Source organism: Dipodomys merriami, unplaced genomic scaffold, assembly GCF_024711535.1.
Source record: "Dipodomys merriami isolate MVZ:Mamm:240054 unplaced genomic scaffold, mDipMer1.0.p SCAF_35, whole genome shotgun sequence".
NCBI lineage: Eukaryota > Metazoa > Chordata > Mammalia > Rodentia > Heteromyidae > Dipodomys > Dipodomys merriami.
In genome coordinates, this window is record NW_027205048.1 from 13,407,258 (window position 1) to 13,473,013 (window position 65,756).

General features: G+C 48.8%; 1 protein-coding gene across 1 annotated transcript; it reads left to right on the forward strand.

Moving 5' to 3' along the window:
• Nucleotides 1–25,814: 25,814 nt before the first annotated feature.
• Gpr26 (G protein-coupled receptor 26) lies at nucleotides 25,815–41,163 on the forward strand. Its single transcript, XM_069988242.1, has 3 exons — nucleotides 25,815–26,736; nucleotides 32,829–32,942; nucleotides 40,213–41,163. Exons 1-3 carry the CDS (start codon nucleotides 26,069–26,071, stop codon nucleotides 40,442–40,444), a joined length of 1,014 nt encoding a protein of 337 aa, XP_069844343.1. The 5' UTR covers nucleotides 25,815–26,068; the 3' UTR covers nucleotides 40,445–41,163.
• The last annotated feature ends 24,593 nt before the right edge of the window (nucleotides 41,164–65,756 follow it).

Here is a 65,756-nt window from a genome sequence, read left to right on the forward strand (position 1 = left end):
GGTCGCTTTCTTCCCCAGTCAGGCACTGCTCTCCCTTCAGGGCCTCCTGGAAAAGTGATGGGAGGTTAGCGAAGGAGGAGGCCCAGAAGGAAGCAATGCGTCTTCGATGTGGGAGGCCCAAGTTGACCCCGTGATCAGGGAAGTGGCCTCTAGTCCTCCTGTACCCCCTGGCTCTCCCAACCCTGGCACAATGTTAAAACCAAGGAACTGACACTGGTATAATCCACAGAGGGAGCCCAGATGTGACCAGTTCTGTATGCATGGGTGTACACATATTGTAGTCAGTGTATCCTGTGCAATTTTGTCACATGTAAATGTGTGCCACAACCGTCACATCACCATATAGAGCTATTCAAATGGCTCCTTTGGGCCTCCCCTTTATAGCTACCCTGCCTTCCTTCCGGCCACCTCTTTATAGCTATCCTGTCTTACTTTCTGCCCTGCTCCTAAATCTTGCAATTCCTAATCTGGTTCCCACTTTCTCAACTTTATCTCAAGAATGTGATGTAAGATTGTGGAGTATATGACCATTTGGCTTTTTTTTCACTCAGGAGGAGAACGGTTCTAAAGAAGCCAATTCCCCGTGTCAGTTAACAATAACAGAACTCCTCAGGCTTCCTCTGTGGCTATCTGATTTATGGAAAACCTCCAACGAGGATGCAGTCAATCGGCAGGCCACCCACCATTGGTTGCGAGGGAAGTTTTGTCAATGGAAAGGCAAGAGGGGAGACGATGCCAATGATGATGATGGTGCAGACAATGAGGAAGATGTAGAGGCAATAATGATAATGATGAAAGCCACTGGGACAAATGGTGCTACATGGACAGGTGGTAATGACACAGAGAGAGCGGTCACACAGGGGATGGCCACTTTCATAATGAAGGTGACAATAATCCGGACAGTGCTTATGATGTAGAAGACAGTGTACCTGGATACAGTCACAGTGAGGATGGAGACAAAGGTGATGAAGGCAATAGTATTAACACAGGTGTTGATGATGATGATGGAGATGATTGTCACAATGCGGCTGAGTAGATAATGACGGTTGATGGTAAAAGGGACCTGGAGGATGGTAACATGATAGTTAATGGTGGTGATGGCAAAGATGGCATTTACAATGTACCATCAGTTACATGGTTTTGTCCTTGTAGCAACTTGTCAAAGAGGCTAAGATAACTCTATTTGCCGGTGGGGAAATTGAGGACAGAAGTGACTTAAAAAAGATGAAATAAAAATGTGGATGTTTTCTGATTCCAAATCTTTGGCTCTGTTCCGGCCTCTTTTGCATCTCATTCTGTCTATCGCTAACCAAGAACATGAGCACTGGTATGCTTCAGAACGTCTTACTTCTCCTGGGTTTACAGAACTTATAACCATTTTGGTTATAACAAGAATGTCTTCCCTGGTAAACCTGTTCAACATCAGAGTTGGTGGTTGGGAAACCAGTTCCTCAGGTAGTGTGTCTGTGTTGTTCCTTGCCTCTCACAACTCAATGTGTGCCTCATGCCTGCTAGGCAAGCACTCTACAATCAAGCACTCTACCATTAAGCCCATTCCCAGCCACCAACGTGTGTTTTGAGGAGAGTTGGGGCAAGGCAAGTAGTTTTCTCTATGGAAGAAAGAGATCACAGCTCAGCTCCAACATGCTCAAACCTCAAAGACCTTCCTTCTAAGCCAGTCCAGCATGCCTACTTGGAGAACAGGAAAACACAAATTAGACAAGGAAGTTCACCTGAAGCCAAAGGCTTCACTCCCATAATCACTACCCTACAAGGCCAATAAGGAGAATCAACCCAACAACCCAGGGTCTTGCTTTTGTAGACATGGAAGTCATGTTGGTAGGAAAGGAGAGGAAGGAAAAGGAAGAGATAAAGGAAGAGAAGTTAGAGTAAGTGCTGACCCAGCCATTGGTGCCGCACAGATGAGAATATAAAATTGGTGTTTCTCATGGAAGTCCAACACAGCAAATGGCCCAAGGAGAGTTCAGGGCATGGCAGGCAATACGATCAGCCTGAACCTTCTTCTCCATATTTGGTGATCAGACTGGAAGCCGTCTTTTATGACTTACTTATGTGGCTGAGTTTGGTTGTTTGAATTGTGTCTGTGTTCTTAAAATCCACTAGAGAGGACACAAGTGAAATGCAAAGGGAAAACATGACCCAAAGAAGATGGCCAAAAACCCCTCCAAAACATTACAGTGTTGACCACACTGCTGGTTCTCTGGGTGGCTCCCAGCCAGCTCTGCCCCACACTTGGGACATGGGGTCTCTCATCTCATTTGGTGGCCTCATGAACAAGACAGACAACCCCCTACAGAAGATCCTGTCCTGGGTTTCCAGTCACTCCTCCTGGCTAGACACAGCATGCTGTTTCATTTGTAAGTATTGATGCATGCTCCAGGATAAGACCTTCTTTGATCTTTCAAACAGCCATAATGCCACAATGTATGCATGTGCCCAAAAGACTCTCCCAGTCTTGGCAGAGTTCCGAGTTCATCCAGAATCAAATGGTGGCTTTGTTAGAGCATGTACAAGAACCTCTAATAATCCTATGTAGTGTCACACAAGTGACATTTAGATTTTCATGCATATCTTACATGTTTTTAATTTTTTTTTTTTACAATTTGACTTGGGATCCAAATAAAGTTCACACTTTATGATTGCTCCCCATTGTGATTACTTGTTGAACAACCCATCCATGCCCTTAGTCCTATAGTTTCCTTTTGTCTGAGTTTTACTAATTGAATCCCTGAGGATTCAGTAGCATATTTTTCTGTTAAATTGGTGGTTAGAAATACAGGGTAAGGGAAGGAGCCAGAAGATCACTATACACTCCTAGACTTGAGAAGATAAAGCTCTGAACAAGGACAGTGACCCTAGCCATTATTCTGGCTAGCAGTGGCCATAAAAAGCTCCCTGAAGGATCGGTTCCTTGCTGTCCACCCCTGCGACCTCTTCAGCCACAGACTCAGGCTGTTCAACAGCATTAGTGGAAATGACGTAAATTTCAATCCGTGATAGGGGTGGTTCAGTGGCTTTGGAAATGCACACACTTGCGTGGTGGGTGGACTCGATAGCAGCTTGGCCCCAGGATGAGTGATCCCTTTAGGAAGTTGATGGCAGAGAGGCACTTGAAAAGTCCTTGAGAGTTTGCTAGCCAGGTGACGCGAAACTAGACGAACTCCGAAACGTCTCCAAAGTCTAATATTCCGCAACTCTGACATCCAGAGAGATGGCCAAAGGAAAATTGCTCTCAGTGGACTCCTGCTTGAAAGATTGTTTTCCCTTGTAGCTGTATGGCAGAGTTGAGCTGCTGTGCGCAATTTGCATGAACGACTGCACAGAATGGGCTGCTGAGGGAATTCTATGAGTCATCTTAGGGAAGATCTCTGGGAGCCACAGGAACTCACAGGGGAGAGCCACCAACAGCCTCATCGACAGGACAGCGTCAGCTCCCTCTGCACCACTTCTGACACAGTTTTGCCTTCATCAACATCCCCCATGAGTCATCATTTCTAAAGGAAGGAAGGAAGTCGCAGCAGGACCCGAGGAGCCTGGAAGATCACCAGCTCCATGCAGGTCAGGGCCATTCCCCGGGATAAGTCAGGAGATGCCCCTAGCCAGAGGGAAGGGACCGGGGGGGGGGTTGTCACAATCCCCTCCCCACTGGAGGCTTTGCTGGCTGAGATTCCATGTTTGGGGGGCTCCATGATATTACTTCAGGATAGAGCAGGAATGTCATCATTTGCTTAAGCAATTCTCCAAAATTGGCTGTTGGCTTTTCAATCTACAGCTGAAGGGTCAATATGAGTACCAGTAGCCCCGGTCTCTGGGAGCTTGGCTTGTCTCCCCGCTTGGTTCATTCTATCATCAAGTTTCTCATGATAAAACCAAGTGAGAAAGGGGTGCTGAGCCCCAAGCCCACACTCTAACCCATCCCCCTTTTGCTCCTTTCTTAGGGCCTCAGCTTCCAACAAACTGGGACATTTGTTCTCCTTTACCCCAGCCCTTCCTAGCCTGTGACCCTCATCTCCCCTAGCATTTCACTGTTCCACTTACTGAGTAACTTCCCAGCTCAGGATTCCACTTGCTTGGAGCAAATCTCCTTCCCCTAATACACCCAGAGCTTCATGCTAGCTATGAAGCTTTCCTTACCCTGAGGCCTTGGTCTTGCCTCTGTTACATATTCTAGAATTCTTGCCTCTTCTTCGAAGCCTGTTGGATGTCATTCTTCCCTGAATTCTTTTCCCCATGCAGTTGAAATGAACTCTGTTTGAAGCTCTTGTGACGTGCTATATGATAGTGAAGGGGTGAGGCATCTATAAATGCTCCTCACCAATGCTACGTGCTCTTACAGATCCAGTGGAATCTTATTTTCCAAAGCGCCATCTCCAATTTCAGGAAGGATGCTGAGTGCATAGGGATGTGGTATATGTGGAAGTTCTTCTTATGGTCCCTAATCTCCTGACTTCACAGGCATGCAGCAATTCCTCCCAGAGGCAGAACATTCTATGAGGGACACGCATTACTGGAGGACAGCTCCCACCAATGCTACTGTGGGGTTCCCAATGGGGTCATAAGCACACTGCATGCCTTACGTGCAGGCATAGACCTTCAAATTAAGAGAAATATACTCTCAGGATGAGTATCTGTTCAATTTATGAAAAATTCATTTTTCCTTCCATGTTATGAAAAATCCACTTAAAGACCACAGACCCTCAAGGGAAATAAAGAGAGCAGAAAGGTCTCTGTGAGGATTGCTGGGAGGTACAAGCTCTACAGAAACTTCAACCCACATGTACTGGCCTTTTGCCTCTAATGATAAAAAGAAATGGTCCGACAGAAGTGAAGGAGTCTGTCGATTATCTGTGAGTTGAAAATTTGTGTGTGTTTGAAAACATAATTGACTACATTTTTATAGCTCTAACCAAATGTTTTCTGCCCCAGTGGCATTACTGGGAATAAAAGCTTGAAGAGGCCAACAATGCACAAAATAACATTCCCCCCTCTGTCATTAAAAATGGATAATAATCGAGATCAGGAGAATATGTGCTTGTACTGGGGAAGCAATAGAAATAAGCAGTTCAAATTGAATATGAAGGATGGTTTGAAGTAGCTTTCCTAGCCATCACAGCTGGCCAACCTGAACACTCTCCCCATGGTCTATTTTGCTTCTTATCAGACCCAAGGCTGGGGGTCTCTCTGGAAGCAGGAGGGGTGCATATGTCAATCTCCCCTGTGGGAAGATGTCTGACCCATGAGATCAGCCCCCTGGTGATGCTTATACTCAGTGAAGGCCAGGACCCCAGGCCCTAAGCCTTCTGTTGCTGTCCAACGAGACTAGAGCTTGGATGCCATCATCAGCCAGTATCCTTGCATGGAGAGTTGTCACCTATGTTTTGTGCCTTTCGCAAGGCTGTGCATATCAGTAGAGAAGGAGGAATTAACATTGCCAGGACGCACCGCAGTCCCGGCCTCATTGCTCCTGATAGGTAGAAGTGGATGCTGGTTCCACACCTCTTGGAAGAGCTGGGGGGAGGGAGGGTGGTCTTGTAGTCCCCAGGGATCAGGCGGTTGTATTTCTCCCTCCTCCAAGGAGATAAGTTTCAGCTGCTTCAATCACCAAGGTCACTCACAGATATTTCTCACCACAGAGACCATCCAGCAAACACGATGGGCCAGTGGGGACATTAAAAGGAGTTTTTAAATGTAAGGCTCTATCCCAAGACCCCAACTTCAGCAACCCCGCTCACCTCGGGGAAAATGGGATCCTATGGGACTCTCTTGGGAACGTAGACTGGCAAGGGCTGTGGAGGTGGCTCCCAGGGGGCATTCAGAGGCTGCTGAGGCCAACGAAGCAGTGAGTACCGGCAGCGGAAGCACAAAGCAGGAAGCAAGAGCCCTGTGGAGCCCTCTCTTCGTCTGTGGGTCTCAGCATGTGCTTTGTGCCCTGCTCATGCAACTGGACACGTGGATGGAAGGCCCAGGCCTTGGAGCTGTGAACACTGGAAAGATTCGATGCCCTTCAAATCCCGTTAGAAACCCTCCTCTTCCAAAACAGCAGGAAACAGATTTTCTGGCCAGCCTTTGTGGTCCAGCCTGCCCTTCCCGATTCACTCCCTACAAACCTGTGTGTGACCCAGATGAGTGGATAAAGCTTATCTCCTCGTGAGGCCGCAGGAAAGGGGGAAGGCAGAGTCTCAGATGCACCCCTCGCCAGCAGAGGCTTTACCTCCCAGCTTTTGTTTCTTCACTGGCAAACAAGACTCTAGAACCCACCTGGCAAGGTGGTGGGGAAAATGAGAAGTGCAAGGCTGGAGTCCAGGGAGACCTCTGGGGAGGTAAGTGTCTCCTCTTCCTTCCTGGAGTCCATGTCAGAGCTGGAGGCCAGCTCTGTGGGGCTGGAACTTGTATTCTTGCTTAAAGGACCAGGGACATAGCGGGAGGCCAAGCAAGCATTGTCCAGCCTGATGGTGCTGTTCCTCCCATGGGAGGGTCACATCAGTTCATCCACTCTTATTCCATAAACACCTTTTGTGAGTCCAGCGCTAGTCAAGGAGTGAAAGAAATGCAAAGAGGACAGATGCTGGCTAGCCTCTGAGTTGACAGGCTACAACACAGTCTGAAAAATAGATGGCGCCCAGGCTGGCTGCAGAGGCACGGATCAGGATGGTTATGATTGGAGGTGGTAGACATCAGTTATCCAGGAAATACACATCTAAGCCACAAGAGATGCTACTCTCCACCCCCCTGGGATGCCTAAGTCGACCTAAATAACAAGGGGTCAGAGGTTGTCTAAGAGATAAGGAATTTATCTGGAAATGAACATTGTGTGGGAACCTATGCAAATATACCCAGGGAGACAGGGAAACCCAGTGTCTTTAAAAGTAAGAGGAAAGGGGTTTGGTCCAGTAACTGTCCTTTACCACAAAGATCGGTGACTCAGTGACAAAGGGGCATCAGGCCAACGCTGGACAGGTGGTGATAGACAGATCTCATCAAGGAATTATTTGTGTGTGTGTGTGTGTGTGTGTGTGTGTGTGTGTGTGTGTGTGTGTGTGTGTGTGTGTGTGTGTGTTTGTGTGTGTGTGTGTGTGCATGATGAGATTGTGGTCATCTCTGGATTCTGGAAGAGTTATTTTGTGAAAGTTCTTATTAGACATGCTTACACAGATGCCCTGTGCATATCACTCTTCTTTCCTTCCTTCCTTCCTTTCCTCCTTCCTTCCTTCCTGATTCCTCCCTTCCTCCCCTTACCTCTCTCCTTCCTTTCTTCCCTTCTTTCCTTCCTTCCTCTTACTTTTTTTCTTTCTATCCCATGAATAACTCAGTTTTGATTCTGATGACTTTAACACACAATTTCTTTATAAAAATTCAGATAACAAAGGATGACATTGTCCATGAAGAAATGTACTCATTTACCTGACATATGAAGCTGTAACCCCTCTAAACATTACTTTTATAATAGTAATAAAAATATATAGAAATTCAGATAATACTAAGTGTTGACAACCATGGAGAAATTGGAGCCCTGCATTGCTGATAGGACTGTGAAATGGTGCAGCCCCTTGGCAGTTCCTAAAACATTGACCTCAGAATTCTATGGATCCAGTAAGTCCATGCTTAAAGAAGAAATTGGAAAGCATGCCCACAGCCACCCACATTCACACAGCCAAGATGGAAATGTCCATCAGCTAATGAATGAGTCTACCTTTACAGTGGGATATTATTTGGCAATCAAAAGGAAGGTAGGTAATGATACTTGCTACTAAGTAGTTCAACCATGAAAATATTGTATTAAGGGGGGCAAAGTCATAACAGACCATAAATTATCTGATTCTACTTGCTTAAAATGTCTAGAATAAGCAAATACGCAGGTGAGGGCTGGCCTAGTATGGGGAAGAGTTGAGGGTGGGGAAGAGATGAGAGTTAACTATGAATGAGAATGGGGTTTCTCAGCTGTGATGGGAAGGACCAAAAGCTTCTAAAATTAGATGTGTTAATGGCTGTGTGACTATAAATATGCTATAAAACATTGAGTTATATATTTTAAATGGGAAAACTGTATGATATGTTAATCTTATCTCAATAAAGCTGTTTAAAAAAAAGAAAAAGAAAATGCATGCCCAGAATGCTTGGAAAAGACACAGTCATGTACCCTCGTGGTATTAGTTATGCCAAGACATTGTTTACTAGAACTAGATAGTTAGATCCTGCATGAACAGGGACTTTCCAAGAACCATCTGTTGAAGCCAATTTTGATGAACTGTCCAATCTCTCTACAGCTCTAAAAGCCATCTTAAAACACTGAAGATTTTTAACCTTGGGTAAATAGGTGCACCTTCTGATTACTGCTATACTTGGGAATAAGGAACATTTCTTCATAGTTTATTATTGTAGTTGCAGGTCGGTGTATAGAGAGCTGTACCCAGAGCATGCATTTGGGTAACACCCTCTCACACCAGGACTGGAAAGAGTCCAGGTCTCAGTGCCCCCTCTGGGTAGCATGAATGCCCAACTCCTTTTCTACCCACAAAACCTTCCATACAGGATATGATACACTGACATCCTTTGATGCTTGCTTGGCCCAAATGTGATCATAAATACATATGCTGACAATGAAATTTCAGGTAGGGAAAAGGTTGTTCAGTGGACATCCTAAAAACTGTGTGTGCATGTGTGTGTGTGTGTAAAATCACAGTTATTGCTGAGAATCATGCAAACATTATACAGGACTTTGGAAGAGAGGCTGTGGAAACAAGCCAAGCTGCATAAGCTAGTGGGTCTATCTGCTGTGGGGGGCGGGAGGGCTGGAGTGACATAGAGCCCTGGACCTCAATGAGCAGGATGAAACACAAAGGCGAGAAGGATCCAGGTTTTAAGGTCCGAAGTACTTGAGGAGGGCAGTATAAATGTCCAAATGACATCAGTCCCTCCCACTCCTTAGAATTCTCCCTTTTTGACCTTGGAGGCCGCTCCCAGCCTTTCTGCTCTTCTGCACAGAGATGTCCAGGCATTAGAAAATCCTTTACAAAGTGCCTCTGAACTGTGCCCCTCAAGGCCCAAGAGCAGAATGATTCCTGGGCAGCCAGGGAGGCAGCTCTGCTGGTTGTCAACATCTTCCTTTGTTTTCCTGGTTGGAAGAGACAGAAATCAACTGGATTAACCAATCCCTGATAAACACCCTGGGTGAGTAAGGTCTAAGAAATCGCTGCCTCTCCTCCACTACCTAAATGAGGGAGCGGTGCTGGCATGTTTCCAACCTGAGCCTTCTGGGCCACCTGCCTTGCAACACATACACAAATCCTCCTTGCAGAGTGCAAATCTCCTCCAGGGAGACAGGATGGGGAACTATTGGGGGGCAGTGATAGTCAGAGGGGGCAGGGTGGGGGGACTATTGAGGGGGTCAGTGATAGAGGGGGCAGGATGGGGGAACTATTGGGGGGCAGTGATAATCAGAGGGGGCAGGATGGGGGGACTATTGAGGGGGTCAGTGATAGAGGGGGCAGGATGGGGGAACTATTGGGGGACAGTGATAGATAGTCAGAGGGGGCAGGATGGGGGAACTATTGAAGGTGCCGTGATGGTCAGAGGCAAGCACACCCCTGGCAGAGTTGAACCACTTCAGCTGATTTTGTTTCTGCTGCTGACATAGCCATGGAGGCTGAGTCACCCCTGATGAAAGGGGGGTGGGGAGAGAGGGAGAGAGAGAGGCCAAGAAGGAGGAGCTGAGGGGCTCAGGAGGGTCGCAGCTGAAATGTCCCCATGGCACTTCTGCGGTGGTGTCAGCCCCTTGTCTGTGAGAACTTGTGTCTGGAGGGTGCAGGGCTACATAGGCAGCATCTTCCTAGCCTGGGTACCTAAAGGCTCAGCTCCCTGGAGAATTCTCTCTCCCCCTCTCCCTTCCTTTCCTCCCTCTCTCCCTTTCTCTCTTTCCTTCTCTCTTTCTACCCCCCCCCCCCAATCTCAGAATCCTCAGAATCACTCCAGACACAGCCACCAGGGGGCCTGCTCTCCCGGGAGCCTCGATGCCACTGTTGCCCCTCCCCACATGCTTTCACCTTTTTCCTGGGGGATGTATCCCGCCCTGCCACGGAGTTATTAGTTTCCCCATTGTACAGCTGAGTACTGGACACTGGAGCTTGGTGAGCAGAGTGGTGTGGCCCACAGCCCCAGAGCCGGGGGCAGCTCTGCCTTCAGGACTCAGGCCCGCGGGACACACCAGAGCCACCATGGGCGTTGTCTGTCCTTGTCTACTTTGTGCTGGGCCAAGCGGTCCTGGGAACACAGCCCCCAGGGAGAGACCCCTCTGGCCTTGTGGAAGGGTCTCTGCAGCCGGAGCAGATTGAACACTCAGGGCCTGGGATATTTTCTGATTTTGAGGCAGGTGGCCAAGGCGGAGTAATCCTTAAAATAGACGAATGTGTAAAATGCACGCTTCAGATTCCCTTTAGAAGATTTCCCCACAGAGCTGGCCTGGCTCTCGGCCCCCAGTCTTCAGCCCCAGCTCACCCATCACAGGGAAACTGGCAATATGTTTCTGGGCATCCAGTGCTTTGTCCTTCAGGAGGGGTTTGAACGTAAGTCAAGTAAAAATCCCTCCAAATCGCAGGAGGGCCAAGAAAGCAGCATTAACTCATTTAAGGAAGGAAATCAGAAGACCCAGAGAGAGGCTGTCACAGCCCACAGAGGGCTGGGGAGAGACCCTTTAAGTGCAAAAGCAAGAGGCACACTTAGAGGAGAAATCCGTGTGTGTGTGCTGATTACAGAAAAGAATTTTGGTGATGGGAAAGGCAAGGGAGAAGAAGAGAAGCTAGTGACAGCAAGTGGAAGCAGGTAGACAGCTGGAGGTAGTGACTGGTCTGTAGAAAGGCTGTCCTGGTCTTTGTGATAGTTCAGTGGGATTTACTGAGCTCAGAGGGACCTAGGAACGTGATGCCATGGTCCAAGTGGTCCCTGAATGGAACACTGCTTGGACAAACCAGCTCTGGAGGATATTGTTGGGCTAATCAGGGAAACTGGAGTGTAGTCTGGATGTTGGATAGCATTAAAATGTTCCAACCTGACAGGAAAGTTGAGAGTATTTACTGAAAAAAAATCATCAGATTATAAAACATTATGTGCAGAATGATCTCATTTGGGTGAAGTAAAAAAAGGAATGAGATATACTAAGGTGTTAAAAGTAGAAACCTCTGGGTGGTAGGAATATGATGATTTCCTTTTATGTTGTTGCTTGACTGCATCTTCCCCTCCCCCACCCCCCACTCATGCAGAGCCTGTGGAACAATGAAAGACTATTTAAAAATTAAAAACCCATCAATTCGGGCGATGTCAGTAAATGAGGAGGGTGGAAAGGGGTTGCTAACCCCCAAGAAAAGCATACCCATGGGCTGAAAACAAAGCACTGTGCAGGAATGGGGGCATGGCATAGAAAGAAATTGGAGCATTGGCACACAAGGAAATGTAAAAGACTACTGTTATTTGTGAATGTTCAGCCTCGTTAGCAATCAAGGAAATGCAAACTAGAACAAAGAACGAAATTTCCACCCATCAAATTAACAAGCATTGAAAAAAACACCGCAGACCCAGGGCTAAGGCTTGTGTGAAGAGGATGATGGGTATATGAAAGGTGGAGGATAATTTACCAGTGAATACCAAGACCTTGCCAGATGTCCACAGGCTTAATTCTGCTTCTAAAATCTTTCCATAGAAACAAAATCAACTGAGTGTGTAGTTCAGTGGTAGAAGACTTGTCTAGGGTATAAGGTCTTGGGTTCAATTCCCAACACTGCAAACAACAAAAGGCAAGCCCCCCCCATCTCTCTCTCTCTCTCACACACACACACACACACAAAACCCACCCCTGTAGCATGAAATAAGTGATGCTTGCTACAATGTTATTTCTAATTCTGGAAAAGCAAAACTTCTCCAACCATTCAGCACATGGAAGATGGTTATGAGGGGTTCTTGTCCCATCGCTACAACAGAAGGCAATGACTAGATTCGTACTTCTGGAAGTGGAAATGTGCATGGACTGGTCTTATTAGAGAATTAACTAAAAGAGTGATCAACAGTATGGTCCCAGCCAAGGAGAACAAACAGGCAAAAGGAAGCATGAAGATGACAATAAAGGAACCAGGGAATGTTAGCTCCACCTCACTGAGGGGGCCCCACCCACTTCATTTCCATATTTCCAAATGTTGATAAGTGCTTATTAACTTTATAATGAGAAGTTAGGAAAAGAAGATGAGGAGGCAATCATGAAGGTTTTGGGGGTTTTGAAGCATTGCCAAAGCTCTAGGAATGTAGGAAGGTCAACCTGGCAGGGGCATGAATGGCTGCCACCAAGGTGCTAGGCAATTGTCACCAAATCTCATGGCCTCAGCAACAGTCCTCATCTCTCACAGAATGGTGCAAGGAGGCCAGGACAGAGCAAGTCCTGGGCTGGAAGGTGGAAGCATAACAGAGGCATGGAGAGAAACCTCAGGGAAGTGAAGACAGTGTCCACGCTCAGCCCAAACCTGATTTCTGAGGTTGGCTTGAATCCCTTGGCTTGTAGCAGCATCAATGTATCTCTGCCTCTGTCTTGCCTTCTTCCTACTGTGTGTCTCCCTGTCAAAATCTCCCTCTTCACATAAAGACACCAGGCACGAGATTAGGGGTCCACTCTCATCCACTATGACCTTGTCTTAACGGATTAACTACATCTGTAGCAGACCCTGTTCCTAAACATAGTCACATTCTGAGGTTCTAGGTAGACATCAATTTTGGGGGTGACACTATTCAACCTGGAGGAGTGAGGACAGCAGTCACATCTACCTTACACAGTTGCCTGAGCTTTAAATGAATTATTTTATGCATCACACTTAGAACAAGTCTCTACACACAGAAAGTATGATCTAAGTGATAAGGAGGGTTTTTCTCTCCAGCTGCAGCCCGAAGTTGCCTTGTGGGACCTTCCCCATTCACCCACAGGCAGATGTTCAGACATGGTAGCTCAGCCACGGACATTCCCAATTTCACTGTCCATGAGTCCTTTAGGATGGCCATGGCTTCCATTCCTTTTTGGATGGCTCCTTGTGTCTGTCATGGCTCACACTTCCTCTCAGCAGCAAGCGAAGAGACGAGAATGGATTAGTGGTGATGACCACCAGGAAGTCTTCTCGGTCCTCTGGCTGTGTTCCTCCACCCCTCTCCCTATGGAGGAGTGTGGTGTAGTATCTCAGACCAACTTCCTTGCACATCTTGGCAGCAGCGGTGTGGATGCCAGGTGTTCCTGTTATCCACAATAAGACAAGGTCCCGCACCCCAGAGAAGTGAACTTCGATGCTTTCTTCACTCCTGCCACTGACATGCCCCCAGAGCATGCTGGGAATCAGATTTAAAAATTCTCCTTTGACCTAACTGCTTCTAATTTAATTTTGGGCAAAAAAATACAGTGCACTAAATTTTCTTTTAACTTTTTGAAAGGCTTACATTTATTATTTCATCTATGCTGGGGGGGATGAACTCAGAGCCTAGGCACTGTCCCTTAGCTTTTTCACTCAGGGCTGATGCTCTACCACTTGAGCCACAATTTGGAAATGAGAGTTTCGTGGACTTTTCTGACTGGGCTGCTTTCTAATTATGGTCCTCAGATCTGAGCCATCTGAGTAGCTGGAATAGATGTGAACCACTATTACCTAGCTCAGATTTCTGAATTATGCCTAATTCCTTTTCTCTAATGCTCATTCTGACATAAAGTGGCGGTGTCTGGTGGCTCAGATTGATGGGGAGAGAAGGTAGAAAGGAGGAGCATCCTAGCTCTCCTTCAAGGTATCTGTGCAACTACATCAAGGCTATGTGTACTAAGAAATCTCTTGCCTAAACTAGTAATATCCAATTGATTATAAACATAGAGAGCTTTACTAAAATAACTGGCCTCATGCCAATGTAGTCTCAGAACTCTTGGGACAGTTTTTGAAACAAAGGGAAAACCTGAACAAATAATTCTAACTGTGACCACAAGAGTCATAAAAAAGAGATCAAGGGTAGAGAAGCCCAATATTTTTTGTATTGACTTTTAGTTTGTGCTCTTGTTCCTAAGAAGAAAATAAACAGTGTGTGTGTGTGTGTGTGTGTGTGTGTGTGTGTGTGTGTGTGTGTGTGTGTGTGTGTGTGTGTGTGTGTGTGTGTGAGTGCATGTGTTTAAACACTGTAGCATTCTGTCACAATATTCACCCAGGTGAATATTGAGAAACCGCCAAATAATCTTAGAAAACAGCTCTGTGCTCCAATGCCTGGGCTCATTTCTCAGGTGTTGGTGGATGAGAAGAATTCTCTATATCTGTCTCTAACTCTGTTCCACAGGGGAAAGGCCTGGGTGGAGGGGAGAGGAGAGAGTTCCTCCCAGTGCAAGAGGGGCTTGTGCCTGGGGGTCACTGCCATGTGACACATTGCCCACGCGGCTGCACATTGACCTGACACACACAGTCTCTGTTCCCACAGGGCAGAGAGCGTCTGTTGGTGCCATTTTTTTGCAGACCGTGGCATCTATCACTTTGCAGGCGCCTTTTGGAAACCTTCCCGTGGCGGTTTCCTGCTTCACCCAATGTGAAGCAAGACCAAAGATTAAAAGCCTGGCTCCTTCCACCAGAAGACCCAGAGATTTCCTTGTCAACTGCTACACTTGGGATGGTAAAGGAACTAACAGACCCTGGTTCAATTGGGCCTGCCCTGTTCTATGTTAACACCCAAGCCAAACTGCTTTATTTCTCTGAAACACCTGTGTAAAGCGGGTCTTTGAATGTGCCAACTGCACGTGGCTGCTGGCTTGGAGAAGTGAGGAGCAGAGAGAGCACACACCATGCTGGCTGGCACAGAGTGGGCCTCAGCCTCCCCTGTCCCCTGACTTTGTGGCCACATAGAGAAGGGGAGGTTGAGTGTTTGCCTAAGAGGACTCTGACTTTCTAAGTAAAGTAAGGAGAGGGAGCCTGACTTCTGGGTGTTCAGGCAGGAAAGAGAGCCTCACAGAAGTGAAGGGAGAGGAGGAGCTCAGCACTCAGGCAGCCACACAGAAGGGCTTCTCAGCCAGTCCATCTGGCCTGCGGCACAGGAAGTTCCTCCCACTTCAAGGCATTGCTTCCTGGGTCCCAGGGATCACTGCTTCCCAGGGGTCCTTGTGGAGATAGGCTCTCGGGGCTTGCCTCTGCGTGCTGCCCTAGAATGAAGGCCTAGAGATGCTAGGGTGAGCTCTCACCCAGGAGCACAGGGACTCAAAAGGAAGAGAAGACTTGCCTTAGCCTCAGTACTGCTTGGCTTAGTGCCCCCTTCAAGGAGCACGGGCAGCCCTGCCATTTCCTCCTTATGGGACTTAGGGCCCAGGTCCAGGAGCATCTTGCTGCTTCAGCATCACTGAGTGCTTCTTCAAGGACACGACATCACGCTGTCTCCATAGGAATGCAGGTCTTTCCCCAAAAGGCCCGTGGAACAGAAGACAAGCTGAAGAGATGGATGTCCTTGCATATGTTATGCTTTCTTTTAGATACAATAGACGTAAGGAAAGACAGATTACTGGCTGGGAATCTGGAGGCAAGAGTTCCTGATTCTATGTCCAAGATCTGTGTGACCTTCACCAGCTGTCCAAATACAAAACACCTGGGCCCTGGAATTCCCATCTGTAAAATGAACGGGTTGTAGGAGACTCTTCTCAGGGTCCAATCAGCCTTCCATGGCCATTATTTTGATACCATGGGCCTGTCTCATGGAAATTTCAAAGTACGTGGAGAATCCTGGACACACCTTGGAGAGACACTCAAAATCCAGAGCTGTTCCTCCTCACCACCTGCATATAAAATTAAAGACACCACATACTAAAGGAAAGACAGAGATGCCAACAGTAGCCAGAGACTCTCACTATGTGAAACCCTAATGAAAGTATTCCACTGAAAAAATAATAAACAATTAATAAACAAATAGGCATCTTCCCAACATTGAAGCTTTGTGCTGAGTTAGCCAGACCATCCAGTGCTGGGAGAATGTAAGAATCTGCCCTTGGAAGCACACAAGGGCTTCAGCTAGAGCCCTGCTGTCTCTTCAGTCTATTGCCCTGTCTTGTTGTCTTCCCCAAACCTGGTGTGTGAACCTTAATGTCCTTAGGTCAGGTGGCTTCCTGGTGCATTAGATCAAGCTCTCAGGATTGGATGATGAGAAGAGTGTGTGGGAATTTAAACTCCAATGCCGCCCCTTGCATGTACAACATTTATTCTGCTAGCTCTCTTATCCACGAAATGGTTGTCATAATGCTATCTTACTTTTCTTCCACAACTGAGATAAGGACAATACTTTTGTTCATCTTAGTAACCCTTCAACACTTTGGTCCCAGCAGAGGAAGACCAAGGCTTGGTCTTTAATTGCCAGCTTAACTGAGCAGAAAAATTTGTCTGCTGAATTGCACATTTAGTTTTCTTCTAACAGTCCTAGAGACTCTAACCGTGCTCCCCACCCTCCTCACCCACTGTCTTCCATCTAAACTGCCTCTCTCTCCTTCTCTCTCTCTCCCTCCCTTCCTCCCTTCCTCCCTGCCTCCCTCATTCCCCCTCTCTTCCTTCCTTCCTTCCTTCCTTCCTTCCTTCCTTCCTTTCTTCTTTCCCTTTCTTTCTTTCTCTTTCTTTCTTTCTTTCTTTCTTTCTTTCTTTCTTTCTTTCTTTCTTTCTTCCTTCCTTCCTTCCTTCCTTTCTTTCTTTCTGTCTTTCTGTCTTTCTTTCCTTCTGTCAAGACAGAAATCTGGCCTGAGATTTGCAATCCTTTTGGATTGAAGGACTCAACATTGTCAACATGACAAGCTTTCCCGTTAATCCATGATTAAATGCCAGCCAGTCAAAATTCTGTAAAAACTACAAATTGTAATGCCAATTATAAAATTTATAGCAAATTTCAGAAAATTGAAAACCTTAAAATAAATTTGAGAGGGAAGAATAAAATTAAACTGTGTAAAACCCTTTCATGGCATTTGGAGTTCTTACTATAAGGGGTTCAAACTGGTGTTTATTTTAAGACTTACTATAAAGAAAAAAAAGAAATGAAGATAGTGTAGACTGGTATCAAGGTATACAGCAATACAATACAATAAAGGATACAGAAATAGAATCACTCTAATAGTCACTGATTTTGACAAAGCCTCACAAGTAATTTATGTAAAATGCAAAATGTGTTCAACAAAGTTACTTGAACATCTAGATCAAATGAAAAAATAAACCTCAATCCTACCTCACACCATACACAGAATTAATTTGAATAAATTTTTGCCTAAATATAGAAATAAAAAAGACATACAACTAGAAGGAAACAAAGCTTTGCTAACTTGGGATAGAACTCAAAGCATTAATCATAAATATTTGTGAGGTGGACTCCATAAATATTTAAACATTTTGCTCAAAAGATACCATTAAGAATTCATTGCATAAGCTGGGCACTGGTGGCTCACTCCTGTAATCCTAGCTACTCAGGAAGCTGTCTGAGGATCGCGGTTCAAAGCCAGCCCGGGCAGGAAACTCCATGAGACTCTTATCTCCAATAAACCACTAGAAAAACGGAAGTGGCTCTGTGGCTCAAGTGGTAGAGCGTTTGCCTTGAGCTGAAGAGTGCAGGGACTGTGCCCAAACCAAGAGTTCAAGCCCCACGACTGACAAAAAAAAATCATTGCAGGGCTGGGAAGGTGGCTCAGTGGTAGAGCGCTTGCCTTGTATGCATGAGGCCCTGGGTTCGGTTCCTCAGCACCACATAAGCAAAAAGAAAAAAAGGCCGGAAGTGGTGGTGGCTCAAGTGGTAGAGCGCTAGCCTTGAGCTGAAGAGCTGAGGGACAGCGCCCAGGCCCAGAGTTCAGGCCCCATGACAGGCCCCCCCAAAAAATTCATTGCATATACCACAAAATAAAGAAAAGTAAGGGTAGGGGTGAGTGGAAGAGGTTGAGAATATTGAAGGGGTCACACTGATCGACATGCACTGTATTCATAAATCGCTTTGTTATAGGGCAACTTGTCTGTACAACTAGTTAAAAATAATATTTTTTTAAAAGATACCATTAAGAAAAGGAATAGACAAGCCACAGATTAGAACAGTAGTTGGAATATATAGATTTTATTAACTGTCTTGTATCCAAAATAAATAATAAAACTCCTACAGCTCAATAAGAAAAAGACAGCCTTTTAAAATGCTATGTATGGTAAAATTATAAGATGCTTTGAAAAACTGTCTTTTCCTTGTAAAGTTAAATATATACATAGGTATTTACAGAAGACAACTAAAACATATGTATATTTAAACACTAGTAAAAGAATGCCTATAACAGCTTTGTTCCAAATATTACCAAATTGGATCTAGCCCAGATACCCATCAACAAAAGAATGTTTTTTTTTAAAAAATGGTGTGTATTCATATGGTAGATTTCTACCAAACAACAAAAAGAAATCAACTTCTGAAATACATAGCAGCATAGATAAACCTAAAATATATTATGCTAAGTGAAAGAAGCTTGATATAACAACGCATAGGACATACAGCTCGAGTCAAATGGAACTCTAGAAGTCGCAGAATTAACCTACAATGGTGAGAAAACTGAACTGTAGGAAAGTGGGAAAGAGGGATGGGCATGGATTGACTGGAAAGGGGCAGGAGGAGACTTATTTACGATAGGAGCTCTGTGTTGCGATTATGTGAATGTGTTTACCAAAACTCCTCGGATGATATACTTATGACTTTCACTTTTCATTATGTAAATTAATACTTGGTAAGAGAAAAATAAATCTGCATGGGAGGGGAGAATGCTTCTATTATCAGAGCCACAGCACACAAAACAATGACTTGGCAAGCTGCTGGCTTTGGACTTTCTCACTAGTGAGGTAGGAAAGCTGCCAGGAGCAGAGGACAAGGCCTACTAGAGAGATATCTGGAGCGGCCAGTGAGTCACCGATGCTGACCAGAGCAGCTTGAGCATACATCCAGGCGGGGTCAGAGCCATGGATAAGCTCAGTATTGTTTTATTTTTTTCTCCTGTTTTCTTTTTCTTTTTGGGACGGGGTCTCATCTATAGCTCAGGCTGTCCTCAAACACAACCCTTCTGCATTAGCTTCCTGAAAACTGGGGGTACAGATATACGCTAACATGCCCAACTACACTCTTCTTTCTATAGCAACCAACCCCTTCCCACCTCTCAGTCACAGGCAAATAGGTTTATTTTTGAAGTGTCTTTCAGTATTGACATAACATATACTTTTTCTGTTTTCTAAATCTTGCAAACTCCCTCCACAAGAGGTGAAACATTTACAAAAAGACAATCACCTCAGCCTCAGTGCCCCTCTGTTCCCCAATCTATTTCCACAAGAAAACAGCATTTTGATGTTATTAGCTAGCTTGACCTTTCTTTCCCCCTTCTCTTCTACACACACACACACACACACACACACACACACACACACACACACACACACACACACACACACACACACACACACACACACACACACACACACACACACACACACCCCGCCTCTGCTCCCAGCATACTTGCAGCCAGGTTCTCTCCCCGAATGCATATGTTGAGCAGGGATTAAAATGTCCAGGCCCCTTAGGTGTTAGGAGGGCTGAGAACTGAGGTCGATGGTTCCATCAGCGCGGGTGAATGCTGCCACACACATCTACCCACACAGACCTCAAAAGCTTAAAGCCGTGCATAGGCACACACACACACACACACACACACACACACCCCGCCTCTGCTCCCAGCATACTTGCAGCCAGGTTCTCTCCCCGAATGCATATGTTGAGCAGGGATTAAAATGTCCAGGCCCCTTAGGTGTTAGGAGGGCTGAGAACTGAGGTCGATGGTTCCATCAGCGCGGGTGAATGCTGCCACACACATCTACCCACACAGACCTCAAAAGCTTAAAGCCGTGCATAGGCTCCAGCTGCTACTGCAGCAGACAGGACTTCATTCCAACTATATGCAGAAAGAAAGTTCCAGTATGCCTCTCTCTGTCCCCTTTCCCTAATCCCTTATCAAAATCCCTTGTGTGGCATCCAAATTCACATGTGAGATTGCCCCGTCTGCACACTTCACTGCACAGATGAGGAATCTGAGTGGTGAGTAGGGAAGAAAAGTGCTGAAAGTTAGGGTCAAAGCTGCTAGACCAGAATCCCGAACTCCTGGCTTCCAGTCTAGAAATCTGTCAGCAACACAATGTTACCAGCCCCAGGTCTCATACCTTTAGAAAGTACTAGAAAGTTGCACTTGGGCTAGGGACTTCTCCAATGACCTTCTGAGGACATTGTGCCTTTATTTTGGGGGTGGGGCAAAAGTAGGGTGACTTCAGAATCAATAGTAAAGGGGAAGCTCACTAAAAGCATACCTGTAGAAGCTGAGGTCTTTGAAACAGTCCCCCACCTCTCCCCAGAGTCCAGTGGAATCAGATCAAGACAGGCCTACTAGGAACGGCCTGCCCTATTGCTCTTGAACATGCAGATTCAGGTGCTGCAAGATGGACAGGGAAAGTGGAAGGAATTGCTTGAAATATTGCATCTCTCTTTTTCCCCCACAGGAAGAAAGAGCATCATGACTAAAAGCATGTGCTTTTGGAATTCAGCAGACCTCTCACAGGTATGTCCCCTACGCCATGGTTCCTGAGCCTGCTAAACAGGGAGAAAAAGTTATCTTTGAGCTGACTCAGCTCATGGTTTCTGAGGCTGGTCCCCACTGAAGACTCAATCTGAGAACTCAGCAGGCACAGCACCCAGAGAGCAGCCCCGCAGTTGCTTCTGCAGCCTGGGTTCCTTGAAGTGATCAGAGAGCAGAGTACTTAGAGGCAGGAGCTGTCCAGCCAGGAGGTGCTGAAATGGTACACTAGCAGAGGTTTAAAAGCACTTGTAGGTGAGAGGGGACAAGGACCAGGAGGAAATGCCTTCTTCTGAAGGTTCCAGTCCTGGCGATACAAGACAAACTCTGCTGCCCCACATTAGCTCAGAGACAGAAGATGCCAGACATCTCTAGAAGTTCATGCAAACCACGAGAAACTGCTGCTTCTGGATGGGTCTGCCCTACTGAGTGTAACAGTCAGGAAGATCAATCAGTCACTTCTCTGTTCCAGAAGCCAGTTTGAGTTGCAGGTGAAGAAGGTGCTTGGCCACAGGCAGATTCAGTGGAGTTCAAAGACAAGGTACGAAGCTCACTGGCTGGCTCTGCAGAAACGTGAATTCAATGGGAGAAACAGCTCCGAACCTCTACCGGGTAGACTCCATCAACTCTTTTTCTCTAATCATCTGTGGGAGTAGTTGTGGTATATGAGGGCCTTGCCTGTAGGAAGACATGCTTTCCTATGTGAGTTCTTCCTCAAGTTAGTTGAGGGGTCTTGAGCAAAACACCTTGCTCAAGTCTCACATGCAAGGAAGGAATCTATGTGCTTAGCAGAAGGTCTAACCCAGAGTGACCCCTCAGACACTGAATTCCTATGCCTTACAGATCCATCCAGTACACGTCTATATGGGAAGAGAGATGGAAGAGGGAAGGTTGGGGGTGTAGATTGGACATTAGTAAGGACAGATGAGGGGACCAAATCTGTTACCAGAATAGAATTAGAATAACTACACATAAACCCACATTATTTCTGTATTCAAGGAAGACTGTTCAGTCTCTGTGAACCTCTGGGTTGTCATCTGTATGATGGGATAAGCACAGACTCTCTTGTACAATGTTAAGTGAAGATTAAATGAGATAAGGCAAATAGATTGTCTGAATCACAGCAAGCCTTGGGTAATGCTACCCTGTGATCTGAATTCCACCAGGCAGTGGAACCTCAGCTTTTCCCAGGAGATTGTCCTATGAGATTGTCAGGAAGAGAGAGTCCTCATTCCTCTGGGTAGGCCATTACCTTCAATATTGAGCTATGGGCTCGGGCATAGCCACAGTGACTTGGGAGTGGCAAAAGGCTTTGCCTGTTTCTGATAATGAGTGAGTGAGCTAGAGGTTCTTTAGCCTAGTGGGGGAATTGTTCAATTGATTCTGACTACCTAGTATGCAAGAGGGCCAGGGAGTACACAAACTGTCTGCCTAGGGTGAAATCACTGGTTGGCAGGGGTAGTAGAGACTGCTCTAGATAGCAAATCAGATCTGGCAAGCCTTTCAAGTCCTGGTCTGGGTCTTCCAGTCAATCTCCTTATACAAAAAATGAAAGAAAGAGACCTGCCCAGCCAGAGTGTCTGTGCAATGGAAGCATCTGTAGTTTGCTTTTAGAAATCAGGTTCAATAGGAATCACACAAAGTAGGAGGCATGTAAATGCATTGGGCTGGCATCCAGGATCTGCAGCCCCCTATCTTCCTGCGCTCCTGTTTCAGGGCCACATTTCTGTGGGTTTGTCAGACTCTAGCTCAGGCATTTCCTTATCATAGAAGCTTTGAATCTTGGTCCCCTCCTCTCAACTTGTACACATCAAGATTCTCTGATTTCCCAGCAGTGTGTGTTCTCTATAGAGCCCACAGCACTACTGCACTACTCTTTGGGGGTATTATGATCAGTCTGATTCCTGATTTGTTCTTATCAGTGTTTCATCTCTCTCTAAGACAGATAAGGAAGAATACTGCAGTTGCCAACCTATCATTGTGTGTGTGTGTGTGTGTGTGCACTTGCACACCTTTACACGCATGCATGCAGTTAAGCCCCATGATGGTAGCACAGTGGAATGTAGGGTTTTACAGTGGAATGTAGGATTTTGCAGTGAATTTACTTCATCCTGCTGAATGCCCACATGAAGTGACCTTGAACAAACTATTGACCTTTCCTGTCTCCGCTCCTTCCCTTGTCAAGATGAACTCAAAATATCCACGCAGGAAAGTTGCTGAAAGGACTGGCAAGACATGTACATCCGGCTACCTCTCCTTAGTCCTATTGTCAAATCTCCCTCCGGGCCCAGTTACAGCATTTAATGACTCATGGTAACGCTGTCATCAACATTCCATCACTGCTGACTTCTCTCTGGCTTGAAGGAACTGCAGTGCAGAACTGGCCACAGTGTAACTCCCTGGCAAGCACTCTCTAGTTCTTGCTGCCCCTGGTCAGGTGGGCTGGATTTTAAGAATCCTGGAAGTCCTCTCTGGAACCTGTGCTCAGGCCTGCGAGGAGCCATGCATCTCCATTCCTTAGTGACAGTGACCTTACTGCCAGCGTTCAGAGGCATGTTTGACCCAGGCTTAGAGAGTCTGAGGACCTGGTCACTGCTGCAATCAGCTCTTCAATAGCTACACTAGGAACAGGAAATTTAGTTCACAATCAGGAGAAAATTAACTTCATCTTATTAGCAAACTGTGTGGGTGTTTTCTCCTGTCAGTTTTAACCTTCTAACATTAGAGGTGCAGAAAGCAAATAATTTTCAAAATGATATGAGAGGGGGTAGAGGGAGAGAGAAGAGTATGCTTACCGGTATTTTGCTACTAGACCTAGTTATGTGGTTCCCAACATCCCATGTTGGAACATTGAGGTTCTTTTCAGTTATAGACCAAGAATGCCCTGTGGCAAGGTGGGAAAAGCCAATCTGTGGAGCTAGGAACACAGACTCCATCTCTTATCAACTGTCACTGAACCATTTTATGCCATGGGTCTTCATTTCTAAAGTAGGGGCAGTGATTTGCTCTTCTCCCTGTTATTTTTTTCCGCAAGGATCAAATAAGGTATGTCGATGTTGGATAAATGATCATGTTTAGTGAACTCCAATGTGTTGTGGGAACTTTGGGTACCATTTAACACTCTGTTCTTACTACACACTCTGGAGGCCCGTCAGTGGAGACCTCCCAGCCAGAACATCAGGCCCCTGTTGGAGCCTGTTCCCAGAGGGCCCTCAGGCCCTGGTTGTCTTATCTGTTCTCTTCTCCTCTTGATCATTTGTGGAGCTTGTGAAAAATGTAAAATTCCAGATGTTCTATCTGGGATACCCTGGCTGGGGGGTAGGGTAGAGGGAAGAATCTAAACTTCTCATCAGCATCTAAAGTGTAGCAAGTGATTCCAATATACACTAAAATATATAAACTATGGGTTTAATGGTGTCCATCAAAACAGGGCTTGAGTACCTGTCTTATTCCGGGCTCACTGCATGAGTATCTCTGGTGTATGGTGAGTGAGCGTGGTGGTCTGTGAAAGGAGGTTGTTAAGTGTGAGGAGGTAGGCTAGCAGTTCCCTTCAGGGAAAGCACCCCTCCTTGGTTTATTTTGTCCAGTGGGCTAAGCCCTGGCTAGATATACATTGGCCATACCATAATGCTCTAGAATAGGGCTGTCTGTGTTCAGGACAAAAGCCCGAGGTTGCTTAGAGAGGATACCTGGTCACTACAAGAAGTGGCAACTCCTGGAACGGGAGGGAACCATGGAGACGCATTGCGGCTGCCCCGCTGCCCACCCCCGGCTTCCCCCAAAGTCTGGATTAAGGACAGGAGGGCCACTGTCCGCATCTACTTTCTTGATCTGAGCAAGTTGATACCACATGTTCAGAGCGAGCCTCTACCCAGTCATGCCAGTCATCCTCTTCTTCATTTCCTGAAGTGTCCGGGCACATTTATGCCAGTCAAGTCCCCCCATAAATTTGAATTTCTGTCTCACCAGCCCCAGAGCAAACGGGTGTGAGTGTTCCAGGGCTGACAGGAGGCAGTGACCAAAAGTTGACTCAGCAGAGGTTGAGTGTCAGCCACGCCGGGGCTGCTGCGGAGGCTGGCTGCAGACAAGCTGGCAACCCAGCAGGGGCACTCAGGGTCAGGTACAGAGCCATCTTGGCCGAGGGCATGCCTATGGGTGTCCCTGCGAGGCTCAGCGGGTGTGGGATGTTGCTTCAACTCTGGCTCCACAGAGGGACCGTAGATTGAGGACCCAGCAGTGCAGCAGCTGCCCTGAGGACAGACAAAGGGTGGGGGTTGGGAGACATCTGAGCTCTGGCCATGCCAGGTCAGAGATGTAGGCTCCTTCTGTGTTCAAGGGAAAGCCTAGCCGAGGTCCCCAGCTCAGCCCACAGCAGAGTATCAGCACCCTGGGAAGCCACATGGGACCCGTGGGCCAGGACCTGTCAAGGTCTGACCAGGCTGGTGATCAGGCTGGGGCAGGTGGCACAGAGGCATGAAAGTGTCAGGCATTTCCCCCCTTTCTCCAGGCTTCCTTGACTCAGCCTGTCTTTGGCACACAGGGAAGGATGGGAGGAAGGATGGGAGGGGAAGGGGGAGGAGGGGAGCCACAGGGAGCCAATCACCCTGCATGCAAGCCTTTCTTCTGAGTGTGTCAGTGCATGAGAGCCAGCCAGTGTGTGAATCTGTGCATCGGCAGGGATTTCCATGACACAGAAGCAGCCAGATTAGAGAGAGGGTGGGGGGAAAAGAACAAGAGAGGAGGACAAAATTGGAGGTAGGAGAGAAAGATGGTGAGGGAAGAGAGAGGAGAGAAGGGGGGAGAGAGAGAATAGGAAAGAACAAGAGAGGAGGAGAAAATTGGAGGGGGAGGGGGGACAGCTGAAAGGAGAGAGCAAAGGAGAACGAGCAGAGAGAGAGAGAGAGAGGGAGAGAGAGAGAGGCAGAGAGAGCAGGAGGGTGGGCAGAGCCGAGAGAGGGCTCGGAGGGGCTGGGTAAGGGCGGGAGCAAGAAGAGGCAGAGCCCAGGACGCAGGCACCTGCAATCCAGGATCCCTGGGCACGAAAGGCTCCGAGTTCAGCGTGCACCCAGGCGCTTGGCTGAGAGGTGGTGCGGGGAGCAGGAGCGGGGGGCGGAGGTCCGCGGATCGGCTGCGCGCCCAGGTGCTCGCCCGGGCGGTGGCGGGGGTCCGGGGACCGGGGAGGCGGCTGCGCGCCCAGGTGCCTACCGAAGAGGAGGCGCAGGGCTGCGCGGTGGCCCCTGAGCGCCGGGACACCTGCCGGCGAGGGCGCGCGGGGCTCCGGCGGAGCCATGGCGCTCGGGGCCGGGGGTCGCCGGGCGGCGGCGCGGCGGAGCTGAGCGGGCGGCGGGCGGGCGGGCCGCGCCATGGCGGCGCGGGGTTGCGGGCCCTGATCGCCGGTGGCGGCGGCGGCGGGCGCGCACCATGAACTCGTGGGACGCGGGCCTGGCGGGGCTGCTGGTGGGCACCATGGGCGTCTCGCTGCTGTCCAACGCGCTGGTGCTGCTGTGCCTGCTGCACAGCGCCGACATCCGCCGCCAGGCGCCGGCGCTCTTCACGCTCAACCTCACGTGCGGGAACCTGCTGTGCACGGTGGTGAACATGCCGCTCACGCTGGCCGGCGTCGTGGCGCAGCGCCAGCCCGCCGGGGACCGCCTGTGCCGCCTGGCCGCCTTCCTCGACACCTTCCTGGCCGCCAACTCCATGCTCAGCATGGCCGCGCTCAGCATCGACCGCTGGGTGGCCGTGGTCTTCCCGCTGAGCTACCGCGCCAAGATGCGGCTGCGCGACGCCGCGCTCATGGTGGCCTACACGTGGCTGCACGCGCTCGCCTTCCCCGCCGCCGCGCTCGCCCTGTCCTGGCTCGGCTTCCACCAGCTCTACGCGTCCTGCACGCTGTGCAGCCGGCGGCCCGACGAGCGCCTGCGCTTCGCCGCCTTCACCGCCGCCTTCCACGCGCTCAGCTTCCTGCTCTCCTTCCTCGTGCTCTGCTTCACGTACCTCAAGGTGCTCAAGGTGGCCCGCTTCCACTGCAAGCGCATCGACGTGATCACCATGCAGACGCTCGTGCTGCTGGTGGACATCCACCCCAGGTGAGGCCTCCCTCCTCCCCAACCCTGCGGGGGAGGGACGGGGGTCGTGGAGGAGTTCCGTCGCGTCCGTGGAAACCCAGGGGGAGGACCCCAAGGCGGGGACTCGAGCGAGTGGGAAGGTGGGTGAGGCCCACGGCATGTCTGTCGGACCCATCCAGGATCAGAGTCGGAACTTGCCTGGCTTTTGTGTTGCTCGTGCCGTGTTGGTAGCTCCCGCTTGGAATGGTGCCTGGGTCCTAAGGCTTTGCCCACTGTGGAGGGCCCCATCCAGGCACTGTTTGGATTCTGCCCCGAGAAAGGGCTGGAGCGGCCCTGAGGGGCATGAAGACCCCAGAGCAGCTCCTCTGGGGCTTTCCACTCTGGCATCGGGTATGCTTCTGTTTCCCTAGGCTGAGTGGATCTGGGCACTTTGCCAGACGGTAGGCGGACAGCGGGCTTGGAGGGAATGAGGCTCCTGCTACACCCCTCAGAGAGCACTGCCCAGTGTCTCCTGAGTGTCGAGCCCTGAGGCTAGCCTTCGGCCTGCAGGAGCCTCTCGGGGCTGAATCTCCATGCCCTCCCAGCTGCTGTTTCTCAGGATGGCAGAGGAAGGCAGACCAGAGTGCCAGGGCCTGCTTGGAAACCCTGCAATCTCCAGGAGTCCCTTGGGGAAATGAGGGAATTCTTAGCTGGGCTGTCCTGAACTCACCTCGACTTTCCTCCAGAGACTAGGAAAGCAAGACTGTGGAGGCATGGTGGTGTCTTTGCAGGCTCTGCGGGTTCACATCCTGGGAAGGAGACACCCCTCTGCTGCCTGGGACTCTTCCTGAGGGTGTCCAGAAGGTGAGGCAGGCAGGAGGTTAGACCTCTCCATGTGAGCAGAGCACTGGATTCCAGGCAGATCACCCAGGTTCCAGGGTGTGCATTCTACCCCCCAACCCCACCCCATCCAGGGCCAAAGTGGCAGACTGGAGGTGTCAGTCTGAAGGAGCAAGGGCTCCTTCTGAGATTTCCTATCAGGAACAATAAACAACAGTCCTTGAGCCGCACCATGCCTGCGCATAGAAGGTCATGGAGACACGTGTCCATTGTGCCCCTGCTCCGAGCAGCCATGTCTGATTACACGCTGGACCAATCTTCCTCCCACACAGTCTTCCCCATGGAATATAGAAATAGAGCATATAGAAAATGTGCATGCATCTGCTCACACTGCCCGTGTCTGCCCTGTTCATGCTCATTCCAGGAAACACTCCACAGTGCACACTTGCATAACTATTCCCCTTCCCATTGTCCTTCACTTTAGAACACTGAGCACTGCGACCGCTCGTGGAAAATGCAGAGAACTTGACTCAACTCGAGGACTTGAATCCTAGAAAGGGCCCTATCACGGTGCATATCCCGGGGGAGGAGAGAGTTCCCGAGGAGAGAATCGGTTCTTCTGTAGTACAAAACCCATGCCTGCTCTAAACTGCAACAGAAGAGAGATGATGGCTTCTTTGTAGTCGACGTAGGGTGTGGACTGGGCTCCGTGCTAGCAAATCCCTCTGGCGGCTGACAGTGTAGGATGCCTGTGGGGTTCAGGAACAAAGGCAACTGCTTTGCTATCATGCTGGCTCCTCCTCTTCCCCGTGACCCCTCTTGGGAGACCCTGACCTCCTCTAGGCCCTATGCCAGTCCCATTGCACTGGGTCTTCTCAGAGCTGTCAGTCTCATTGGAGAGAGCAAAGGCTGCTGGGAAGAGAGCACCCTCCCCATGAGTTCCAGCCCGCATCAAACCCCTGGGGTATGGAATGGCGGGTCTCCCAGTGAACACAACTTGTCCTTCCCAGAGGGCTCGGTCCCCACTAAGACCGCGGGGGCCCCCCAGAGGGTCAGCCTGCCCACAGGAGACTCTGACAGCCAGTCCACTGGCTTCTGCCTTGCCAGCTCCAGGCTATTCTCTATACCTAACAGCTACAGGGCTGGCTCTGGGGCTGCCCCAACACCCTCAGCCTCCAGTGCAGGGCTTTCCTGTACTATGGAGGACAAGAGCCTCCCCATCCCCGGTCAACAGAAACCCAGCTTCCTCTTCCGGATAGCCAGAGCAACAGGTAGAGTTGTTTTCTGGGTTTCCTGGAAGGTTTTCTTGGCTGCCACACTGAGGCCCAGCGTGGTGTTTATCAGGAAGCCTCTGTGAGGAAGTGCTCTGCTGTTCCTGAAGGATGTGACGTGCCTCCCCTGAACTATCAGGGAGCCTAAGTGCATCCCCCACTCCTGCTGTTCTGTGGTCATGACTACATTCATAAAGAAAGTTAGAGTTTCCACTATCCAGCACACACCTGGCCTTCTGGAGGACCACCGTCTATGGTGAAGTGCTGCCCAGCCACAGCTCCAGACCAGTTCTACAGAGACATCTCCCTGGTGCCAGGTATGGCCAAGCAGATGGGGCCTGGCTAGACTGCAGGGCCCCTGCTCTTCCCATTCCAGCCCAGAGTCAGGTGCACCAGCTCTGGTTGATGATTTCACAGACGCGGGAGGTTGGTGAGGACTCACCCTGAAGCAGCCCAGGGCTGCTGAGGCCTCCCTGCGTTCCCTGTGAGCATGCCTACAGGCCACTAGAAGCCTGCTCAGCCCTGGCTCTGCAGACATCAAAGGGTGGCACAGCATATGGAACCTGACTGTGCCTTGACTTTATAGGAGAGGAACCCCAGAAAGGGGTTAATTTAGCAGACGCTAGAATGTAGGTCAAACCCACATCACACCTAAGTTTATCCCTGAGATTTATATGTAGAGCAATAGGGCAAATAGAAGCTTGCAAACCGTATGTGTAAATGTTCAAAAGTTCTAAATTAAGCTTATAGCCTGTTAGGTGAAATCGTCTACCCTTCTATGTTGGCAACTGTAACATACCTTTATAACAACCTGCAGTGCATGAACCTGCAATGCATGGTTCCTTGGTGGGAAGACTGAGTGTCCTGCCTGCCTCTCCTGACCTGTCCCACCTCTCCCTGCCTGCCTCACCTCTTACCCTAGCACTACCCAGCACTGCAGGGGCTTCTCCTGCACCAGGTGCGCGTTGTGGATGGCACAGCTATGTGTCAGGTACCTGCATCCCTCAGTCACACCATCCCTCAGGCCTTGAGCTGGGAATGCAGCATCACATCTACTCTTGGGGGCATGGATTTTGAAATGTATTTTGAAAGTAGGAGCAAGATAATTTTGGGATGGAGGAAGAGATTCCATGTTTTCCGTGAAAGCTTGATCTAGAATGGGAGGATGTGGGCTATGGGAGGGAAAACCCCGTAACCCTATGGAGTGTTCCTTTCTTAGAAGTGTGGGTCTTCACTTGCAGGAATCAGAAGAGGGACCACTCTTGCTAGAACTAAGGGAAGGACTGCTCACATCAGTGTCTCAGCACCAATCAGGGCTCTTCCCCACTGCTGGTCAGCTTATCCCTTGTCTTAAAAGCAAAAAAACCAATGAGAGTCACTCTGGGAACACTCAAGCAAGGGCTCCAGTTGGACTATAGTTATATGGGGTCATTCAGAACCCAGACCCAACACAGAGGGCAGGGAGATGTTCAAGGCCAGACGTTCCAGCCCAGGTCACCATGTCGACTGACTTTTCAAACATTCCTAAAATAACCTCTCCTTTTGTCCTATTACTCAATGCTATTGGGTGCAGTTCTTTAATCTCCTGTGCCTTAATGCTGGGGAGCCTGTCTCCTTTGATCTTGATAAACTTTTGTCCTGTCAAAAAGATCTCCTAGAGGAGAACCTCCTCCACCCAGCCAACACACATGCCCCACACCATGGCCAAGTTGCCCTAGAGGAGCTTTGGGCCTCCTACCCCTGCACTACGATTACACAGAGAGGCTTACTTAGAAGCCTACTTAGAGATTTTCTGGATGGTTCTGGGGGAATACCCAGTACCTGGGGTTAGGATATGGCCTGGTGCTGTCTTGAACTCCCTGTGAGATCTTGGATATGTCCTGAACTTTTCTGGTTCCCAGTCTTCTCATATGCAGTGTAAAGTGACAGCTCACAGTGCTCCAAGATTTCAAGGAAGTGAGATTTGCAAAACTGTGATGGGAGAGAGATGAGAGCAAATTCTGTGGCATTTTGTGGCAAGTGCTTTCATGATGCTGTCATTCTGGTAGCTGGTGAGCTGTCTTAGAGCCATTTCAGACCAATCTCTCTTCCTACCACGCTCCCTTCCTAGAGGTTATGATGAATGACTCTGACTGCAAGGAGGTGATGCACATGGCACCAGTCCTTAAGTGGCCTGGTTTCAGATCCTTCCCTCATCCTGGCTCACCGGCTACTAGGACAGAGGAGGATTCCTAGATGCATGATTGCCCTGTTGAAACCAGGATAGTCCCATGCAACAGAACTTTTAGTGTAAAACCAGAGACAGTTTCATATGACCAGGGACAAACTTCACAAACTTCTACCCTATTTACTGCCAGTGCTGACCACCTGTGTGATCTTACTGCGATCTGGGAAAGTGACTGCACTGTATTCCTCACACTTCTCACTGCAAACATGAGGGCACATGATGTTAACCCCAAGCTCACAGAAACATGGTGTGTGTTTCAAATAAACTAAATGCATGCATTCATGAGAACCCCCATCACAGAATCTAGCATGGCACAAATAGAGATTGAGGAAATGTAGTAATATTGTTACTGTCAATGATTAGAAATCAGTTAGTACTATTGGTCATAAATAATACACTTTCAGCTAGTATGGAACCTGTTAGTATCAAGTTCAAGTCAAGTTCTTAACTACAAATTCCTAGAAAGGCAAGAGTCAAGAGGAAAAAAACATTGCTGCAAGAATTTCAGGATCATTTGATCCAAACGAATATAGAATTGTTTGTGTGTGTGATGGCAAATCAGAGTGAGAAGAGATTTAATTAAGTATTAAAGCGACAGCTCTCCTGGGAGGAAGAGAGGCCCTGGTGTGAACTGTGCTCTTGGGTCTGGCTCATGAGTCTTCTCTCCTCTGATTGTTTTCATCAAACAGACCAGCTTGTTTTCCGAGGCAAATTGTAGCCCAGGCTAGATTCTGTCAAGCTCTCTGCACGACCTGAACAGCTCTCCCTACACTCTTTCCCCTGCTCAATTGTAGAGTCCTGTGAATTACTTGCAATATAAATAACTCATGCCTGCTTTGGGTGCTGTGAGACGGGGCACATAAACCTGGAGCTGAGGTTGTTTGTCTTCCTGGGCTCTCTGCTGTGCTCAGCATCTGTGAGCACATCTTTTTCACATGCATTTCCCTATCACTGCACTCTACAGGTGGCAAGAACACTGCTCTCAGCTGGCAGGGACATGTCAGTTTTCAGGAAGTCCTAAAACAGAGCAGTGGAAATCGAGTGTGGTTAGAAGCTTCTAGTTCCAACATCCAGGCTGTTTCTCTGGTTCCATGAGGAAGTCTGCAAGCTTGGTCTCTGGTACAATCATGTGTCCAATGGTGACCCCAATATGGCATATCTAGTTCCAGGCAGGGATGAGGCGGAGGGAAGCAGGCTGGAAGCCCCATGCCATGCTGCACAAGAACCCAGGCTCCTCTGAGAAAAGGAATGGCTTTGAGCAACACAGACTCAGCTCAGATCCTGCATCCGCTTGCAAGCTGACCACAGAGCTTGTGGTCTTCTTATAAAACTGGAAGCTGAAGCCCGCCTTCAGGGAGAGGCATCAATCTCTCAGGTCCTAGGGTGGTAAGATAAGAATTACAGGCACTTCTAACAGGGCAGCTCCGGGACCGGTGCAGAGGATCCACAAACAATACGAGGAGTGTATTTGTACTTAAGAACAGTTGCTCATTAATTGTTTTATAAGCTTTGAGCATAACCCCAAGCAGCTCTGTGCTTTGTGCACTTCATTCTCCTCATAGCCCTTTTATACATCACCAGATGCTGCTACGAAAATGTAAATTGTGTAATGATATCATTATAAGACAGATAATGACCTTGAGGTCATGTAGCTACAGCCCAAACGTGACCTCGGGCCTCTCTGGCTCCATAGGCAAATGCTCACACCAGGGACCACTGCTTGTGCTGCCCAGTAACACTCACAGGGACCCCCCAGGACACCCAGTGAATCATCTTCTCCCCTCTCTCGTGCTCAGTGTTCGAGAGCGCTGTCTGGAGGAACAGAAACGGCGGCGGCAGCGCGCCACCAAGAAGATCAGCACCTTCATAGGGACCTTCCTCGTGTGCTTTGCACCCTACGTCATCACCAGGTGAGCTGCCCCGCAGGGAGGGGCCCCACGCGCTCTTCTTGAGGTGGGGTGGGGGAGTGAGGTGAAACAAAGAGGACCATCCATGTGTTTCTTCTTCAGCCTCCCGTTCTTTATTGTTATTCATCGTGAGTATTGTAACTGTACATACGTATGTACATGTTTGTCATGTGTAATGATCAAATCAGCATAGTTAACATTCTAGCTCCTTAACATTTAAAATTTTCTGTTAGCTTATAACAAGTTTACATATTCATAGATATTGTGGCATTTCAATACATGTTTGTGATTTGTGTGGATTAAATCAGGGCACCTAGCATGCATCTTTATTACTCTGTTTGGAGCCTTCAAATTCCTCTCTTCTGGTTATTCCTGGCATGTGGAATGGACTGCTTTGACTGTGGTCCCCACACCAGGCTGTGGAATTTGAGAAGTTACTCCTGTCTGCGTTTTGATGCCCATTATCCAACCTACCTCTATGAGCCCTCCCCTTCTAGTGATCACTATTATACAGTGAAATCAACTTTTTTAGAGATCTATCTATGAGAGCAAGCACGTGGTATTTGTTTTTCTGTGCCTGACTTACTCCATGTAACACGATATCCTTCGGTGCCATCCATTTATCTGCAAATGACAGGAGCAGATTCTTTCTATGGTTAAATGTATTCCATTGTGTATATGTTTCAATTTTCTCTGTCTGTTGTGGACCTCTATGTCGATTTCATCTTGGCTATGAGAAATAGTACAGCCCTAAACGAGGGCCTGCAGGTGTCTCTGTGGAATCTTCATTTCATTTCCTTTGGATATGTCCCCAGATGTAGGACATCTGTCTGAATCAGGGTCAATCTTCCATACTGTTCTCTATCGTCAGTTCTCTAACAGTCTTTTGGGTTCAATTCAGAACGGCAACAGTGTAAAAAGCACCCACTCACTTCCAGCCAGGTGATTCCATCCTCTGCCTCAGGCCTGAGACCTCAAGAGGCCTCAATGGGGAGGAAACAGGTGAAAAGGCAGAGGGAAGCAGTGTGCGGGTGTCATATCTGCTATGCAGTGGGCAGCCTGGGTCACCGCGGGGCACCTGCACACGAGCAAGGCGTGAGGTCTGTGTCCGGCCAGGTAGGGTCAGCTGTCCTGTGGCTGGGTCTGCCAGCACGGACCAGGTGCCGGAAGCCCATCACCCTCTCTCCAGAGTGCCAGCCCCAGCCAGCCTCGGCTGCAGCTGCTTGATCCTGAGTACACTGTCAGGCCAGAGGCCAGCCTGTTCCCCCATGCTAGTTTCAGCCAGAAAAAAGAAAAGTGTGTGTGTGTGTGTGTGTGTGTGTGTGTGTGTGTGTGTGTGTGTGTGTGTGTGTGTGTGTGTCCCAATCTCTTTTGTGGACTGGTAGGGAAAGCAAAAATCTTACTTCTTGGTATCTAAAGTGGTTTCAAAGTCTGCAAAGAGACTAACAAAGGGATTATGAAGGATCTTCCGTGTTCTATCAGGAGATGAGGTGGGAACTCCTGTTGAATCTGAGAAGTGGCAGCTGAGGACGATTCTAGAACATTCTCTCCCACCTCCTCTCTCTCTCTCCCTTCTTCCCTCCCTCCCTTTCTCTCTAGGCATTTCTTAGTCTCTGCATCTCTCTCTCTCTCTTTTTCTGGGGAGCAGGAGAGAGAAGGAGAGGGGGGAAGGGACAGCTCCGTGTCTCAGCCCCTTAGCCCTCAGCCACCCTCCTCATTGTGGGTCCTGGAGGTCACCCTGGCTCACATGGAGTCATGGTGAGGGGCCCCAAGTGGAGTCCTCTTTTCTCCATGCGATTCCTTATACCGAGTCAGCCCGGCTCACCGAAGCCTCGGCCCCAGCCCCCAGTTGTGCTTTCAGTCACCCAGGAGAACGGAGATTCTCTGTGCAGGGTCCCCCACAGACTTGCAGACAGCGACGCTGGCCGCCCACGACACCCCTCCCCAGCCTTCCTCACCGCCTCCTGCCATGCGCCGCCCCTGTGGAGAGATGCAGAGGACATACGTCTATTTTGAACACAGGACCTGGGGTTCTCTGCAGGTCTCTGGATGACCTGTCCAGAGCAGTTCTAGAACTGTCCACCAGACCTCAGCACTATCAACGTTTTGTGAGCGTTTAGATGGCTCTTTATGGTGTCATGCTGGGCACTGTGGGATACTGGACAGTCTCCCTGCCCTCCCCCCCTGGATGCCAGGAGTGCCTCTCCCCTTCCCAGCCTCTGGTTCTAATCACCAGACAAGTCTCCAGACATTGCCAGTGTTCCATGTAGAGAAGAACCATTCTGGATAATAAGGACTGGTCAGGAGGCCAGAGCTGACATCCATCGAGGCTCTCTGTGGGACACAAAGCCAACACCCTATGACAGTACCTTGTCTTTGTGAAGAAAGTGCCGCTGGGTGATTAGCACAGATTGCAACATGAATAACCTCAGATCCACTTCTGCTGTGCTATCTTGGCTCAGTTTCTTCACCTCTCTGGGCCTCCAGAAGGGAATATGGTGTCATGGATTAAATTAAAGGATGAAGAACACTGGGAAGTGTGGCATAGGCCTGCCTGGGTGACTCCTCTGACTAGGGGACATCTCTGCCCTCCAGCTGAGCAGTGACACCCCTGGTGAGCATGATAAATGTCACCAGAAAGGGGAAGAATAGAGTTAGGAAGGTGGCTCAGTGGTAAAGTGCTTGCCTCATATGCATGAGGCCCTGGGTTCAATTCCTCAGCACCACATAAGCAGGAAAAAAAGCTGGAAGTGGCGCTGTGGCTCAAGTGGTAGAGCGCTAGCCTTGAGCTGAAGAGCTGAGGGACAGCGCCCAGGCCAGAGTACAGACCACACAACTGACAGGAAGGAAGGAAGGAAGGAAGGAGGGAAGGAAGGAAAGAAAGTGCCCAGGATGACTCCTCACCGTAAGGAGCCATCTGCTCACAAAACGTTAATAGTGCTGAGGTCTGGTGGACAGTTCTAGAAGGAAGAATGAATGCCTCCACTCTGCTCTGGACAGGGCATCCAGAGCACACAGAGCACACAGAATACACAGAGCACCCCGCCCCCCAACTTCTAGACCCCACAGCAAGGGGAGCCTGAGCTCATGAGGTAAGCCGATCTGTCAGAGAAGAATAGGTAATGATTAGGTTTTTCTCTGGCTACAGTCTCATTTCCCAGTGAAGTTTTCCTTCTCCGATCATAACTTGGTTGCCCCCACTGATGCGGAAGAAATAATGTTTCAGTAAAATTAATGGTCGGGTGCAGTTTGAGCCTTCAAATCATTCACCATTCCTCCTTCCGGCTCCCGAATGGGATCTCCCTAGGCAGCAGACACCCTGGAAGCTTCCCAAACACAAAGCACGGCTGGGTGGAGCCACCCCACCCCACCCCCTGGGAGTCAGAAAGCTGAGGTGATTAGCACCCAGGTGGATCACAACACACCACTCGCTGAGCTCAGCACTGAAATGACTGCTCCATGGGCCGCCATGTCTGTGTGTTTCCACACACCCCTGCCTTGTGCCTTGTCCATCGTCAGCAAGGCTGATGCCAGATGGCAGGGGGCAGTACCAGGAACTGGCAGAAGAGAATTCAGACAGAGAGGGGCCTTGGATGTCACACCTGCCTCTCTTTGTTGATTGAAAAGACTCTGCCAGCAGGAAGGGCGTCCCTTCTTCTTGTTCCCCAAGGAAATGCATCAGCTCGATACTCTTGACAGGGAAATATTGCCAGTCTCGTGTCTAGCCTTTCAAAGGACCACTGGGCTCCTGAGATCCCTGGTGGAGAACATGAAGGTTATATAGTCACTCCTGTCCCTTAGTGATCACCTGATCGGCACCTGCCACTATCATCGCATCTTATACCACTGCAGCTCTTCCACAACATGAGAACTCGAGTCCTGGCCCGGCTTGGAGAGGTGAGAACAGTTGTCCAAAGACTTCATGAGCAGTCAGGGGCCAGGCCAATGGGTTAAAGTTGGCTTCAGGCTAATGGGCTATAACTGAGCCTTTGGGTCAAGCTGTGTCTCCACATCCCGGGGACCCAACTCCAGGAAACAAAGGGACGCCCCAGATACAGGATTCAGGTACATGAATACCTTGGCATGACTCCAGTCAGCACGCAGACTCCATGGGTAATGTCTCTCTCAGAAAAATGGTTTGTTCCTGCGACGTCAACCCCCACGTCCCACTACCTGACCAGAAGCAGATCGTATGGCTGCAGTAGGGTCCAAGAGGCCATTGGTGCTGGTGACTAGAGCCACTGATGACATGGTCAGCATGCACTAACCGTGTGGCAGATGGCCTCGGAAAGACAGTTCATCTGTCTGCACTGACCCCATGGGACACCCGCTTCTGTGGCCAGGAAAACCACAGTGGGAAACACTTGCAAAGCTCTTGATCGGAGAGTGGCATCTCAGCTTTGTGGGCACTCCTGTGTCCTGAAAGCCCTGGTTCAGCAGGACTCACTTCCTGGAGAGCGTGAGTGGCGCCAGCCTGCCTGCTCTCACCTACAGGCTCTCGCTGAGTTTTCTCTGAGCTAAAGATCACGTGCCCAGCAGCGGTTGTGAGCATCCAGTGTTTACAGCTATATATATTTACAAATAATTACGGTTGTCCTAAATCAGTGGCATCGGGCTTTGAGACTTTTGTGGTTCTAACAGCCTCATTCACGTAGCTTTTCAGAATAATGGGCATGGGAGAGGGGTTTAAGATACAGGTGGCTCCTGAATGCTAATAGTCTATTAATAAAATGACTTCCATTTCAGGATCTTGTGAATATTTAAAGCATGGGCTTATGACTTGCAGGTCAGAAGATATGCAGGCCAACTTCTCCAGATGTCTTGGGAATGATCAGACTGGCTTCCCAAGGGATGATATGTGGTCTGAGTTGTATTTTGTACACAACTTTGTGTGTGTGTATGTGTGTGTGTGTGTGAGAGAGAGAGAGAGAGACAGAGACAGAGACAGAGACAGAGACAGAGACAGAGAGACAGAGGGACAGAGAGAGAAATGTAGAAAGAGGAGAAAAGGGGACAGGGTAAAGGAGAGATGACATGCACAGAAGTTACGAAGAGGGAGCTTTCATTTGTTCATTTAAAGTCAATGGTTGAGAGTAAAGGCATTCTTCTCTTCTGTGGAACCAAAAATGGAGCCAAGGAGCTTGTGGGGCAGATTGGGCCCAGGAAGACACTGTTCACTGCCCACCGTAGCCCAAAGCTCAGACCCTGGTTCTTCCACATCCAGACCGCATGGCCTGACCACCAGGACTTTGCTTTTTGTCTCTATAATGGGGAGGATGGTGTCTGGGCAGCTGGTGTGATATGGGTAGTGAGGTGCAGAGTCCTGGGGGGTCCAGGGCAGGTGCTGCTGCCCTCTCCCTGGACTTCCTTCCCCTGGCACACAGGCCACTCCATGCTTCAGCAGCTGCCCCCGGGTGGCAGATGTGTCCTACATTCCTCTAGACCAGAGGCTGCCAGGTGGGTGAGGGGCCAGTGTGGGTGGCTTCCTGTCTTGTCTGCCTGTAATCTAGTTACTGGAGAGGTTGACACAGAAAGGTATTGCTTTGAGGCCAACCCCAGGCAGAGAAGTTTACAAAATTCCTTCTGGAAATGAGGGTGAGCAGCATGGGCTCAGCCTAGTGAGCATGGGGTACTGAGTTCAAACCTCCAGTATGTCTCTCCATGGGAGAGCCGCATGCTAAGTCTGCCATTAGCAATACTGAGGAGACGAGGGATTTGGGAAACGTGTTTGGCACCGCATGGCAACAATGCATTGGCATTTGGCTATGTCATCATTCTTATTAAGTGTGAATTCTAAATTCAGGGTCTTTTAAAATTCATCAGTTCTTAAATATAGATTTTTTAAAAAAAAAATGCACACACTTTTCCAAAGCCAGCAACTCCAGTTCCCATTCAAGCCTCTAAGGATAGAGAAGAAACTAGCCACCATCACCATGGGGTCAAAGTGAAAGGGCAGAACGATCCTACCAAGGCGAGACTCCAGTGGTCCATTCAGAAAAGAGCCACTTGGTGGAGGATGCACTTAGCAGCTCCCGCCTCCTTCCTTCCGCCAGCCACCCCCTGGCTGTCCTCGCAGCCTCAGCCCACAGAAAACTCCAGGAACATAACTGAAGCCAGAAGCAGGGTTCCAGCTCAAGCTCCATTCTTTCTGTATCAGGCTTTCTCCCCAGCCAGCAACCCGCCATACTGAGAGCCTCTCCCCGCCCCTCAGCCTTCTGTCAGAACTGCAGATGCCCCAGGTGGATAGCCAGGCACCAGAATCCCAGAGCAGAATATACATCTGTACTCACCTGGGCTTCTGACTCGCTGTGAGATGCTGGGCAGCTCTTTCCCCTCTCTGGGCCTCAAGTTCCCCATTTGCCAGTGAGGGAGGGAGAGAGGTGATTTGTGCTCTCCAAGTTCTCTCTCAGTTCTGTGGTTCTTTTCTACCTTGCATTAATGCTGTATAATGTCCAAATATGGCCAAGGGAGCTGGACAGACTAGGAAGGGGCATGATTGGACAGGGGTACACTGAGGGTCTTATTTCCAGTGCTGGCCTCTTCCTGACCCGCCCCCCAGACTGCACCTCTGAATGGGGAGGGGGGGACAATGGATACAGGAGAACCCTAAGATCCATCCACTTGGACATATGGGCTGAAGCTTCCCTTTTCCTCCCCACTGTGGGTGGCGGTCCACGTTAGAACTCCCTGAGGCCACCAGAACCCCAAGCCTTCCTGGCCAGCACATCTGTTCCTAAAGCAGGGCCTAATGTTTGCTCAAGGGTTCTCGGCCCTCCCTCTCACGCAGACTCCACAGGAGGCTGAGCCGGGACTGAAGCAGAGGCTAACGGGACTCATCCAGTGGACAGGATCACAGAGATTTCTCATTCAACTACTCTGTTCTTCCTAAAAGACACGCAGATCCAAGGAGTTGAAGATTTTCACCACAAAGCTGCAGCAGACCCTCAGCTACTGGCCCATTTCATAGTTAGCCGTGGGGTACAAGGTCGAGCTGACTTTGGTCCTGTATGAACAGCTGGCAGGCCACGTGGCTGTGGGGACATTAGTTAGCCCCCAGGAACGTGTATTTACAGCTCTCACGTTGAGTGCAATTGTCTGTGCCTGGCAAACATTGGCTGTCATCTCTGGCAGGGGTGTAAGCTGTTATCGTCCTTGCTATCTGAGAGGGGGGTCTCTGGACATGGATCCTGACTAGGAAGCTGAGACTGGGGTGCAGATGGAGCCCTGGCCTGTGGTGGCTGCCCCTGAGTAACCCCCTTTCATCTCCCTGCAGGCTGGTGGAGCTCTTCTCCACGGCACCCATCGGCTCCCACTGGGGGGTGCTGTCCAAGTGCTTGGCCTACAGCAAGGCCGCGTCCGACCCTTTCGTGTACTCCTTACTGCGACACCAGTACCGCAAGAGCTGCAAAGAGATTCTGAACAGGCTCCTCAAGAGACGCTCCATCCGCTCTGCGGGCCTCACAGGTGACTCGCACAGCCAGAACATTCTGCCGGTGTCTGAGTGAAGGACCATGCTCCTGCTGGAGTCTTGAGAATAGGAGGGCTGAGAAGGAGGAGGAGGGCGGACAGGGGAGGGGGCCCTCCTGAACAGACATCATCCTCCACCACCCTAGGGCCAGCCCATAGGGTTCTTGGACACATTTTGGGACCTGCTTCTTGGTTTCTCAAGGGCAGATGTTTGGACTAGCCCCACTGGTTACCAAAGGAAGGCCTTGGGCCTCTCTTTCTGAAAAGATTCTTTGAGCACCTAGACTCACCAAGAACTCCCCAGAGGATGACAGGCCAGCCCTGTCGAGGATGTACAATGCCAGTGACAGAGACGCGCGACATTGACCTGTTTGCTAGTAACTGGACCTGGGGTTCCGTGATGGACGGCAGGGGCCTCCATGGGACATTTCAGTCATGCCGGAAGTGAGGAGAGCGTTGGTCATTTGCCCCAGAGGAAACACGGTGATTCTTCTCCATTTGGTCCCGGTGGCTGCTTTAACCCAAATATTGTTCAGCTGGTTCCAAGTGAATCGTGCTTCACTGGGCCCCTGGGGTTTTGCATCAAGGGGACATGGTTAGCAACTAGTGGCTACAGATTGCTACCCACTAGCTGTCTTCAGAGTGGTCACTTGGATTCAACTTTTGTCCCTTCCCCCACCAAAAAAAGCCCCAACAACTGTTTGTGTGCGTAGACAATCTTAGCATGAGAATGGTGTAAAAAGGCGTTGACCATGAAGTCACCGTCATTGGATTCATGTGTCATAATGGTTTTGCGGCCTGGGATGGGAAGAAGTGATCTCACCTCGTCCCGCATGTGCCGTGAGAGCTGACCCAAGCAGGGATCCAGAGTTCATTTCCAAGCACTGAGTTCCATTATTCTGAGTGGCTTAGTATCCTAGTTTCCATGGGTCTATCCACAGAAAGCAGTGGTTGCCCCAGATCACCCAGCAAGTGCCCCATGCCACTGATGAGAAAGTAAAATGATTAGAGAATATTGCAACTGTATATGCCAACCCACTAGCAGCCCGTCTTGATTTCTTAAAGCCCTAGATGAGAAGCTCCTGCCCTCTTCCCACCCCATTGTTACTTTCCATCGCAAATGGACTTGAGATTGCCCAGAGCAGCTGCTTCTCAGTCCTGTCAGTGAGTCTTCTGTATGAAAATATAGGGAGCCAGAGAATCCGAGGATCAGAGGGGTCCGATTCATTCTAGCTTGGGAGTGGAGAGAGAGGGATACCATCCTTGATCCAGGGGAGTCTGGTGGTTTTACCTGACAGGTGATCCCAGTACTTAAAGGCAGAGAAGCGTCTGCTCGTCTGTTTGAAAAGATACTGTCTCATCAGCTCTTAGCTCCTCATTTAGAAAACAACACAACCAGACCTACTGTTTTCTGGTTTCCGTTTCCATGGAGACCAGCGTGGAGACAGATGCAGCATCTAGGAAGTGTTGACATCTCCCCGTAGCTGGTGGAGGTGTGCTCACACCTGCTCACACTTCCACCAGAGGAAAGGAACCTGGGTATTCAGAGGGGTCCCTCAGGACGCGTGCGTGGGCCTCTGCTCAAGCTTTCCTCAGCCAACCTTGGGTGGGGGGGGGATCAACATACTTGTTAAGTTCTTTGAAATCAACCAGGATATCCCTTTTCCCCATCTGAGACATCAAAGCAGCTCTGGTAGAAATTTTTGTAGACTATGAAAATCAACCAATGCCACAAATCAGGGCTTTTCCCCCAGAGAGCTGACAGCTGACCACGTGAACTGTCTCACAGCATACCACTGCCAGGCACGATTTTGTTACTGCACTAGGATTGCTCAGCTCACAGTTCATTCGGCCTCTCCAGTTCAAATCACGGCAGGCCCACACTTTCGCTGCACTTTCCTGGTGACAAGCACCAAAAGTGCCACTGCTCTTGAAACCAAGCAGGGAACCCAAACAACCTGGACAAATGAGTCTAACAAGAGAATCCCCCCCTTTCACACAAATACTCCTAAAGGAAAACAAGAAGTGCTCCCCACCCCCCCCCACTCCCGCCCCCGTGGTGAAGTCAGTAGACAGCTAAAGGCAGCAGCGGAACCCAGTCCCATAGCACTGGTGTGGAGGTGTGACGGAAGCGAGTCTTCTGCTTGATGCATGTAGGCAGCTCATGGAGCCTGTGGTACTGACCACATTGTCTTCTTCTTCTGTGCTAAGATCTGTCACCCAGAACACCACATATCCTGAAAGACGCATGCTGTCATTTCCATTAGCCCTCTAACATGGCTGAAATAAAATCCAATCAGACCTGTTATATTGGCATCACGTAGACAAAATAAAACCCGCCAAACTCAAAACAGGTAAGTTTATTGATTGAGCATTTTCATGATCATTTGGACAAAGGCACCAAAACCCAAGGGGATCAGAGAGGCAAATTTCCTGCCTGCATAACCAACACCACCAATCCTGTTGCTGTTACCTTCCTACCCAAGTTTACATTCATCTCAATGGCGTAACACATGCACCCCTGACTTCATTATTTCCGGTTGAATTATCTACCTCATTTTTGTTTTTGGTAATTTAATTTTTCAGAAGTCACACCATTTTCTCAGGTATGAGGCAGAAACACCAAGACTTCAGCAGCCAAGTTAAGGGCCTGCAGTTCCCCTCTTCCTTTCTGCTGGTGAACGTGTTTATGAAGCTTGAGGACCATTGCTTACAAGGAAGAGGCTTTCATTCCTGAGGACTCATTCTGAAGTCCACACAGCGGGCTCAGGCCCTGCTCTGTCATGCTTTAACATTGCCTTTTATCATCATGCTAGCTTTTCCACGGGCCCTTTCTTGAAGGGGATTTCTGAGCCCTGGGAGCTTGGAGGACATAGTTCACTGAGGAGAGCCTGGCATTGGGTTTTGGTGTCTTGTGGCTAGCTCAGCCTCCCCCAGACACCTCTGTGTGTTCTCTTAGGAATCAGATAGGGCAGGAGAGGCTCAGAGATCTGTGATCTTCCAAGATGTGGCTCAGGCTCTTGTCACCCTGAGCAGTGAGCTCCATTTCTTGTGAGCTCCGTTTTCATTTCCATGTGCCTTTCTTCCTGAGAGGAGATGGAAAGAATGGGGCCAAGCACGCATCCTGGTTGTCACCCTCTCACACGCTTGGGTGCAGATGGACGTCGCTGCCTGGCTCTGAGGAAACAAAGCTGCACTCTGTTAGGATTTCACCTGAGTGTAGGATAGATGAGATTGCTTGGTTTTACTGAACAGGTGACAGTAATTCCATGCATTAGTTTCATCCTCAGTGTGTCAGAGATCCATGGGTTAAAGCAATCCGCTCATGACCAGTGGATCAGTAATTCTTTGACCTCTCCAGGGATCTGACATAGGATGAGACCCTCACTTGTCTCCCTGAAAGTCTAGAAGCTTCTGTCTCTTAAACTTCTCCATCTCCAAATGTCACCAAAGGAGATGTTGGAATATGGGTTCTGCCCCCCCAACCATGGGTGTTCGTGAGGGGTCTTCATTCTACTCCCTTGGGGAAAATGAGCTTGAGATAGCTGGATGAACTAACTCTATGGGGAACCAGGTATTTCTAAGTTCTCCTTGTCTAGTTATCTTTCGCTAGATCTCCAAAGAAAGAATCCCATCTCTAGCCTTATTAAAGGGCTGGGTTGTTTTGTTCTCAGAAGGACAGACTGGATCTTCATGAATGCCAAAAGCTTGTTTTTCGGAAGATGCTGCTGGCACAGCAGAGCTACTGCTCTTCTTCGCCTTCAAAGGCATCTACCAAGCAGCCCTGATCCTTCCTGGGGAGCTGGGGGGGAGGGAGTACAGGAGGTACCGGGCGTGTTGGCAGATGATGCTGGAGTTGGGACTCCTCATTAGAGAAAAGAAGCTGGCGTTCCCGGGAGCCCTTGTGAGACCCTCCCTTGGGTCTCAGAACATGCACTCTGCGGGCCTGTGCCGTGGGAAGCTGTGGCATCTGCAGCTCTTCCTACCCAGACAAAAGCCTGTCCCACTCACTAGAGCTTGTCTTTCTTCTCATTAGCCAGACACCTAGAAGTGAAGCCCGGCTGAGTGGGCCAAGGAGAGATGGTTGTAGATGCCAGTCCCTGGGTGTGGGTGGTCTCTTGTGAGCTCCTCTTCTACCCCATACAAGGCCCTCTGGAGCAGCCCGGTAATGGCACAGTGCTCATAACAGCCCGGGTACGCAGAGTGAACTATTTGAAGGCCCAGGCAGTGTTTCCATTGATCTTCACAATGACATCGGCGGTAAGTGCTTTCATCACCTCCGCTTTACAAATCTCGGGAGATTTGTGGGTCCTGGGGCACTGATGTTGGAGTGCCAAGCAGAAAGGCAGGCTAGTCGTAGAGAGAAAAGTCCTCAACCTCCTCCAGCCCCGGGTAGGTCTAGTGGTTCCCCCCTATCAGGATGCACTTTGTCTCACGCCCCCCCCCGCCCCACCCCGGCTTTCTCCGCTCTGTAAATGTCTAGGGAGTCCTGAGAGCAGGCGCGCAGCGGCAGCCTCTGTACCCAACGGGATGTCTCACAAGCACTCGTCGCCCGAGGGAACTCGACCCCGCTAACATTGTAGGGGAGGACTCATTGTCAACTTGCGTTTTCCTGAAAGTCTAGCTAGCGGTACTAGGGGCCCCATTCTCCCCTCACTCACGCGCAGACTCTGAAGTCAGCCCTGGGACCCTGGGCTGAGCAGATGTGAGCGGAAGACAGGAGCCGCTTGGCTGTGCAGTTTCCTCTTAAAGACCCGAGGAGGCGTTTGTGGGCGACAAGAAGAGAAGGGAAGAAGAGCAATGGCATTTGTTCTCTTTTTAAATGACATGTATCATTAAAGGCACTGTTTATTCTTAAGGAACCATCCACAATTGGGTACGGTGGTGCACTCCTGGAAGTCCAGCCCTTGGGAGGCAGAGGCAGGAGAATCTCACTCTGAGGCCAGCCTAGACTACATAGCAAGACCTTGTCTCAAAAAAAAAATAAAATAAAATGGAAAGGAAACCACCCACCACACAACCGCCAGGGTACAAACTCTGAGTGTATCCTGAGTGGAAACCAATGGATGCCTGCATCTTTCCCAGGATCGCTCCAATGCAATAGCAATGCAATGTCTGAGGGACACTGACCCCTACCCCCTAGGGACAAAGGGGACAGCCACCTAAAGAGACAGCCAGGCTGCCCAAGTCATCCTCACACTCCTTAGCAATTCAGTTTCACCTTCCTCTCCAGTCCTGCACAGTCTGTTTCTACACTCCAACAGGTAAACGTTTAGTCCTAAAGGTCAGATATTAAATTGGATTGATACTAGCAGCGCTTCCATTTACCAGCTACATTCTCATTTAAGGACTTTAAAAATCGTTGGAATGTTTTTGTTGAAGGGACTGTGTGTGCCCACTGGGTGTGAGTGTATCCTTAGGAACAATAATGTGGGTTATGTCCTGTGTGCTCTCACACATGCGAAGTGACTCTCTGGCGGGGAAGCTGTTGCAAGTCTTTAGTAGTTGCATCCATAATTCCCTGGTTTCAAAGAGTCTAAAATCTGTGTTTGGAGATGGGAGTGAGATTCAGAGTACCATTAGGACCTAGTCCTAATCTTATTCAAAGGAATTCAAAAGGTTCAGGGAAGAGGCCATCGAAGTTCAATTAGAAAGTTGTTTCCTGAGGATCAGATCTTAGTCATTGCTCAGGCCTAGCTAAATACCCAGTCCCAAGCACCAAAGGCTTGGACAGTCATTGCCTTCATTCAATTCATCTGTTGCCAAGTCTTTGCTTGCGTTATTAATAGCCACCAAACCCCCTGTTCAAAAAAGCTTTGAATGCCAAGTTTCCTTGCAAACTGAAATCTTTCCAGACCTCAACCATCGTGCTTTACAATAAATGTGTAAATACGGCCTCTTCTGGAGTGCAGGGACATTTATAGGGTCTGGTGTCCCGCCAACCCCATCAGGATCTCCTCGGGGGAAACACAGCTTGCCAACCGCCATGGAAGTCCAGTGACAAATCCCGCAGGGGCCTTACTCTGACCTGATTTCCAGCTGGGCTGGGGGTGGGCCAGGCTTCGACTCCATAGACTTGTCTAGAGAAGGGACTGCAGTCTTGGCCAAGCTGGAGAGCCAGTTCTCATTTGGTAAGCCAGCTCCCTGGAGGACAGAGCCCCTTCCCTCTGGCATGCTGTCCTGCAGATGACAGGAGACACTTTCCGCCATACCTGTCCTGCCACCCTCTGGAGGAAGGACAGGGACTTTGCTTTACCCTGCCTGCTGACTGGTGGAAGAGCCCTTCCTTCCCAGGGAAGGATAGTTTGGTTCCTGGCCACCCAGAGTCTCTTAAGTTATAACAGCACCAAAGTCTGGGGTTTTGTATTCCTTGAGTTTTCACAGACTTCATTAATTTTTGGTGTCTGTGCAGAGGCAAGGAGATCGCCACCTTCTGTAGCTTGGAGTAGCCAGGGAGTAGCCGGCAGATAATAGAAATGAGCCCGCATCAAGGAAGCCTGATGTGGGCACTGGCCAGTTTAATGCTCTACTTGGAAATGCACTTTCTATTTGCAAAAGATTCTTTTGAAAACCAATATTTAGAGAAGGAAAACATATTTAATTCCCGGGGAACAAAGTGATCTGATAATGATGGGTTTCTGTACCATGGTGCAGCCCCTCGGTACCGGATTCCTAGGCAAATGGGTGGGACATCTGTGGGTTTGGGTTGGAGTGGGAGCGCCCATCAGCGTGTCCTAAACACAATATATGAAGCAACAGTTTAGCATCCTCTCGTGTTTCTTAACATTAAGTCTTAACTTTGCTTTCCTCCTATTTATGAAACAAAAACATGGCTCCAATTATTTTTAAGAAACTCTTACCAGTAGCCCTCCCAATGTGGATATATATACTTCCTAGCACACACTTGCCAACAGCTGTTTTCTGTTGAAAAAGGACTCAAGAATTCTGAACTCAAGGCCAGTGCTGCCTGCTTTGTTTACAATGGCTTGTGTTTCATGAGGCTATATCAAATGTTGTAATATATTTTTATGATAGAATTGATGATTAATACAGGGGGGAAATATATACATCTATATTGTGGTTTTTGTCCAATAAAGACTCCTGTTATAAAATCTCGACACTCTGCTAAGCTGGTGTGAACATACCTTTATACGTAAGTTAGTTGTCAGAAACGTTGGCTTTCCATAACATGTTTTTATTTCTCTTCTTTACTGTTCCAACATGGTGCCTTCTTTCCCTCTGTTTCAGACGGCCTGCTTCCATCTCTTGATTGTCTCAAATTTACCAACATACTTACCCAGGGAGAGGCATGTCCCCCAACCCCCATCCTTCCTAAATACCACATGTCCTAGTTTGCTCTGTGCTGCTGTGATACCACAATACCAGAGACCAGCATGCTGATAAAGGACAGAGGTTTATTTCTTCTAGTTCAGAAAGCTACGAGTCCTGGTTGAGAAATTTGCTTCTGGGGAGACAGACAGACAGACATGGAGATAGAGAGGGAGAGGGAGAAGAAGATGGACAGAGACAGAGAGAGGAAGAGAGGAGGGAAAAGAGGGAGAGAATGGGAGGGAAAAAGAAGAGGGAGGAGGATGGGAGAGAGAGAGAAAGGAATATGGACGAGAAATTAAGGTGAAGTTGAGGTTGTAACTGACCGTCGTCCACTCAGGAGGGCCCCATCTTAGGCTCATAACACCTCACATCAGATGTCGCCTTGTAATGCTATTGCCATGCACACTGGGGTTCTAGCACCTTTTTAGGGGGACACACACTCAAGCCCTAGCACTACATAAGCTCTACCACACTGAGCGGAAGCCAAGGAACGGACAGCCACTCCCATCCCAGGGACAGAATAGGAGAGTTCTAGAAGGGGAGGGAGCCCCACACTCGTGGGGTCACATGCTGTGTGCTAGGCACACTGTGTGGGGGCCTTCGGCCACTGAGAGCTCAGAGTGGGGTTTCTCCTTTCAACTTGCAGGAGCTGAGCTCAGAGAGAGGAGATGACTTGCCCAGCATTGCACAGCAGTAAAGGGGCATTGGGACTTGAATCCAGATGTGACTGATGCTAAACCCCAATGATTGTATTAATGATAGAGCCGCATGGTTCAGCAAAGGCCCCTTGTCCTACAGCTGTCAGAACTCAAGCTGAATGAAGTGGCCTCTCAGCATTGGACGGGAAGCCTAGGTGTCACTTCCTTCTTTCGGCAATCACTGCTGTTTCCTTTCTCAATAGCAGATTGGCCACTTGATGGATACGCCCCCCCCGCCCCCCCCCCCCCCCCCCGATCCCATTCACAGCTCTCATTCCTCCTCCCCAGCGGGACCTGGGACCCAGGTCAGCAGGGGAAGCCTCACCAGCAGGGGGCAGCTGTGGGAGGAGCCCAGAGCTGAGGGAGGGTGAGGGCAGTTCCGGGACCCCTAGCACCCCCGTCCTGTACCCGCTGGGTCCCAGCATTACACTGGGCACGTCAAAGGCATCATCTCATTTACTCCTCAGATGCTCCTGAGGAAATGGCCTTGTCCTCACCCAGCAGGTGGCAGAGATGTGAGTGGGCCTTCATGATGGAGCAGCCCTGTCACCTTTTAGATCAGGAGCCTGCAGGGAGCATCATAGGGTTAGGTGACAGGGCTGCTCCATCATGGAGACCTCTCAGTCATGTCTGCCTCCCGCTGGCCTCTCCCTTCTACAGGGGCCCCAGGCAGGCTGATGAGCTTCTCCAAAAGCCATCCCAGCATCAATACCTACACTACTTACTACAGTCCAGGCCAGCCATGGTCCAAAAGATTCCAGGGATAAACAAATTCCTGACTTTTGAAGTGCCCACTGATCTGAGCAGAGTGATGGAATCTCACGCCCTCCTGCTTCACACTTCTGGCAGGTGCCTCATCCCTACACTCAGCTGATCCACGTTGTTCATGCTACCTGCTCCCCAGGCCCATGGTAACCTCTTCCCTTATCAGACCAGGCCACAGGAGCCAAGCACAGGAGTGGTGATGTGGGCAATAGGAGGAGGCACAAGGTCCTGAGAGCTGGTAATCTGTGATAAGCATGAATCTTCTTGTGAAGCTGTGGGAAAAGAAGGAAGATGGTATTCTAATATGAATTTGCCTTTGCCCTGCTTCCCAGCGGGCTTTGCTGCTGTATGTGAACTTGAAAATGTTATGGCCATAGTGATTGGCCAGTGTGTGGTTAAGATGGAAAAGGCCAGAACTTATGGGTTCTAGTACTATCCACAGCTGCACGCAGTTGCTGGGGATTTGGGGACCGATCTCTCTTCCCTGGCTTCCAGTAAGTTTAAGATGGGAATTTATGCAGGTCGCACTTCAGCCTTCCTTCTAACTTTCTCTGTCTGGCCTAATACTAGACTCTTTACTCTCTCAGCTCCAATTTTATCAACTTAAAGAAATAAAGCCATTATGTAAGCTTAGACATGGGCAGCGACATTAAAGAAAAGTCCAGATAGACTGACATGGGCGGACTGGTGCCACTCAGTCTGTGGAGGGTGACCAGTCTGTCTTCAGATGTTTCTCCAAATGTGTCACTGCATAGCCACAGACATGCCCCAACCGGTGTCCTACATTTCACTTGAAAATGTCTCCTAGGCCCAAGTGTGAGGAGTAAACACATAAAACTCCCAGAAGAGCATCTAGGAGACAAATCTTTGCACTTTCATGGCATGGCAAACATGTCTTTCATAAATCCGAAAACCAGGACCCTAAAATGTAAAGGTGACTAGACTTTACTACAGTTATAACCCTCTGCTCTTGATACCACTCATAAAAGGAAAAGGTAAACCTAGAAGATGAAAACAACACTTCCATCCACAAGCCTGGCCAAAGATGTATACCTACAATATACAAGCAAAGAAGCAAAAAAGGAAAAAAAAATGAACAAAAAGGTTTAGACATGACAAAGAGATATGCAAATGGCCCATAAGCATGCAAAATAGTCTCTGCATCATGAACCATCAGACAAGGGAAAGCTAAAACCACAATGAGATCCCACCACTCACCACAGGAGCAGCTAAAAGGAAAGGAACAAGTGCAACTCTCAGACATTCCTGGGGTAGGGTGGGAGGAGAAATTCTATACCAGAGGATACAACCACTTTGGAAAACCATCTAACTGTTTTTCAGAAGGACAAACATATCGCTGGGCACTGATGGCTCACGCCTGTCATCCTAGCTACTCAGGAAGCTGAGATCTGAGGATCTTGGTTCAAAGCCAGCCCGGGCAGGAAAGTCTGTGAGACTCTTATCTCCAAGGAACCACCAGAAAAGTAGAAATAGAGTTGTGGCTCAAAGTGATAGATCACTAACCTCAAGCAAATAAGCTCAGGAACAGTGCCCAAGACCTGAATTCAAAGCCCACAAGCAACAACAACAACAAAACAGACCAAGGTATACTCACCACCTGATTCAACCATTCCGTCCATAGGCTTTCTCCCAGGACAAATGAAGACATATTTACAGAAAGACCTGTACCTCAGTGTTCATTGCAGCTTCATGTCATAACTAAAATCTGAAACAACCCAAATGTCCATCAACAGGTGAACTGACAAGAGTGGCCCCTTCTCTGTTCTTCCGTTTAACATGACATGGTTAACAGTAAGACAGAGCTAAGCTATAATGACCATAAAAGGATCAATGGTTATTTGGGTTAGGAATGGTAAAGACTATAAAGAGTTACCGTATATTTGGTGGGCAATAGAAAAGGTGTTGTGCTGGGAAGGTGGCTCAGTAGTAGAGTGCTTGTCTCTCATGCATGAGGCCCTGGGTTCCTCAGTACCACATAAGCAGAAAAAGCTGGAAGTGACACTGTGGCTCAAGCGGTAGAGTGCTAGCCTTGAGCTAAAGAGCTGATGGACAGCTCCCAGGCCCAGAGTTCAGGCCCACAACTGATAAAAAAAAAAAAAGGTGCTGTATATATCAATCATCCTGTTGGTTCTACACATCTGATACATCCAGCACGTGACTGCACATTTAAAATGGGCACGTTGCCTTGTATGCAGACACTGTGTCACTTAGGGCCACATCAAGTTGATTTAACAAATAAAGCTGGATATCATCACGATTTCTTCTAGTTCTGAGAAATCTTAGAAAATATTCAATTACCTTCTCCATATTATAAAAAAAAATCCTTCATTTCTCCACACAGCTGAGATTGTTCCAAGAAGAATCCATGCTAATAAATCTTCCTTTTGAGTAGTAGTCTCTTTTATATATGCTTAGCATTCTATATAGCTAATAAATAACTTAAAAAAAAAAGAAAGCCAGGTTTGGTGATACAAGGAGGGGGAGAAAGGAGGATCATGGTCCAAGTAACCTAGGCAAAAGCAGAAGACCTTATCTGAAAAACAAACTAAAGGGCTGGGAAGGTGGCTCAGTGGTAGAGTGCTTGCCTTGCATGCATGAGGCCCTGGGTTTGATTCCTCAGCACCACATAAGCAGAAAAAAAAAGCCAGAAGTGGAGCTGTGGCTCCTCAGTACCACATAAGCAGAAAAAAAAGCTGGAAGTAGAGCTGTGGCTCATGTGGTAGAGTGCTAGCCTTGAGCTGAAGAGCTGAGGGACAGTGCCCAGGCCCAGAGTTCAGACCCCACAACCAGACCCCCCCCAAAGAAAACAAACTAAAATCCAAAGGATGGGGTATGGCCCCAGAAGTAGAGCATGAGGCTCCGAGTTCAATCTTGAGTACTGCAAAAACAAACCAAACCAAAATAAAACATAAAATACAGTTCTTCTATTTCAAAGGGAATCAATTACATGAAAATATGGTTTCTAATTTTTAAAAATGCAATAAAATAGTATTTGGGCCTTGTTACTAACACACTAAATGGCAAGATTAAGTCACTGTGTAAAATTTGCCGTGGTTTGAGAAATCTTTCAAAGATTCACAATGACAGTGGAGTGACAGGAAGACACCATGATGAGTCCTGATCACAAAGTCAACAGTGACACACCATCCCTGTCATCTCTTCCTGCTTCATGACGAAGGTAATGCCAAATGCCCTTTACACTGGTGAGGATGAAGATGTCTTCTTCCCGCCAGCCTCCTAACTGAGATCTGTCTGCCAAATCCCATTGGAAAACTGCTGGTCTGTGTGTGGTTTTGTCCTTTGACCCTCCTGGGCAATGTTTGATCTGATTCCTTTCAGTTCCTTCTGGTATTGGGGGTGGTGAGAAGGCATCTGACACGTGAAGTATAGAGCTACTGAGGTACGGGGACACGGAGGTATGGGGACATGGACATAGGGGAACACGGAGGTATGGGGGACAGGAAGGTATAGACAGCTGGTACAGCTGGAAATCTGATCCCCCTTGAGGTACAGAGCTCCACCTGGAAGTTCCATGGGGCTGATGGGCCAGCTTCTCTCCAGAAAGCTCTAGAGATGGGGCTCACAGGAACGTGTTTTCTAGGCCCCTGGGTTGAGAGGGCTCAGCTTGCAGGCACTGACAGAAGCACTAGAGGAAGGTGGTTTTGTAGAGCTGAGATGGGCTGGGTATGAGCCAATCCCAGGCTCCCACCTTGGGCAGTCCGGATGCCACTGGCACAGAGCAGGCCTTCCGTGTTCCAGCGCCACAGTCCTGACACCTGGGCAGCTGTGTGGGGGGGGGCCAGGCTGAGGCTCCTGCATCCTCATTGCCACAACGATGAGGTTCTACCCAGGCCATTCCCCTGTGATCTTTAGGGAGAGAATGGCTGGGGGCCTCTGGCCCTGCCCTGAGCTGGGAGCTGGGGGGGGGGGGGGTGGGGAATAGATGTGTATGGCAGATTCAGGGTAGGGGTCAGGCAAAGGATCTGGTTCCAGGAAACTCTTAAGTTTGATCTATACTCTCTTTTCATTGGCTACACCTAAAATAGGGAGAATGAGAGACAGAGGCAGAGCAGAGGATGGTCGGGGAAGATCAGCCATAGCTGAGCTGGCACCTGCTGTGATCTGAGGCTTGAGCAGGAGCACTTGAGCAGGGCCACACTTCCCATCTTCCCCTGAGTGCCGGTGGTGATGGCCCAGTGATACCTCATGGGGTAATGCTGGGCTGGGCTCTCAGATCAGTGACTCCAGGACCCAGCTGCTCATACGCTGGGGGCTTTTGTTCTCCCAAATCAGGCTGCATGCAGACCACATCACCAGCAGGCTCTGCGGCCCAGACTTGTGGAGATGCTCTCTGAGGTTCGGGGGAGTGCCCTGCCCACCTCACAGCAGATAGCCCTGGAACTCCATGTACCCCAAAACTTGGCTCTTTGATCATGTCTATCCTCACGGCTCCTGTTTCTTTCTGCTTCCGGGGCTGTGGTCCTGTTCCCTGCATCCTCCATTTGCCCCCAGCTTCCTGCTCTGCCCCAGGCTCCACTATCTGCATGGTGCTGATCTTGCAGAGGTCTCCCACAAGCAACTCCTTCCTGGAGCAGGGCCGCTGGTGGAGAGGTAGGGTATGGATGTGGGCCCCTAGAAGCTAGGCTCTGCCATGGGTAGATCAGCACTTATCCAGAGGCCCTGTGACACTTTGACCTGGGCTTGAATCCATCTTCTACTAAGGTGTTTGCATTCTTTTTCATGCATTTGGAAGGTGTTTCCAAATCTTTCCTTAGGCCAAGCTTTGATGGCTTACTCCTATAATCCTAGCTAATCAGGAGGCTGATATCTGGGGATCACAGTTCAAAGCCAACCCAGGCAGAAAACTCCATGAGATTCTTATCTTCCATGAACCACCAAGTGATGAGTGTTAGCCTTGTGAGAACATGAGGCCCTGAGTTCAAGTCCTGGTATGCACACACACACACACACACACACACACACACACATCTTCCCCTGACTTCCTAGTAGCTTAGCATTTCATAATAGGAACTAGTCCAGAGCCCCGTTGCTTTAGGGGGTGTCTATTCTGTTTTGTCCTTGAACATCAATTTGCCATTGACCCCAAATTGCTGCTTCAAAACTTTTGAGCAAACGCAGAGCATGCATGTTAAATGAACTCCATAAAAGCCGACAGAGAAACCTGAGGAAGACTGCATGGGATATTACTTCCCCTTTCCATCTGACCTCCTGTAGACCCAGCACTTTCCGTAACTCACTGGCATTTCTGCAAATGCTAAAGTCCAGTGTGTGGCATCTAAAGTATCCAGAGCCAGTGTCTCCTTTCCAGACAGACAGCTCAGGATATCTAAATGGGGGTGGGAGGTGGGAGGGTGGAGCCAAGTCATTTACTATCCAGTAGCAAGCAGTGCTCTTTGTGAGAGAAGAACATGAAATCTCCCTGACTATAGTTAGGAAGCTCATCTCAGGGTCCTGGCCAGTCCATCAGGACCCTACTGAAGACCCAAGGGGAAGCTCAGAACTCAGTGCTGGAGTGGGTGATTCATGGGACTGCAATCAGAAAACCATGTCCAGGGGGGTGTGAGGTCTTGCTGGCCCTGTGACCCCAGACAATGTACTCGGCCTACAAGACTTTGAGAGAGCCACCCATGAGGCTTCTTCTCCAGCTATGTGAAGAGGAACCTGTGCTCACTCACACTGGGAGCTTTCTGTCTGTCTCACGACCCTCCTCCTCCTCCTGTGTGCCCTCTTGGTCTGTTTTGCCTTTTCTGGAGTGGAGTTTGTACTTCTGGATTTGCTTCAGCCTAGGAAATTGACTGTGAAACCAAAGCCTTAGACCTCAGGCATAAAGTCCAGTGGTTCCCATGTCAGTCCAGTCCCCCGTCCCAACATGCCAAATAAAGAGATACCTAGTGGTGAAGGGAAAGTTCTTATATGGTGTAGACAGCCACAGGAAGAGGGTAAGTGAACACTTCTGCCCATCTTTGTGGTGTGGAGATGAGCTTTAGGCTTAAATAGAGGAAGAATTGTGGGTGGGAGGGAAGAGAGGCTTGGTTTAATGATCATGGGTACATTCTGGTGGATGGTTAAGTTGGTCCTAGTGTGGGGAGAGGTTCTGCTACCATTGCTTGAGGGGAGCAATCTGGTCTGGATAAGGAGCTCATGTCTCCTGGCAGAGGGGTTCTGCTGTTCCCTGACCTGAGGGCAGTTTTCTGCATCTTCCCTTGCCCAGATATTCCCATCCATCCTGTCCTCAGACTCCAAGGTGAGAGGCTCAGAGCAAGGACAGATGTACAACTGGAGGCTGGGTCGCCTTGCTTTTCTCTTGCTTTCACTTATGGATTTACATATGGTTTCCTCTGTCTCCTCCACCCATCCCACCCTCCTCCCCATGTTCACAGTGCCAGGTACACAACAGGTACGAAATAAATCCTCCTTTTGTTGAATGCCTGTCACAGCCACGCTGCGTGAACAGTGCTTCCACAACAGATTTCTCTGCCACCCCTTGAGTTGCCTCAGACATTCAACGTCACAGTATGCTAGATTCCAAGTCAAAATATTCATTGTGACACTCGCTGCTTGCAAATCCACAATCCACGTGGAGGTAGGAGTGGGGGGACCAAGCCTGTCCCGGGAACGCCGCCGCGCGGTGGCTGAGCTCAGCGCTGCTGCACGTGCTCCGGGGCCGCGCGCAGGGTGCTTCTCTTGCCACGACCAGCAGGCATTTAGGACAGCCTGAGCACCCCAGCCAAACATCTCAGGTGATACCAGGTGTCACAAACCCACCAGACATGCTGCTGACTCCAGGGTGGGTTCTGGAAGGCCAGGTACCTTGGTAGGCATCAGAACAACATGGAAATCCCTGTTTGACATTTTCCTCTGTTTATCCCATTAAAAAAAAAAAAATCACCGTGCAGTGCTGAAGTTTGCTCCTGGTCTCATTAGGGGCTCCTTGTAATTGTAGGTTTGAAACCAAGCTCCAGGCACAGCCATTCAGGGAGATTAAACCTGAAGAGCAAGAGAAGGAGCTAGTGTGTAGGGGCCAGAAATTGCCGGGCTGCGTCTCTGGCAGGAGCTCAGACAAGCAGAGCGGCAGATGGGCCCTCCATCGAGGGAGAAACTGAAATGAAATGCTCCTCAGACAAATGACCATCAGACAAGCCAGTCAGCACTGTGCACAAAGGCTATTGGTTGTGGCTTTACCTGGCTCTGTTATTTCTTCCCGCCCCTGGTGCCACACACCTGTCACCCCCTTCTCTTTGTGGGAGAGAGGGACTCTGGCAGCTGTTCCCTGCTGCTGGGCAGTGGACACCAGCCAGGGACAGACCCTGCCTCCAAGCAGCTGCAAACCTCTACTGGGTGTGGGGCTCCTAACACCACACTGTCCTGAAGCAGGTGCTGGTTTCCAGCGTATCTTGAAGCCTAAGGTACGCAGGAGAGCACCTCTAGCATGAGTGGAATGAAAAACCACAGAAAGACCAGGTTCCATTGCTTGGTTTCTTTGTGACATGACTCTGGAGCCCCCAGTGATAGCTCAATGTTTGGAAGGACTAGGATTCAAGGGGCTCTTAAGGGAGGTGCTGGCCACAGCAGGTGTTCCTTGCGTGCCAGCTCCCCACTTAGCCTCCAGCTTCTCTGGGCCTGGCCAAGATCCTCTGGGAGTTTGGGGATTTCTAGCCCGCCAGGGCAGCAGCTCGGCAGAGGTGGTGTGATTTGGTGAGAGCCGGTCTGTGCAGGTGGATCTCCACCTACAGTGCTGGAGTGTGACTGTTGGCCGCAGCCTCTCTGTACCTCCATCTCCCTGGGTCCTGTCCAGGATATGGAGACCCCATCCCAAGCCTGCCCAGCCCAGCTGACGCAGGAATGCAAGTTGTGCAAACTGCTGAAGAGGAGCCATAGCCCCATGCAGATGAGTGGCTGAGGATACCTCTGAAAACCTACCACCGAGAGCCTTCCCGAGAACGACCTTTCCCTGGGGACCTTTCCCTGCAGGCAGCTGGCGAAGGGGAAAGAGACCAGCTCCAGAAGTGCACAGCTTCGCATTGTACACTGGTTGGCACTTAGTTTAAAATTCCCATGATCCCATGAAAGGACCAGGCATGGTGGCACACACCTGTAATCCCAGTTATTTGGAAGGATGGGGAGGATCTCAATGCCAGGTCAGCTTGAGCAAAAAGTAAGCAAGACTCCATCTCAATAAACAAGTACAGTGATACATATCTGTAATCCCAGCTAGGTGGGTGGTATAAGTAGAAGGATCACAGTCTGATGCTGACCATGGGCAAAAAAATTCCAAGACCTTATCCAAAAAATAACTAAAGTAAGAAGGGTTTGTGGTTTGACTTTCTCCCTAGCAAGCAAGAGTGCCTGAGTTCAAGGCCCGTTGCTGCTAAACTATAGAAAGGAAAATGCTCAGAATCCCACGGACACCTATTTATGTTCAAGCAGCTTGTCAGACAATTAGCTTCGACCAAGGTGCTGCTTGGTGAAGATTGTTCTGGATAGGATAAGGACTTCCTACAGCTGTCCATGTCTTCCTTTCAAGAACCTACAGATTATATATTACCTAACATGGCCTAAGGCCCTTCACGGGTGAGATTAAGTTCAAGGAAATAGACCTTGCAGTCTCTACATGGTCGATGCAATCTCAGCACCCTTGAAAGATGGAAGGGATGCAAGAGAGAAGGAAATGTGAGCAGGGAAGCATGAGACAGAGCCAAGAAGCAGCTGTGCTGATGGCTTGGAGGAGCGACTAGCCAAGGAACGCAAGTGGCCCCCAGAAGCTGAAGAAGGTAAGAAGGTAAGGGCTAGATTTCCTCTCAAGTTTCCAGAGGAAGCACAGAGCACACAGACCTGGGTTTTAGACTGGTGAGACTCATCTTGGACTTCTGAACAGCACTACAGGAAGATGACACATTGGTGTTATTTAAAGCGCCATATTTGTGATTTTTTTACAATAGCAAAGAATGTGAATACAAAGACAAACAGATATGTCTACAGTTCCACTAGCTCGGTTACAAGGAGAGACATCCGTTTAGCAACTGTATAATGAACAGAACTCAGTGATTATCTGTCTGAGATATGGCTAGGCCAGATGGTAGGCTTAGAGTTGAGTGTGTGTGTGTGTGTGTGTGTGTGTGTGTGTGTGTGTGTGTGTGTGTGTGTGTGTGTGTGTGTGTGTGTGTGTGTGTTGTGTAGCTTGAAGTCAGGACCTTGAACTGTCCCATAGTTTTTTCATTCAAGGTTCTACCACTTGAGTTACATACCTCTCCATGTCTGGCATTTTGCTGGTTAATTGGAGATGAGAGTATCATATTTGTCTGCATAGGCTTGCTTTGAATGGAGATCCTCAGATCTCAATCTCCTGAATAGCTAGGATTATAGGTGTGAACCATGGTGCCTGGCTCAGAGTTTAGTGTTTATAAGAAGCAAAGTGACTGGAATAGGACTAAGAGTGGCCATGAAGTCACCATGATAGGAATAGCGGGTTCACTTTGGAACAAAACAATCCCAGGAGGCTTTGCACATTGGCAGGTGTAAGGGTGAGGAGCAGAGCAGAACACATGCCTTTGTGGTGGACAGAAAGCTAGAGCTGTTCTGTTAAACATCAAGTTGACAAAAGGTATTAAGACCTTCATAACACACTCTCTTGCACCCAGTATTGTATTGGTCTTAATTTATCACACAGAGAACCTGTGCAGAGAGATGTAGACACTGCAAAGAACAGACATCGTGACAAAAGGGTCAACTATCAGCTCAGCACTAAAGGCTTGCTTTACTAAACACCTGGAACCTGGAAGATCACCCAGCTTTTTTAAAGAATCCGGCAGAGCTTTGGGTCCTAATGTACAATAATGTCCAATGTAGGCAATTAGGTGGGGTTTTCTTTAATCCAAAGTGCAAATGATGTAAGTAATACCTTGGGTGACAACATGTGCAGATGTAAATGCACAGAATTCCTTTGAAATGATGCATAAGGAAGTGCTGATGTGGCTGGCTGATGTGGCCAGAGCCTGGTGTCTGGTATAGGAGGTTTCATTTGCTCCTTATTGTGCTTTCTTACTTTCTCCTCCCATGCCCCAGCATTCGTGACATCAAAGGAAAGACACAGAGAGGAAGGAAATGGAAGTTCTGAGTCAGCTTGGTTGTGGTGTTGAAGGAACGTTCACAGATGACTTGAACCCCAAGGGCACCTAAGGAAGCAAGTTGCCCTCGAGGAAGGAGCTTGGTGGCCAAGCTGGGGAAACAAGGCTGGACAGGTGCATCTTTCTGAAGACCACAGAGGGCCCCCCAAGTTTTGTAAAGTGCAGGAAGTCTCAGAATCATGTGGAGAACTGCAAATTCATGGAGGCTGAGCCCTACCACAGGGCAACCAAATGGGAACAAAGAATCCGAACTCCATTCTGGTTCCACCAAAACCTGTCCCAACAGGAGCTAAGAGCCATCTTCTAAAACATCCATCTGATCTTCTCAAACCCCTTCAAGAATTCTCTATGGCTTCCCATGTCCACAGGACAAAACTTGCTTAGCAAGGCCTCCAGTCCCCCAAGGTCTATAACTCTCAACTCTACCTCATATCCCCACACACTGACGAGTTTGCATTCTGAAGATTTCTGCCATCCACTAAGTCTATACATGGAAACTCTTACCTCCATGGTGATGCTGTAAGAAGAAGAGCTTCAGGAAAGTTATTAGGCCATGAAGGTGGAGCCCTCAGAATGAATGGGATGAGTGTCTTTCTAAAGAAGATTCCAGAGAGCTCCCATGCACCTCTCCAGCATATGAGGACATGACCAGAAGATGGTGATGGACCAGGAAGCAAATGTGCCAGCACCTCAATATTGGACTTCTGAGCCCCCAGGATTGTGAGAAATAGGTTTATGTTGTTGACAAGCACCCAGTGTTGAGAATCTAATTAAAGTAGCCCGAATGCATTAAGACATTCCCAATGCACGGTGCCACAGACCTAGAAGCACCCGGGCAGACACTGTGTCTCTTTATGGTCCCTGGTTATTGTTTTTCACTTGGACTAAAACCCCAAGTGCATCTGTTACTTCTTTCAGGTATTATCTAGGATCAGAGGCAGCCAATTATCCCTTTATAAGACATCATGAACTATTTCTGGAGTAATGATTGTGTTTCAGAATAAGGTAATTTAATTCCTCTGAGCATTTATAAAAAGTATTTCTATTGCTGTTTCAATTAGGGATGGAAAGCAAAGAGTGACTGACTTGCTCTGAGGGGAGGGGGAATTCTTGCTTGGGTGGAGTGTGGGTGGGACTTCTATCAGCTGAGACCTGAGAGTGGGAGCGGGCTGGTGAGCCGGTGGGGATGCATTGAATCGGAGGAAGCATGGGGCCCTGCGGGAGTCCCGTGGATCGTTGGTTGGTTGGTTTTGAAGAAGGGGGGGATTTTAGATGAAGATAAGGGTCTAGTAATGATCAAAATTTAGAAAGTGGCTGAAGCCACACACATGGAAAGATTGCCCAACAGCCGTGTGTTCAGTGAGGCAGAGCCAGAGGATGCCTGTTTAGAGCAGGTGGTAAGAGAAGGATGGAGACAGAAGATACAGAGAGACATGCAGTCAAAACTAGGAGGGACCCAGCAACCAACGAGTGAAGACGTTGTAAGAAAGAGAAATACAGCCAGGTGCTGGTGGCTCATGCCTGTAATCCTAGCTACTCAGGAGGCTAAGACTTGAGGATCGCGGTTGGAAGCCAGCGCAGGCAGAAAAGTCCAGGCAGATAAGACTCTTATCGCCAATTTATCACAGAACAAGCTGGAAGTGGTGCTATGGTTCAAAGTGGTAGAGTGCTAGACTTGAGTAAAAGGAGCCCAGGGACAGCACCCAGGCCCAGAGTTCAAGCCCCAGGACTGATGAGAGAGAGACAGAGAGAGAGAGAGAGAGAGAGAGAGAGAGAGAGAGAGAGAGAGAGAGAGAGAGAGAGAGAGAGAGAGAGAGAAAGAGAGAGAGACAGAGACAGAGACAGAGACAGAGAGACAGAGACAGAGACAGAGAGACAGAGACAGAGACAGAGAGTCAGAGACAGAGACAAAGACAGAGAGAGACAGAGAGAGACAGAGAGAGACAGAGAGAGAGACAGAGAGAGAGAGAGCGCAAGAGAGAGAGAGAGAGACAGACAGACAGAAACGGAGAAGAGACAGAGAGACAGAGACAGAGACAGACAGAAACAGAGACAGAGAAGGGGAGAAAGAGAGAGGTTAGTAGAAAGGACTGGCAAGATGAGGCCACCAAGATGAGTTTTTCTGGAAGGCTGATGTCAGACACAGAACACAGAGCTGGGCATGGGAGGTGCAGAAGGGCCTCGTCAGACTAATGGGATCTGGTAGTCCCTCATGTGCTTTAAATAATGTTTAAACAGAGCAAATGAAAAGGACGCTGAGTGTTCCCATGTTTCCTGGTTCCTTCTAGGCCTGAGCCTCTTCTTCTAACCTCATAGAGGTGTGTAGCTGTGCATCTACCTTTTGTGTGTTGTGTTTGAGTCACTTTGTTTCCTGATTTTGCCTCTCTCTCTCTCTCTCTCTCTCTCTCTCTCTCTCTCTCTCCCCATATATAATGCATCCAGTACCTGTGAAGGTTCTCTAGAGAAATAGGACCAGTATATATTAAGACATTTATTTTAAGGAATTGGGTCTTGTGTCTGTGGGGAGGTGGGTGTGAAAGTGAGTTAGAAAGCCAGGCAGGGGCCGATGCTGTTGCCCTGAAGCCAGAAGTCTTCTGAGGAATCCACAGTGTTTGCTATGAGAGACCCCCTCTGATTGGCTGGCTCAGCCCCTAGCCCATTCCGGAGGGCAAGCATCTCTGATTTAAAGGGAACTGGGAGGAGATGTTGGCCACGGCTGGAAAATGGCTTTAGAGTAACAGTGGGATTAGGATTCAGTTCATTACTTAGCTACTCTTCCCCAGCCAAGTTGACACCTAAACTTGCCACCATGTGTCCCAAATCAAGCAAACTGCTAGTTTCCTGTTCAAACTGAACTACTGACAGACTGTCTTGTCTGATAAAAATATTAGAAAATGGATAAAGGATGAGGTGGAAGGCGGGTCTTGCGCCCCTCAATAAGTCACAAAGAAGCAGAAGAAGGAAATGAGACAGCCCTACTCCTCAGATGATTTCAGCCCCTCTGGCAGTCACCCCACATTGCCTATACACATCTTACACCAAAAAAAGAAAAAAGAAAAAGTCTTCTTATTTATCCAACAGTTGTAGTCTCAAAGTGACTTTCTCCACAACGTGTTAGCAAGCGGGTGCCTTTTCAATGACAAACAGTCAGGGAGCTGGTAAAATGCTCCCTCCCACACGCGGTTCTTGCGGTGTCTTTAACACGACTAAATTAGTCCAGTGTACTTGCTGGCAACCCTCCCCCACCTCTTCTAATGTCAACCTATTAGCAGCTCGAACGCATGGTCCTTGAGGGCCGAACATCAATTATCACAGCGGAAGCGAGACGCCCACAGAGCTACTTCTGGGAGCTGCTTTCCTGCTGAATTCTGCCAACCGGAAATGGATCAGCCTATGGGACCAACTCCCTGCCATAGACCAGGACCCAGGGACTGGGGCAGGGGATAGACATGCCTTCTGTTTCCTGCCTGCCCACCTTCCTTGTCCGTGGACTTGCAGCTCTCATCTCTCTGCAGTTGTCTCTCCTTCCTTCACACCAGTGCATCCACAGTGACCAGCATCTCCCAACGCTATAGCTGTAGGTCTACTTGGGATGTGGGTCCACATTTTTCGATGGGAACAGAGACTCTGGGGATCATGGGAAAATGACCAAGTATGAGTAGCTGAGGGCTTTTCTGGCTGGTTCTGACAAGTGCTGAACAAACCTAATTACCTATAGTGCCTGAGTCCTGCTGCAATAAACGAATTGAGAGGTAAGAGGCGGATCCACTAGACTAGGGGCTCCCCTGTGAGAATCTATCTGCCCTTCAGGTTCTATGAATTTGGATGAGGAAAATCTCCTTTGTTTCCACAACTCTGAGAGCTTAGCCTTCCTTCCATTGTGAATGTAGGTGACACTTCAAAGTAGAATCAGCAGTACTTGCTACTTGGTCACCGCTAATAACCACAAGTATTTTCCCATCACATGAAAGTTGCTGAATTCTAAAAGTAGCACTTAGGCTCCTTGCTACTTCAAAAGTTTAGCCAATTTGAGCCAGCTGCTAAACCTTCAATAATGAAGTACCCTTATGACTGTATCACACACTTTGTCTATTAAAATATATTTTATAATTGCATTTCAAATAATGGCTTTTCTTTTCTATTTACACTGTTTAATGCATTACATTGGAGGACTATGTGACGGAGAGGAGATTCCAAACCTCTTGACTGGCTCCATGTTTTCAAGTTGCAGGATGAATCCAAGCAGCCCTGAGTATCAGGACACAAAGCTCAGCCTAGGTTGGGACAAGGTAACCAAGCCACAGTGGGAAGGAGAAGTACCAGCCAGCTGACAGATCATGTGGTCATCAACAACCATCAGAGTGGATATTACAGTGTGGTTCACTATGGTGACAAGGATCTGGCTTGACAGAGGGAGGTTAAATGGGTCTCAACAAGGTCTATGTGACTTCCCTAAGCCCCTGAGCATCATGGGGGCTCTAGGCTCTATAGCACAGTACATCACGCACTCCAGTTCCTGGTCTACCTATCCGAATCCCATGTGGATGTGAGCTCCTCTCAACAAAGAACAACATCTTACACAAAAGCATGCGTAAACACAGCCTTTCCACTTGCCGGGGCAATACACAACACGCATTCAGAGGTGCTGGTCGCAGCTTTTACTTTTGCCTCCACAGCCAACCAGATCATTGAATGTGAGCCAATCACAATCAGGTGACTGACACTGTGATGCCCTTGACCTTGAGCTTGCCCATTAACATGCTAGCCACCAAGTGATCTAATCAGCCTTTGCTGTAAGGCCACATTCATGGAAGGGTTTAGGGTCACTGGTCTCAGGCCTTCCTAGAAATTTCTCCCGCATCATCATAGACTTTTCACTGTGTTGCCAGAGGCACTATGTCTCATCAAGAGGGTATCATTGTGCACATGTGGATATACGAGGTCCAACCTCTGTCATACACATTTGCCCGTGTGCCCCTCCACACCCCTACCAACCTGTGACCCCACAGAAGAGCCCATCCCTGTCCCCTGACTGAAAAAGGAAGGTGTTAAGACTTTGAAAGCTATGTCTGTCTTCATCCTTGTCTCCATAGAAACCATGAAACCAGACAAGACAATGCCTGGCCAAGTTATTTGTCTCCTAAATAAGAAGTCACAACAGAGCTCATAGACCCTGAGGCTAGGAGTTAATAAGCCAAGGACTTTAAATATAAACATGTACAACACTTTTATACCTTTAAGTACTGGGGCCACATGGATGAGGACAGTCCCTTCACACAGAGCCAAGTGTGGTGACAGGTCAGATAGTGCTGGAAGCAAATACAGGCTAATAGTCTACTAACATTATATGCCACTCTTTAGTGAGAATAATAAAAACAAAAACTTAGCCTTTACTATGTTCCAGGCTCTGGGTGGAAGGATTTACCTAAAACAATCCCCTGTGGTCTATGTTAGCACCATTCATTTCTGGTCATCACTGGACATCCACAAGCATCCCATTCTGCTCATTCGTTTCTCTGCTGAGCATTCTGTGGCTGGTCATCCTGGGTGCTTGCTTTGGTTCTTTGGGCCTTATAGACATTTGCAAAATATGTGTGACCTCAGGTTGCACAAATAGTCTTAAATACAAAATACAGGCACACCAATAAATTGTACTTTCTCCAAACAAAGAGGACACTTTTTGACAGTTGTGGAGTTGTGGAGCATGAACTCAGAGCCTGGGCACTGTACCTGAGCTTTTTGCTCAAGACCAGCACTCTACTACTTTGAGCCACAGCTCTACTTCCAGTTTTCCAGTGTTTTGATTGGAGAAAAAAAGTCTCACGAACTCTCCTGCTCAGGCTGGCTTCAAACCTGCAATCCTCAGATCTCAGCCTGCTGAGAAGCCAGGATTATAGGCATGGGCCATTGATACCTAGAGAGGACAATGTTAAGAGGATAGAAAATTTGGATATATTTTTGTTTCATTTTATAGATAAGTATGTGGACTTTATAAAGGCTAAAAGATTTACCTGGACCATTCCAAATTGTACACCCATACACAGGCTCTTACGTTTCCTGACAATACTGTAGGCCTGGAGTTCCTGATCAGAAAATAGGAACTTCCCTTTGAACACATTTCCCAGTAACTTAGAGAGGGTGAGACACTCAAAAATGTTTCCCAACTCCAAAGAAAGAAGAGAAGAGACACACTGGAGGAGAGAGGCAGGCCCACCTGTACATACACTACTTAAATATCAAAGAAAATTCCATCAAGTTACTCTAAACTCTATCGCTACATATCTACCAAGCGATATGCCCTTCTACCTATGAGGAGGAAGTTATGGGACTTATCTGGAGGAGTATTTTCAGCCGAGCCCTCCAATAGAGCATGTCCCTTACCATCATTT

Coding starts and splice junctions, on each gene's coding strand:
- Gpr26 (XM_069988242.1), top strand. CDS start 26,069: ATGAACTCGTGGGACGCGGGCCTGGCGGGGCTGCTGGTGGGCACCATG. Junction 26,737..32,828: donor CTGGTGGACATCCACCCCAG/GTGAGGCCTCCC, acceptor TCTCGTGCTCAG/TGTTCGAGAGCGCTGTCTGG. Junction 32,943..40,212: donor GCACCCTACGTCATCACCAG/GTGAGCTGCCCC, acceptor ATCTCCCTGCAG/GCTGGTGGAGCTCTTCTCCA.